Source organism: Cupressus sempervirens, chromosome 8 (genome assembly GCF_028749045.1).
Source record: "Cupressus sempervirens isolate cs-2001-9-10 chromosome 8, ASM2874904v1, whole genome shotgun sequence".
Lineage (NCBI taxonomy): Eukaryota > Viridiplantae > Streptophyta > Pinopsida > Cupressales > Cupressaceae > Cupressus > Cupressus sempervirens.
Genome location: NC_143125.1, coordinates 136,026,809 through 136,098,897, shown reverse-complemented (window position 1 = coordinate 136,098,897; position 72,089 = coordinate 136,026,809). Strand labels below are relative to the sequence as shown.

General features: G+C 34.7%; 1 protein-coding gene and 1 pseudogene across 5 annotated transcripts; both read right to left on the bottom strand.

Annotated features, from left to right (window-relative positions):
• Window positions 1–27,961: 27,961 nt before the first annotated feature.
• Window positions 27,962–42,185, bottom strand: LOC149541925 (uncharacterized). 4 transcript variants are annotated; one of them, XR_016355399.1, is made up of 5 exons: window positions 39,834–42,185; window positions 38,742–39,045; window positions 29,536–29,603; window positions 28,630–28,701; window positions 27,962–28,498 (listed from the first exon to the last, which is right to left on the bottom strand). XR_016355399.1 is itself a non-coding variant. In XM_089796981.1 (4 exons), the coding sequence occupies exons 2-4, from the start codon at window positions 38,988–38,990 to the stop codon at window positions 28,693–28,695; spliced, it is 351 nt and encodes a 116-aa protein (XP_089653107.1). In that variant the 5' UTR covers window positions 38,991–39,045; window positions 39,834–39,971; the 3' UTR covers window positions 27,962–28,692. The 4 variants fall into 4 exon arrangements, 1 of the variants encoding a protein (XP_089653107.1); XR_016355398.1 differs by having other exon boundaries at window positions 28,610–28,701; window positions 29,536–29,628; window positions 39,834–39,971; XR_016355397.1 differs by having other exon boundaries at window positions 29,536–29,628; window positions 39,834–39,971.
• LOC149541924 (uncharacterized) lies at window positions 40,259–43,102 on the bottom strand (annotated as a pseudogene). Its single transcript, XR_016355400.1, has one exon. The product of XR_016355400.1 is annotated as an uncharacterized LOC149541924 (transcript).
• Between the last annotated feature and the right edge of the window lie 28,987 nt (window positions 43,103–72,089).

Here is a 72,089-nt window from a genome sequence, read left to right as displayed (position 1 = left end):
ACCTTTATTGTGATACAGGGCGAGGTTGAGGCACAATTCCCTCGAAGCTAAAAATGAATTTACTATTGTAAAAAGCATCAATAGTTAATTTTTCTATTGGATAACATATTTATCCCTCATTTTGTAAGCATCATAAGTCTTTTATAAAATGGATTAGGGATTTTTATGATGTATGATGATTTAGTAGCTTCTTGTGGCAGTATTAAATTACAAAAGGATTGCATATTGTAATTAGGTTGAAATCATTGGATAATAAGAATATTGGACTCACTATTTGGTGGACATAGCCCAAGGACTGGGTGAACCACGTTAAATCTTTGTGCCTTGTGTTCTTTTTTGATACTAGTTATATTTTCATTTAATTGTTATTTCCATCTCACTAATCCTAACAAGTGGTATCAAAGCAAGTTTGTTTCAGATATCCTTAGTAGGAAAGTCTCACAGTTAAGTGGAAGTCTCATGGTTGAGTGGAAGTAATGACAAATGCGGATAATCTAATGATGTAGGAGCATCCTAGGATAGTTGTTAATCCTACATGGTGGAGTGGTTTGACCTTGAGGTTGGAGAGCTTGGTCATCATTAAGTTGTCATGTTGGCTGAGGACCTCGACCATTGAAGGAGCTTGGCATATACTACATTTTCTTGGCTTGTGCTATGTTACTTGACATGTATTGTTTCTTGGTGATGCTTGGTGAGTTTGTTGATGCTTGGTAGTCTGGCACATTGTATGAAGTTCTTGTGGATTGGATCTGCCAACTTGGTGCATTTAATGCACACAGTGTGTGATTGTGACGTGGATCAATTTGGAGCTGTGTGTGGACTTATTTGGGCCTTGGATCTTTATCCTAGGTGCATTTGATGGGTGTTGTAAGCCAACTAAAGCATTTTGTATTTAAAATTTTGAATATAAGTAGACGGTCTTGCGGATTCTTGAATCATTATCATTCAACATGGAGAAGAGGAGTTAGCTAAGTGCGGCTTGGGAAACAAGAAGGTTTCTTGGTGGCTTCCGACCATAAGTTTAGATTCTTCTTGGGGTTTTGTACTAGAGTGTGGATTTGGGCTAGCTATAATTTGGATCTTGCAAGGTCTTGCATAATTACTATTGTAATTTTTTATGTATTTGGCCATAACTTGGAAGGCCTTACAACTAAGCATATTGAATGGAAATCTATTTTGAAATTGGTGTTATTTTAGATCTAAATCTCTATCTTATTATTTATATTATGTTGTGTGGTTAATTGCTAGGGGTTATGACTGAAGATTTATTCTCATGCCTTGTTCTACATCAGCTAAAGGTTGAGAAGTTTAATGGGCAGAACTTTCAATTATAGAAAAAACAAATAGAGGACTATCTTTATTATAAGGATTTATGGTGGCCATTGAGAGGAAAATCCAAGAAAGAAGCTAATATGATAAATGGGGATGACAATATTTTGGACAACAAGACACTTACAAGTATTTGGTTATGCCTAACACAATCGGTGGCATTTAATATTACAAAAGAAAATATGATTAAAGATTTGATAGAAACCCTAGAAAAGTTGCATGAAAAAATTTCCACTTCAAATAAGGTATTTTTCATGAAGCATTTATTTAATATGATGATGGTAGAAGGTGGCTTTTTGCCTGATCATTTGAATGGGTTTAATCCAATTACCAATCAATTGTCTTTTGTAAATGTCAATTTTGATGAAGAAATTAGGACTCTCTTGATTATTTGTTCTTTGCCTGAAAGCTGTAATGGTTTGGTAATAGCTGTGAGTAACTTTGTTTCTAGTTGTAACACCCTAAAATTTGATGATGTTATTGGTGTTATTCTAAGCGAGGAAAATCATAGGAAAAGATTAGAAGGATCTACATCAAAAAATGTCTTGAATGCACAAAGAAAAGGCATCATGAATGAGAGGAAAAAAATCAAGAAATCATGGGAAATCAAAGGGAAAGAGGTCTCAATCCAGAAAACCAAAAGATTGTTGGTATTGTGGGAAACTAGGTCATAAGTGTACCATCTTAAAATGGAAGCACTTCTATGTTAAGAGTGTTTAGCCCTTCGAGTAGGTGGTATAGGGTCATGTCAAGCGCCTTGAATAGATCTTTGCATGGATTTGGTTGTTTCCCCTCTGTTATGCTTCTCTCTCTATTTCCAACCTATTTTTGATAACTTTCTCTGTGAAACTGAGGACTTTGACTTTCTAGGTCAAGGTAAACCTCGACCTTGACCTAGGTCAAGGACGACCTCAACCCTGACCTAGGGTAAGGTTGATCTCATCCTTGACCCCAAGTCCAATTTTCAATTTCTGGGAGTTTCAAGATATCGGGCTTCAAATAGTTTCATTTTCCCATTTTTGGGTCAGCTGTTTTGGGTTTTAGAATGGTAGACTCTTAAATTGCATTTAATCTAGGTCCATTTCTAGGGGTTAAGGTTATTTGGGATTTAATGCTCCCATGTTGGCCTTCTCTAGGAGTTTGTGCCATAGAACTCTATATAAGGAAGCCTTCTTCCCTCATTTTGACATCCATCATTCATGAACGCATCCACTATCTATGAGCAAAGTTATTATCTACTTTTTATGAAGAGCATCTATGATCCATTATCAAGAATCCATTTTCAAGTGAGAAAGCATTCTATTATTCAAGCATCCAAGTTTTCCATTGAAGATCAAGGATTGAAGCATTCAAGCCTTTGAAGGGATTTGGTTCAAGCATTCAAGATTCATCATTCAAACCCTAGATATAGCCATCATGGTGGTGTGATCTTCCTTCAAGATCCTTTGTTTATCTTCAAGATCTATTCATTCTTCTATCAAGGTGGATTGCAAGCGTACAATCATTGAGGTTTTGATTACATTTGCTAATGTTATGTTCAAGCTTTCATATCAATATACTTGTTTACATTTCAAATACAATTGCATATCTATTGAGTATCATAGCTTCATTGTTATATTTACTTCTACCACTTGCTAGCATTCCTTATTTCAATTCCATTATTAAGGTTGATTCCAAATCGTAGTTTGACCAAGGCAAACTCCTTATCCAAACAACAAAACCATTTTTCTTATAGATACACGTGTGGAACAATGAATTAAAGTGCAGATTTGGATACCCTTTTCGTCAAACTTGTGAGATTCGTGAACATAAATTTCGTTTACAAAGGTAGTGACAAGGGAGAAGTTGAAATCCTCTTCATCTTCGGTTGGTCTTTAGATTGAACATAATAAAATAACAAAAAAGTCCATGGTGGTTTTGCATTCCAATAGTAGCTACAATTTTAGCAATTCTATGACTAGACTCCAAGTGGGAGGTTGTTATTGTAGAGTTTGACCAATCTCCAAGTGGGAGATTGCTATTATGTAGAACTTAATCAGACTTAGAGGTTATTTTTTTTCTAATTTGTTTGATGTAATTTTCCTTTTGTCTTTCCTACAATGGTTTGCGGGTAGTGCCTCCATGATAGGGGTCAAAGGGCAACGCCCCTTGTGGGGTCCAATATGTTAGCATGAATGCTAATAATATTCCTACTGGGGAGTATCCTAGCATTGCTGGAAGCATTTTGGAGATTTTTTGTGTGATCATATGTTGCATTCATGACAATGTTTGTCATTGATGTCAACATACTGAATATTGATAGAGTAATAGACAAAGATTAGAGATTAAGATCGTATGGTTTGAGGATTGAAGATAAGGTCAAGCACAATTGTGAACATGTGCTATAAATTGGCTTGATTTTGTGGGTAAGAGCGAATGCAAAGAGTCAAAGGCTAGTGGCAAATATTTGAGATTTACAGAAGATAGTATACAATAGAGTTATTGAGAAGTGGGTTCTAGTAATTAGTTTATATCTCCTTACATCGATAGAATCTAGTTATGCTCAATTGTATAAAGATAGAAGACATCATGATGATAATGTTATTGAGCACGCAAAGTCCGAGGTTTCACGCATGAAATATTTGTAAAGACTGTGAGCCAACAGTGTTATGAAATTATGAAAAGATGTAATGTAATGAGTATTCTTTTATCTTAATGAGGTCCTATTGTAATTGTAAATTGGGAATGCCTCAAGGCCGACTTGATTAATTATTTTGATGACTTGGTATAAAAGAAAATTGTTTTCCTTGTGAATGAAGATGTAAGTGTCATGTTGATGTAAGAAAGAAAATTTTAAGTGTGAATTATATTTGAGTAAGTAATATAAGGGATTTATGTCATGCAAGTTTGTGGATCAAGTATTGATATCTGAGAAGTATTTAGTGCAACAGAGACACAGTGAATGAGTGCATTGATTATATTTGGCAAAGAGTGCTAGTGGACAGTTGATCATTTGGCATTACTTTGAAAGGAATAATACAGAGGTTAGTTGGATAGTGAGTTCAGTCGTCTTGCCCCTAAAGCTATTTGGACAATGGGTCCTTTTGCCTTAGACAACTCCTAACAGGGTTGGTACAACTCCTAACAGAGTTATCATCTCCTCACAGAGATTCAAAGTCTCCTATTAGGGATTGACATGTACTGAACATATTTCATTAGCTCCTAACAGAGTCCATCCTCTTATAAGGAATTTATATATTAGTACATAATTTTGTGGGTACCATCCTCACTCGGGTTTTTCCTCTCATCAAGGGTTTCCCTAGTTAAAAAATATGGTGCTATTGTGTATGGTTATCTTCTTGTGGTTATTGCACTTGCTGATTACATGTTTCAAATTTCATAAGGATAACAAAAGTTGTTTTGATGGCATAAGGAATTCACTCCCCTCTTAGTTATCTTTGTGGACTTTACTTTCTAACAATTGGTATTAGAGCATCAGGTCCTTGAAGGAAAAGCTTAACAACTCAAGGGGATCTATGTCGAGTCATTTCAGAAAGGAAGGTTTGAAGTTTGATGGAACCAACTATGACAGTTGGAAAGAGAAGATGAAGAAACATTTGATATGCATGGGTATAAGATTGAAGATTATACTAAAAGACAAAGAGTTATTCATGTGTAATATGGTTGTCAGGGAAGCACTTTTGTCAACCCTTCATGCAAATGAATACAGTCAAGTAAAATCTTTTAAATTATCAAATGGAATTTGGAAAACTTTGGAATCTACTTATGGAGGTGATAATCATGCTAAGAAGGTTAGATTATAGAATTGGATTTGTTTGTTTCAAGAAGCTAAAATGATGGAAGATGAATATGTAAGAAGTTATTTTGGTAGGATATCATAGATTATTGTGGGAATTAAAGCATATGATGGGAGAAGGATGAAGATGAAATTATAGGGAAGATCTTGAAAAATATGACACCTGCATATAAGAAGATAATGCATATGATTGAACAAGTTATACCATGCTTAGATAGGTTCACAAGAGAAACTCTTCTTGGAAGATAAGAAGCAACAGAGAAAAGTCTGAAATAGAGTGGAGATTTTCTTAGAATTGAGACAAGCTAATTGAATGTTCGACCTACCTTGTGTAGAAGTGTGAGTACTAGTGGAGATTATGCTAGCAACAATAGAGGAAGAACTAAAGAAGATAGGAAGATTGAGGACGAGATTTGCTTACTTGTGAAAAGAGAAACTGAAGGTAAAAAAATCTTTAAATTTTGGACTTGTAATGAATTTGGTCATTATACTTCTAAGTGTCCTAAGAGAGTAAAGAAGTATAAGAGGAATTTCAAGCCTGGAAGAACTAGAGAACGTCTTTATGCAAATGATGAATATCTAGAAGCTAGTGTGGTAAGATTCTAGAGTGAAAGTGATAATGATAGTGATGAACTAGGATTTGTTGCAATTAAAGAAGAAAGTCCCGAAAATGAAGAAGTTAGAAAAGAAAAGGCATTAGTGTCACTAGTTGAAAAAAAGAAATCTGATTGGATTATAGACAATGGTTGTTCACATCATATGATTGGTGAATGAATAAATTTGTTGAGCTCAACAATTGTGATGGAGGAATTGTTAGAGTTAAAAAAATACATGTTGTCATATTAAGGGAATAAGACCTATTAATTTTGATGGTAAAACTAACATAGATGATGTTTATTTTGTTGATGGATTGAAATATAATCTTCTAAGTGTTGGACAGTTGGCTAACGAGGGATATCAATTGTAGTTCATCAAGATGAGATGTATTATTAAGGATAAAAATGGTAAGATGATTGGCACTGGCACAAGATCAAGAGGTAATGTTTTTCAGCTGAATCCTACAAAGATGACATGTTTGGTTGCTAAAGTTGATAAAAATTCGCTGTGGCATAAAATGGTTTGTCATATAAATTTTGATAACATTATGAAAGTGAGTAGTATACTTGTTGTTAGGATCTACCTAAAATAGTGAAGCCTACTAACATGGTATGTAAGGAATGTGTTATGGAAAAGCAGAAGAAAATCTCTTTTCTAGGCAAGAAGTTTACAACATCAACAAAATTGGAGATAGTGCGCACACATTTGTTGGGTTCTACAAAAAAGAGCATTCTATGGTGAAAGGTACTTTATGATTCTTGATGATTTTACTAGGATGACGTGACTAGCATTTCTTAGAGAGAAATATGAAGCAATTGAGAAGTTTAAGGTGTTTAAGAATAGAGTTGAAAATGAATATGGATTAAAGATTAAGTGTTTAAGATCTAATAGAGGTGGAGAGTTTACCTCGAATGAGTTTAATAGTTTTTGTGAAGTAAATGGCATTAAAAGACAAATTTCAGCCCCTAAAATACCTGAACAAAATGTTGTAGTAGAGAGAATAAATAGATCAATGAAAAAAGCATCAAGAGCTATGATGTTTAAGAATAATGTCTCAAAGACATTTTGGAGAGAAGTAGTTAACACACCAATATATACAATGACCATAGTATAGATCAAACAAGGTATTGATAGGACCTCTTATGAGCTTTGGTTTGGACATGCACCATTAGTTAAGTATTTTAGAATTTTTTGAAGTAAGGGTTACATTAAGAGAGAAGATGACATTGGTAGGTATGATGAAACAAGCGATGGAGGTATGTTTCTTGGTTATTCATTGAAGAGTAAAAAATATAGATTTTTTAACCAGAGAACTAAAACTATTATTGAGAACACAAATGTTAAAGTTGATGAGGGGTTTTCAATTCAAGAGGGAATACTCGATTATGATTCTGACGAAGAAACTAATCCAAAGGCTAACCAAGAGAATGTTGAGTTGTTTTATGAAACTGACATATATTTGTAGGATGATATACATATTGTGGAACAAAGAGAAGAACCAAGGAGTGAACCTAGAGTTGAAGTAAGAGTTGAGATAGTGACACCTAACAAGAACCTAATAAAGAACCATCTTGCCAATTAGATTATTGGTAACAAGGACAAAGGTGTGATGACAAGAAATAAGATAAAAAGAGAAGAACTATGTTTGATTTCTCAAGTAGAGCCTAAAAGTATAAATGAAGCTAGTAAAGATGACTTTTGGATGCAAACTATGAGAGAGGAATTAGATCACATTGAGAAGAACGATCCATGAGAACTTGTTCCTAGACCTAAAGACAAGAGCATTATAGGAAGTAAATGGGTTTTCAAAAATAAAATGAATGAATTAGGCAAGGTTGTGAGAAATAAATTGAGATTAGTATGTAAAGGATATTCACAACAATAAGGTATTGATTATGAGGAAATATTTGCACCAGTTGCCAGAATAGAAGTAGTTATAATGTTTTTGGTATATGCAACTAGCAAGAAATTTAAAGTGTATAAGATGAATGTGAAGTCAACATTTCAAAATGGAGACCTTGAAGAAGAAGTTTACATTGAGCAGCCTAAAGGATTTCCTTTGACAAAAGGAGATATGGTCTGCAAGTTAAAGAAAGCATTATATGGTCTGAAACAAATACCTAGATCTTAGTATGCGAGGTTGGACAAATATTTGGCAAACTAGGAATTATTTAAAGGTACTGCATATAGTAACTTGTATTTGAAAGAAATTGAGAACGGTTTGTTGATTATTGAAGTATTTGTGGATGATATAATTTTTGGAGGAGATGATGAAGCAAGTGAAGCATTTGCTAATGAAATGAAGGAGTTTGAGATGAGCATTATTGTTGAGATGAAGTATTTTTTTTGGGTTTGCAAATTATGCTGAACAGTGAAGTTATTTTCTTATCACTGACTAAGTTCTTGAAGGACTTGTTGAAGAGATTTGGTTTGGAAAGTTGTAAACCTGTTGGTATGCCTATGGTTATTGGTCATAAGTTATCTAGCAAAAATGAGACACCTACTATTGAGCAAAAGAAGTATAGATCCATGGTTAGAGGTTTACAATATTTGACACATACAAGACTAGACATATTTAATGTAGTTGGAATTATTTCAAAATTTCAAGTTGATCCTAAAGAAGCACATTATGCAACAATAAAGAGGATTTTCAAATATTTGAAGGGTACACCTGATTTTAGGCTGTGGTATAATAGATCAAATGACTTTACTCTATGTTCATAAACTGATGTAGATTGGGAAGGCAATATGGATGACATAAAGTCTATAAGTGGTGGATAATTTTTCTTAGGAGGAAGATTGGTTTCTTGGCTAAGCAAGAAACAAGATTGCATTTCACAAAGCACAATAGAAGCAAAGTATGTAGCAACAACAAATAATTTCATTCAAATTATATGGATGAAACAAATGTTTTGATTAATTAAAAACAGGTTTTCAAAGGACCCATAACCTTGTACAAAGGGACAAGAAAGATATAACAATGAGAATCGATGAAACAAATGTTGAAGGATATTGGAGTTGAGTTTACAGAACCTGTTGTCATACATTGTGACAATACAAGTACAGTATGTATGTCTAAGGATCTTGTGTTACATTCTAAGATAAAACACATATCTATTAAGTATCATATTTTGAGAGAGAAGGTTGTAGAGAAAGAGATCAGACTAGAGTATGTTAGTACAAAGGAGAAGATAACATATATATTTATGAAGCCTTTACCGAAGAATACATTTGATTATTTGAGAGGTATTCTTGGGGTAATGCCCCTACCTATTTCAAAGTAGATGATGCAAAAATTGCATCAATCTAGTGGTACATAGTATTATTGTTTATCTAGATTAGATGTTGATGCTTCCTCAATGGGAGAGTTTCTATGTTTGAGCTGAGTCATGAAGAAATCTTGGTAGCTAGTATTGAAAAATGTCTTTGGACACTTGAGCTTGATGAAGATATTTTTGCAATAGATTGACATAATGATGCCTTTTTCATTGATGTCAATGAGGGAGAAGAGGTACATGAAAAACATCTTCTAGTTATAGGGGAGAAGTTGTTTGATGAATATTGATGGAAGTATATCAATGGGGGAGACATGTTTTTCATGAGAGATTGATTTGATTAATGATGAGGATTTGAAAAGAAGATGACTACAACAATGGAGCAGTTGGAGTAGAATGATATGTTTGGTATTCTTGGAACTTAGATGTTTTTCATCTATGTTGCCATCAATGCCAAAGGGGGAGATTGTTAGCATGAATGCTGATGATATTCCAATGGGGGAATCTTGGCATTACTGGAAGCATTTGGGAGATTGTTTGAGTGATCATATCTTACATTCATGGAAGTGTTTGTCATTGATGTCAACATAGTAAAGATTGATAGAGTAGTAGACAAGAGATTGAGATCATGAGGTTTCGGGATTGAAGATGAGGTCAAGCGTAGTTGCAGACATGTGCTACATAGTGTCATGATTTTGTGGGTAAGAATGCATACAAAGAGTTGAAGGCTGGTGATAGTTATTCGAGATTCACAAAAGATAGTATACATACATAGTTCCTAAAAAGTGGTTTATGATAATCAGGTGTTATCTCCTAACAGGGATAGAATCTGTCTATGCAAAGTTGGTCAAAGATATAAGAAATCACGATGATGATGTCAGTGAGTGCACAAAGACCATGGTTGCACGTGTAAAATATTTGAAAAGGCTATGAGCCAAAAGTGTTATGTAATTATGAAAAGATGTAATGTAACGTGTATTATTTTATCTTAATGAGAGCCTATTGTAATTATAAATTGGGAAAGCCTCAAGGCTAACTCAATAAATTATTTTGAGGACTTGATATAAAGGAAAGTTTTTTTCCTTGTGATTGAAGAAGTAAGTGTTGTGTTGAAGTAAGAAAGAGAATTGTAAGTGTGAATTATATGTGAGAAAGTGATCTAAGGGATTAATATGATGCAAGTTTGCAGATCCAGTATTGAGATTTGAGAAGTATTTGGTGCAAAAAAGGCATAGTGAATAAGTGCATTGATTATATTTGGCAGAGAGTGCTAGTGGAAAGTTGACCATTTGGTATTATTCTAAAAGGAATAATATAGAGGCCAATTGGATAGTGAGTTCGGTGGTCCTACCCCTGAAGCTGTTTGGACAGTGGGTCCTTCTGCCTTCCACAACTCCTAACAGAGTTGGAATCTCCTCATAGGGATTCAAAGTCTCCTGACAGGGATTGATATATACTGAATGCATTTCATTGGCTCTTAGAAGAGTCCATCCTCTTACAAGGAATTTATATATTAGTACATCATTTTGTGGGTACCATCCCTCTCAAATTTTCCCTCTAATCAAGGACTTCCCTTGTCAAAAAATCCGATGTTACTGTGTATGGTTATCTTCTTATGGTTATTGCACTTGTTGATTAGGTGTTTCAGATTTAATAAGGATAACAAAAGTTGTTTTGATTGCATAATTGATTCACTTCCTCCCCAGTTATCTTGGTGTACTTAACTTTCTAACACATCGAAGATGGGCTTCTAGGTTCATGCACCAAGCATGACCCCTGTCACAATATAGGGCAGGGTCAAGGGGAAATGCCCCAGAAGCCAAAAATGAATTTACTATTGTAAAAAGCATCTAGAGTTATTTTTTCTATTGGATGACACATTCTAGCCCTAATTTTCTAAGTGGCATAAGTATTGTATAAAATGGCATAGGGTTAGGGATTTTTATGATGTATGTTGATTTAATAGCTTCTTGCAACGATATTGAGTTATAAGGGATCACATATTGTAATCAGGTTAAAATCATTGGATAATAAGAATATTGGACTCACTATTTGGTGGACATCGCCTAGGGATTGAGTGAACCATATGAAATCTTTGTGTCTTGTGTTCTTTTTTGTGTTCTTTATTCTTTTATGATATTAATTATATTAGCATGTAATTGTTATTTTTGTCTCACTAATCCTAACAACTACAGATGTTATTTAATGAGATCCATCCAAAATTAATGGATACTACACAATAAAATTGGGTTATGAAGCAATCTAGAAGAGAGAGGTTCAATCCATAACACAAATAGAATACTTGTTCCACTAGGGTTCTATGGTCCCTCCTAAGGTACATAGTTTCACTTGGTCCTAAAAAAATAGTCCTTATGAGTGAATTATTAGCTAAATTGCATATTGCTAAGCATTTATCACATGTTATTTTCTCTTTGGTGTCTAAATATGTAAATCACCTTTTTATTCAATGTCCTTTTTCCCAATGGTGTTGGATTTTCATATTGAATAAGCCAAATCTTCATATGCCACTACCAAGCTCAGTGTGGGATTTACTACAATCACGGCCAATGTTATACAAGAACTCTTTCTTTGTAGGCTTGTAGATGATAATTCCTCCTATTATTATTTGGTCACTCTAGTGGGAAAGGAAAAAGAAAATATTTAGAAAAGAATCAAAACCAATTGAGGAGGTCCAAAAAAGGATTAGGAAAGGTGTATCAAAATCAATCATGGCTCATGTAAAAAGTAATAAATTTTTTACATCTTTTACTTCTTGGGATAATATAGTGCTTCACTCTTGGCCTCACATTACAACGTCATTCAATGGATCCTTAATGGTTAAACCAAAGGTTAAGATCAACATGAAGGAAATCAGATGGTTCCCTCTTGTCTCTCCTTTTGTAAAGGTGAATTTTAATGGTGAAAGTATAGGCAACCCATGTATTTATAGGGTTTGTCTTTAAGGTGTAGACGGTCAACTCATTGCTTCAAAATCCATTCATATTAGTAAACAACAAATAATTGTATTGAGGCTTTGGCATTTTTTTATGGTCTTCAAATGGCTCGTTTCCAAGATAGTGTTGGTATCTCTAACTATTGTTGTCTATTAGTGTTAAAAAATTAGTCACTTACTAGGCAGAGTTAGACAGTCATCACTAAGACCGAGGTACTCTATTTAGGCCAAGTCATGTACATAAGTAAGTATGTACCAAGCTCTATAGGAGCCGAGTAAGTGTGTGGTCAACGAGTATTTTCTATACAAGCCGAGGTCAACACCTACCAAGTAGTTTCAACATATAAGTGTCTAGGTACATAGTACATGCCAAGCACAATACAAACTAAGCAACAACAATGTTGATTATCAAAAAATGGTAAGTGTCAAGCAATGCAAAGTATACATAAAAATTAGAAATGATATAGATTTTGAGGTAAACCATTTTCAAGCCGATATGGAAGGAACATTTAATATTTGTAGAGGTTGTTAATGAGAGTTTTATGTGTTTATGATTTGGATCACATATCCCTATGTTTTGTGATCAATGATTAAGATGGAGAAGCAAAATATGGTAACATCTAGAAAACTCTTTATGAAACTCTTTAAACAGAGAAGATTTTAACCTAGATCGTATGAGGAGAGTAAGGAAAGAAAAAAAATCGAAGGAAAAGAGAGTATGAAGATGAAAAGTGTTGCGAACAGTGTGATCGATAAGGAGTGATATGTGAATGATGAAGTGAAGGATCAGATCAGAAGTTTGTGGAAGTGTTATGTTACCTCTTAATAGAACAAGTGACCTAATCAGAGAAGTGAAGAGGAAGAATTTTTTTATCAAATTAGAAGAGGATCCGTTTGCAAAGAGAAGACTCAGAATCAGCTTACAAAGCATACCAAGAGTTAGGTACTAAATCGGTTATAATCAACTTGAATCAAGGTAAATCTCTTAACAGAGTGATCTTAACAGATCTTTGTAAATCTCCTAACAGAGTCCTTACTTTATTGTAAGTGTTAAATACTCTAACAAGGTGAGACCTAACAGTCTCAAATGCTTTTAACAAGGTAGATCCCTTGCAGGGTAGATCATATATTATGATCAAACATTGTAACCCTGATAGGTTAACTTTATTATTGTAGTAGTGAAGATTTGTGAGTGTCATCCCCACCCTAGTTTTACCTTCACCTTGGAGGGTTTCTTGGTAACAAATATTGTGTTATGTTTATTTTCACGCATGTGATAGATTAGATTTACATGTTATAGCAAGTTTACTCTTACGACTTTTACATGTAGAAGACAACTGGTGAATGTGTGAATGAATTGTTGAAAAGTAAAAGTGCTTAAGAATCTTATTGACCCCCCTCTCCCCCCAATATCTTGTTATCATGTTTATACTTCCATCAATCAACAAATATTACTCATCTTTACCTGGAGGGCAATTTTCTACTAGTAATAGACGCTGTCAAGAAATGCTAATGTCAAAATTTGTGAATACAACATATTTTTCAATAGGCATGGAATATATTTTACTATTTCACTTCATATGTCATTTCACATGATTATAGAGAAGGGAATGCAATGGAATACTACCATGCTAACTCATCTTGTGGCATTGGATTGCTTGAGTTAAATGGAAACAAAAATCAGGATAAAGAGTACCCATTAATGACCATTATTTTGTATAAGGATATACAAACGGTTACAAATAAAGCTCAAAATTGAAGGGCAATTATCTACATAATTGGTGAAGAAATACTCTACTCTCCCTCTTAGATTTTCATCCTTCCTCTCATTTAATTTATGTCTTTCTCTACAATACAATGGAGTTAGTGATATCTTTCACCCTGCTCCAAGTTATTTCAACTTATGGTGGTGTTATTATAGTATATGGGAGAAATAAACTTTGTAAAGCTTCCCAAGGCCATGAATTATCTCTTCCCATGCAATATCCTATACAATGGTCATACCTATCTTATGTTCTATGATTGCATCAAGAAGGTGTTGGTATCTCTAAGTTTTGTTGTCTATTAGTGTCAAACACTCAGTCATATATGAGGCAGAGTCAGTTGGTCATCACTGTGACTGAGCTACTCTATATATGTTGAATCATGTCAAAACTTGTAAATAATCATGTATATGCTGAACTCTATAGGAGCCGAGCAAGTCTTTGGTTGCCAAATACTTCCATACAAGTCGAGTTCAGTGAATGCTGAGTAGACAGTGCACATAGATGTCGAGTCATATAAAAGGAGTCGAGTAAGATAAGGTCGAGCAACAACAAAAATAATAGTTATGACCAAGCATCAAAGACAATGTGTGCCAAGTAACAAAGAGTAAACGAGAATGTTTGAAATGATATAATCTTTAAGGTAAACCATTTTGAGCTTGCATGGACATAACATTTAATGATCATAGAGTTTGTTACGATGGTTGTTACACATTTTGACGTGGATCATCGATCCCTGTGAGGGATGAACAACCAATTAGATGAAGAGGCAAAAAGGGAAGCATCTAAAAGACTCTATAGATGTCTTTAAATAGGCATATCCAAACCCTATTTGTACATAGTGGATGATAATGCAAAGTGTGTGAAGGAAGGGAAATATTGTGGAAAGGAATTAGGTTTTGGAGGTTGCATGGGAAAGTTGTAAAGAAACAAAGTTAGTGACTCAATGAAGAAGTGAAGGAATGAATAAAGATATATTAGATTGGAGATCAGATTAGAGATTGGAAGGAGGAGATTCATAACCTACAATTGTAAGTTCAGACCGAAGAATCAGGTATTGAATCAATTTTGATAGATTAAATCAAGGTAAATCTCTTAACAAAGTGGTTTTAACATAGCTTTGTAAATCTCCTAACAGAGTCCTTACTTCATTGTAAGTGTTAAATCCTTTAATCAAGGTAGACCTAACAATATTGTAAAGCTTTTAACAACGCAAACCTCTCATAAGGTAAATCATCAAAAGTGATCAAAATTTTAGTCCTAATAAGCTAACTTTATTACTGTAGTAGTGAAGATTTGTGGGTGTCATCCCTACCCCAGTTTTACCTTCACCTTGGAGGGTTTTTGGGCTTCCAAAATCTTTTGTGTTATGTGTTTACATTTCATGGATGTGATACATAGGTAGATTTATTTCCGCATTTGATATTTCAAGTTATGCATAAACTAGATATGAGATGGTTAATATGGTGAATACAGTAAAGTTGTTTTGAAGGATACAAATTTTATAGATCTTGATTCACCTCCCTCTAACCCCCAATATCTCAGTTTCCCAATAAAGTTCCAACAATTGGTATTAGAGCATAGTTCTCTTGAAAGAAGTTTAACAACTTAAGAGTTCAGATCTTAGAAATGGAGGCTTACAAATTGGGAAAGATCATTGACAATCAAATGATTGACATCCAACTCATACTGCAACAACTTGAAGCATCAAGAGAGGAACTGAGGAAACCCTTCAGAGAGAGAAAAGATATGGCTATTCAACATAATGATACATTTTATCAAGAATTTGATACACAAGGACTGCTTGATGATGGAAATTCCAGTAAAAGTGATGCAACCATTGCAGATCTATTGGAGAAGAACAATATTCTGAATGATTAAGTCAGAGGATTGAAAAGAGAACATGAAATTCAACCAGTAAGGCTATCTGAAGTGAACGAACAAAAGAAGAAAGCTAAAGAAGAAAATTTTGTGGCTGAAGAAGACAAAAGAAAAATGACTCAAACTTGAAGAAAGGTCATCTGATGTACAAAATCTTACGCACACTCAACTAGACATGATGAATCAATTGATACTTGCAAATCAAGAACTGAACAAGAAAGACATAGAGATAGAAAATTTGAGATCACAGAGTGATCTACTAAGGAATCAACTAAGATTTGAGAAATAACTTGTAGAAAGGATGAATGAGCCCATTGAAGTAATAAGATATTTTAGAGAATTGATGAGATCACCTAGGTCATTTGGTAGTACCTCTGAATTAGGACATATAAAGAAACATTCATCTACTGAAAAAGAAGAATTATCCAAGAGTGGAGAGATAAGAAATGCAAAATAAAAAGACAAACCTACATGTTATCATTGTGGTAAAATTGGACATACTGCAAACATTTGCAGAAGCAAGAATGGTATGCAAAACCCTAAACCTAAGTTCGCTAGCAACTACTTTTATTGCAAGAAGCAAGGACATCAAATACATGAGTGTAGATCAAAGATGATCAATACACCTGCTGCATCTAGATTTGGGGGATATTGTTGCAATTGTCAAAAGTTTGGACATAGAGCATATGAATGCAAATCACAGGCAAAACCTAATTGGACAAGCAAAAGGCAGATCAATGCACCTAGGACAGTTTGTTCTAATTGTCGTAAGGTTGGACATGTGATCAAGAATTGTAGAACCCAAGCACCAATACCAAACAATGAACACATCAAAGGTAAAGGAGAAGTAGATGTTGAGATGAATCAAAATTGGAAGAAAAATGTGGAAGCTAGAAGTAGTGGAACAAGTGAAGACATAATCATCCATTCCAATGGAGAAGATGATCACACCACCTCAAACTGATCAAAAAAGGGTATGTAAGGAACTGTGTATTTTATCTTACATCAGTTCCTAACATAGATGTGCAAAAGTTCATATCTGCATGAGATAAGATGCATTAGAACATATTTATGAGAAAGATAGTGCAACAAAATTATTTACATTTTGGTATTCGAGCATCATTAAAACTATCTATATTGATCAAGTATTGCAATATGGATCGAGTACCTCAATGTTAAACTGATGTATAGGCCAAGTTAGATGGTATTGACCGAGCTGTATAATAAAGACTGAGTTCAAAATGTTAATGACAACCGAGATAGTTGTATTCTACCTAATAGAGGAAACAACATTTATGAGAACCCTAATTCGAATGAATGAAGGTATATAACAAAAAGTTGGAGGCATTTTACACACCTTGCATTCATATTTTGAGAGCACAGAGTGATTTAAGCAATTTGTGAAGTGATTTTCAAAGGTGATTAGAAGCGAATTAGCAGTGGAAGAGTGATCGAGTATTGAATTTCAGTTGTGTCGAATCGATCAGAAAGAAAAGTCTAAAAACCCTAGATTTTTTAAAGTGCACCCCTTAAGGTTCACATATACATATGTTGACATCATCAAAATATTTTTGGCCATTATCCATTTCTCATCTAGCTACTTATACTGGGTTGCTCATCTCTGACACTAGCACAATAGTCATTCATACGAGGATCTCACTTCCTTCACTAGCACTATGAGGTTCCATTAGCCTTTCATACAGGGTTTGTACTAATCACTCGCATTGGCACATTATCCATTCATATGAGGATGATAGTAACCTCTCACACTAGTGCTATGAGATTCCATTTAGCCAGTCATATAGAAACGACCTCAAGCTCCACACTAGCACATAGCCATTCATATAGAGATGAGCACAATCCCTACACTAACAATATGTAACTTTTAATTAAATAGTTAGATTCATTATGTTTTGATTAAGTAAAAACAAGTTTTGAAAGGTCTTGAAACCTTGTACAAAGGGACAAGAAAGATATAATAATGAGAATCTTAAAACAACTGTGGAAAACCACTCGACAAACTCGAGGGACACACCAAAGTTCCCAACAAGAGGGAAAACAACCCAAGAGTCCACAGACCATCAAGATTTATCTTTTGGTCCAGTCTTTTGAGAATGTAAAGACATATCAAAAGAAGGTTTGGAGGATTTTCCTTTTTTTCCTTTAACTAAAGTCTAACCATCTTCCACCTTCCCTGCAACTTTCTGCCAATCCCCACTAACCCCCAAAACCCTCGCAACAATAGAAGCACCCGTGTTCTGGACAGAGTCAGTAGCATAAGGGACAACAACAACATTCTGACTCAAAGCTGGCAGCAAACGGAACAACAAAGTCAGCAGTAGGAGACAGAGCAACATCAACATTTTGAGTCAAAACCGTCGTAGAGACAACATGTGAATCATCAGAGACATCAACAAAATCCTCATCCAAATTGAGATCACTATGAGGAGAGCTATCCAACCCATCCACATTCGAAGCAACTTTTTGAACCTTATAATGATCATCTGAAACCCCCAACCACCAAGAAGGTGATTCTTTGATCTAACCTTGTCAGAGGAGCATCATGCAACGAGATGACCAATTTGATGACATTTCCTACATCTTAAGGGAATACCTTCATAATCAAGAAGCTGAATCCAAGAACCACTTGGAGAAGCCAACTTTAACATAGTAGAAAACCCCTTACAAACATCCATCTCCACAAGGATGCGAGCATACATTGTCCTATAGACATTGGAGGAGACCCAATCAACCAATAAGAAATCCCCAAGGGCTTCCCCCACACCCTCCAAAACTAAGTCTTGCTAAAAGTAAAGGGGAAGATTCGACAACCTAACCTAAATAGGAATCTTATTAAAGGACTTAGTAGTCAGATTAAATGCCGGATACCAAGGTTTGGCCATCAGGGGGAACCTTTCCTCCCAAGAGAAACCATGACATAGGATGGAATTCCTATCATTAGCATTAGCAAATTTCACAATAAAAAAACCCCTTGCTGCAAGGTAAATTTGAACTAAATCCGAAATGATTGGTTCCCATAATTTCGAGATCCAAGCATGCAAATCCGAGAGAGAGGGCCAAAAACCCCTCAAACAAAAAATTGTAGTAGTAGCAGAGAAATCATCCACATGTGTTGATCTCATCAACAATGTCTGAATCAAGATTAAGCACAAGCAGATTACTTACAGGAACAGACACAACCACATGACTAACCACAGTCAAATGAAACCCCTTCCTTAGAACTGGAGCATTAATACTTGCTTCAAAAGAAACTACATCTGCATAAGAGATGGTAGATCTCCCCACAGCAACCTGAGACACATTAGGAGAGGCATCCATAACATGAGCAACTAGAGCAACAGGTTCAAGTCTTGCGACAACGACCCTAGCCACAACAGGAGGATTCATTAGGGCGGGGGGAGCTGCGTGAGAAAATGCGGTAGGGAATCGAGCTACAACAGAAGGATGTGCAACCTCCACACCAACACTGGTCAGAGAGCAATGAGCTGGAGCAGGAGTTTGAATCGTCGCATGTGCGAGAGCAGGAGTCATAGTGGAAGTCCCTTTTAGTATGAGTTCAATATATATCTTGTAATATGTCAATTAATCATTTATAGGTAACAAATATAATGTCATAATATTAAATTAAATATCATTCTTGAATTAAACACTCTCCTTATGAATTCCCCCATCTATATATATTTACTTGCTATATTTTAGATAACAAATCAACTAATATATCTCATAGAAAATAATGTGAAAATGGGACTTAAAATAGCATAACTCTTATACCTATCTTCTAATCAGGTCAATGCCCCAAGCCTTACTTTGTCATTGACGCCCAATGTGAACTTCACTTCTATGTGGGTGGGTGACTAGGTAGAACTAGGTAAAGCCTAGTTTATTCCTCCCTCGAGAGTGGCTAGCCAAGTCTTTGTTCAATACCATAAACCCATAGAATTTACTTCTTGTGTTGACATGAGTTGTCGAAGAATTAGATCAACATATATTCCACTAGCACAACATTCATTGCCCTAGTCACGTGGCAGCGTGTCCAACTTAGTGTTAAATATCCTTCTACAAAGACATCTAAAGTAAATTGATGCAAAATAATATATTCCCTTCATCAACTATTATTCTCAATCTCTGATGGTCCTCTCTATCATGAAATGTACCCATATTTGTAATGAGTGGGACTAGTGGATTGTTGCATCCCTTGATAACTAGCATGACCAATTATGCTTGTCTTGTTATGGTTTAAAAACTATTTACTTGGTGTTATAGTTGAATTATGAATATTTGATTAGGAGTTGAAATATTTGCTTGGTGTATTTAGGAATATTTATCTTGTTTAGTAATTTATTTAATATGACATGTATTTAATGAGTTTATTAATTGGTTTTGAGAATTAGCTTACTAAGACTTTATTAATTCTTGTACTATCTCTGTATTGGTTAGATCATTATTCAATATTAATATATTTTTATTTAATTATTTCATTGACTTATAATTATTTATCTAATTATCAGTTAGTCGCTTTATATATCCTTTTTTATCAATTACAAATAGGAATGTTGATTATGATTAGATTTTATCATTGTGCGAGTGGGGTAGGGGTATCATAGTGTCTCAAGTATGAAAGTGAATACAAGACTATGTTAGACTAATATAGGTATTTAAGACATAGAGGCCAACAAAGTAAATTTTAGAGATTAAACTTCATGATTCAGAAGATCACTGTAGCGAATAGATGTACAAGTAATCAATAAAAGGTAAATAACTATCTACTGGTTAAAACAAAATTGTCTGAAAGTGTTACATCCCAAATTTGACTCCATTTAAAACTGAGGTTTCATGTGAAGTCAGTTGACATGTAAAATTAGTTATGATCATGTGAAAATGTAAGATGGTTAATCGTTATAATTTCATATGAGTTGACATGCTAGTTAACCTTTATGATGATATTTTAATGTTAGCTTGGAAAGTTGGTTATTCATCATGAATTCATAGGAAGTGAAATGGCAGTTAGTTGTTATGATAGTTTATGATTAATAACTTGTTATGGTAATTGTTATTGTATTGAGGAATATGATATAATTGTGGAGAAATTCCTTGTAGGAGCACGTCAAGGGGTGGAAGCATTGTCAGAAAAGAATTGGGCACAAGGGCACTACCATCACTGGGAAAATAGGTACGAGTCTTGAATCACCATTGCTAAGGGTAAATGACTAGGCAAGCAAGAATGTATGTTGGACAATACCATGAGCTACGTGGTCAAATTTTATAGCAAGAAGAAATATTAAACATTTAATATCATGAAAATAGCTATTACCTCTCTCTTATTTTGAGACCAAGGAAGTGATCAACATTGTAAGTTCACACACACACACACACACACACACACACACACACACACACACACACACGTGTGTGTGTGTGTGTGTGTTGTCACCATGATATCACTCTGATGATATCTATGAATTATATATATGTATGTATACATACATACATATAATTTATAGATGTCATCAAATTATCATAGATATATATATGTTGTGACCATGATACTCTGATGATATCTATGAATTATACTTATATGTATATGTATGTGTGTGTGTGGGCACGTGCGTAAATAAAGAACATAGTGTTAGAAATAAATTATACATACTCTCTAAATCGTACATGTATATAGTTACGCGAGTGAAACAGATCCCAGGATCTATCTCCACAAAGGTTGATCGAAATTGTTTGACAAGTCATGGATCGATCACAATTATTTCTTTTTCCATACTTTACTTTTTTCCAATACATATAATTATCTATTTCTATCGGTATAGGGTAGTCTTGTTTATAGTCTGCAACGCAACCAGGGTTCAACATAGTTATGATTCCCATAAGTACCAAGTTCTGTTGCTATTAAACAAATGATGATTCATTAATATAATTTGCAAATACCATGGTCTGCAACCATAGGTCACCATAGTAATTGAACACGGAAAGTATAAGCTCTTTTCTTTTCTTTTAATTTTGATCTTTGCATGATAACTACATAGGGACGAATCATAGTCCCCATAACATGTTCTTTGCTATATTATGCATGAAGTAATCTTGTATAAATTTGAATCCTATGTTATGATATTCTTACTCACTGGTATTTGTTGTATACCAGTTGAGGTATGAATCAAAAAGGTATGTAAAGGAAACCATGTGATAAAAGATCTCATTATTTATAGCAGACTCCTGGGATGCACCCAAGGCTAATGAAGTCAATGTGAAAGGGTGAAGAGGAGAGGAATCATGCAAGGGAAAAACAAACTATGGTCAAAATTCAAATGCATGAACATCTTTAAAAGAAGTTGTTAAATCCAAGTCAGCTCATGTATACTCACGTCTCAAGTCGAGTGGTGGAATTAAGTATTTGTATGCTTAATGGCTGGATAAGGTGTTCCATGTCTATTTCGAGTGGGGAGGGCCTTTTTCAGATGAGATTGTGTGGGGATAATTAAGGTTTTGTGGTTGGGAGGTCAAGCCCTTGACAATATTTCCCCTCTCCACCAGATGCCAAGACATGCATAAGACAAAGATAAGTTATGCATTCAACATCTGTTGGCAACATGTATTTTACTTTTATGATATTTGAAATTACAAATTGAAGATATGACATATTGATTTCTGTTGTTGAATCAATTAATTACTTCAATAAAATAAACTTTCTCGTCAATGTAAATGATAAGCAGTAAAATCAGTTGGTTTTCCAGTTAAACATGAAATATATATGTACGCATGAGATAGGTTTATCTAGTAGTTGTCATTTGTGTCTTTCATATATGTGAATAATGAATATGGACATATCTTCTAACTATATGTTATTGCCATAGTTAGCAACATAAAGAAAACAAATGATATAGTGGTATTTGATGCCCTAAATGGTATTTGTCTTTATGATATAGTAGTATAACTATTCATGCCCTAAGTGGTATATGTGGATTAACCAAGGTTTTGTAGATGTTGCCCTAGGCAAATTTCGGTTTTGAAATTTAGGGTATGTAAAACTTAAATTCTTTATTTAGAGTTATTGATGATACTATCAATTGTTAGTTACAAGAATTCAGTTAAAGTGATTGTAACCATTAATCTCATTCACATGAACATAACTATTATAACTACATTATCATGGATATGGAGTAGTAATTGTATTTTTATGATATACTAGTTGTTATTTAAAACTCGAAAAAAGGGGATGTTACAGAAAGTGAAATAACAAATTTAATGAACTAAATAATAGGGGAATGGCATGATTTTTCTAATTAAAAAAGATGTTTGATTTTATGATAATTATATTAAATAAAATAAAATAAAGAGGGATAAGATAAGATAATAATATTAATATCCAACAAAAGACCTCAACGAGGGTCTATGGGATTGGAAGCTTACACCAAGAAAATAGCAGACAAATGGAGCACCAAATGGTGTCCACAAAAGAACAAGCACAACAAAAGAAGAGGAAAGCAAGAGACATCACATAAAAGATTAAGTATTCATCCTCACAAGGAAAAAGTCCAACAATGATTGATCAGTGCGGCTACCAGAAGCCTTGTGATGAAGCTAAGTGCTATGAGAGGAGTGTTGCTAGCGAAGAGGTCCCTTGCAAGGTCTCACAGATCTGGAATGGTCCGTATTAGGGAAACTGTACGGATGCTTCACACCTCGAATAGGAGTTAAGGGCAAAAAGAGAGGAGGAAGAGGAATGATACCGCTTTTGAAGGCTAAGGATGTGTTGTCTCCAATCTTACACACGACATAGAGAAAATAGTTGGGGTAATTTAAGAGGCTTGACTCAATCAAATCCTCACTTTGGAGTTTCCACCTCTATGGATGGAAAAGAAAAATGACAAATTATGATAATGAAGTTGGTGGCCGATAACCAATCTATGATAATAGAACAATAAGAGTAACAATACTATGCTAATGAAATAACAAGAAAGAGATAGATTTAATACGCTCAAGAAGACATATAAGAATGAAATGAAGGGAGAAGAATAACTTCACAAGAACTTAAAGAAAAACACTAATGTGATTGTGAGAGCACCAAGTAAGTCTAGAGAGTATACTAGAGAATAAGAACCTACAAGATAATAGAAATGGAGAGCTAAGAGAAAGCTAGAATGGTGAATAAATAGAGTGTTTTCAAAACAAGATGAGTGAAAATGAATGGTTCAAGTCTAAGAATGCATGGTAGAGTGAGCATAGAGATTCTAGAGAGTGCTTAAGGGACCCAAAACACATGCCAACTAGGGTATTTAGTATTCTCAACTGAATTATTTCATAGATCCATCATGAAAACATTACAAATCTATAGGGTGGCAATTTTGTAATGCCTAAATGACTCTTTGCATGTCTATAGATTCATAGATAGGTTTATGGTACACATATGTCTCCATGACACATACATGTTTGAGGTCACCAAGGTTCATTTGAGGAAGATTCCAATGTTAAAATAATGTGGATGGATGATATGGAGGGTGGTGGTTGACTGACTTACAATAAGGTGAGGTGATGATGAAGAACACATCTCACCTTAGGACATTTTAAAGAGGAATGCCAAGATCCCACCACATAAAGGGGTTTCAACTAGCACTCAATAATGCACCAATATGTAAACCCCTTTTAGGATGATGGAATTACTTGGGTTTTGTTCCTCTTTTCCTTAAGAGAAGGAATCAAATGGTCTAAATGTGAATTAGAATTACCTTTAAAGATATGTGTTGAAAATGTTAAGAAAGTAGACAACTTAAGATGCAATGGATTAGATCTAAAATGTAACAAGAAATGAACGAACATGAAATTGAAATGACTTACCTTGATCAAAAGCGACAAACTAAAATCTAAAAGTTTCACTATTATGAAAACTAAAAAAAAAGTGATAGACCAAGATAGAAGATACCCGTAGCAGCCAAATATGAAAATATAAAAGCTGTAGAACTAATTTGACCCGAGGAACCAAGTCAACCTAAGGACTAAGATGAATTTAGGGCCAAGTTGACTTGAGTGCATAAAACTAAGATCTGGTATGTTCAATGATTTGTGTTTAAAAAATTGGCTTTGGGACCAAAATGACCTAGGGACCAAGACAACATCTACTGAGATCTTGGAACAAAACTCGGATCTAAATTTTTGTTCAAATGGGTACTCAAATTGATGATCAAAACCTATACTTCTAGAACTTGCACACAAGAAAAATGGGTTTTGGGGAGGCAGGGGGGGGTAGGGCACAGGACATGCTTGCCTTGGTCATGACCTAAATTGAGGAATCAACCTTGAAATAAAAAATGTAAATATTCACCTTTCTTGTCGGGGATGCTTGAATGTAGGATATCTCCAATTATGTAATAGATCTATGAAAGCCAACTCATAGATCCATGAATGTAAACATGCTCAATGTAAGAAGGATGAATGCAAATATGATGAAATTTAGATATCCTTAATGGCTAACTCAAGTTTCAACAAGGAAGGGAGCTATTCCTTGAAGTGGAAATGCATGGAAGAGGGCCTACAATGAATCCTTGCTTCAACTCCTTGAATGACAAAATGAATTCTCATAGATAATGATTGTTAGAAGATGTTAAATGTTTGCCTTACTCACAGATGTAAAAATGCAAGGAGAAATATTCCTTACATACCCAATTCCAAGTGCAAACTTGAATAGGAGGCTGGCAAGAATCAGACAACAAATTAGAAATTTGATTTTATTCTTGAAATTTGAAAACACACTCACATGGGGGACCAAGTCAACTTTGATTTTGACCCCAAGAAGGGCACAATAACTTGTGTCATTGTAATTGTTGTTACATTCATTGTTATATTTATTTACAACATCAGCCTTAGATTAGATTGAATAATACCATATTTTGAAAATGCCATGTATACTAAGGTCAAAAACAAAAAAGATGAGTCACCAATGATAAAAGTGGATGTCACATGAATTAAAATGAAAGTGTAGCAATTCTAAGTGGAAGATAAGTGTGGGTCAAAAGAAATTTGGTTTACTTGAGTTGTGTAGGAGCGCTTAGAACAATGGAGATAAAGAATAAATAGCTCATTAATGTTCATTCTAAAATGTCAAATTAATGTTTTTCAATATATTTTATGTCTATTTGAGTCAACATGTAAGGCTATTTTAGGCCTTGGAATCAATTTGTAAATTTTTTATCTATGTTGTCCATTTAAGTTCATATGGTCAAGTTTGATAAAAAGAAGCAAATGTCATAGAGTATGATAGGAATAATGTGTTTATGTTTTATTTATCATATTTTTATAGTTTTAGTAGTTTGGAGGTCATTTACGAAAAAATTCAAAAGTTGTCAAATATGTAAGTAAATATTGTCATAAAATGTGACAATATGAAAAAGATGATGTAAGAAAGAAGGTGAAAGGTCATAGGAGGTATCCAATAGTTAGAGGAATTGAAAAGAGATTAAAATATCATGTTATGGTCATCATTTACGAATGAGAATGGTTGGAAATCTTTTGGAGGAGAATAGAATGAAAGGAGGTTTTGTTTTGCAAGTTTTATGTTAATTTTCTGTGTAAATTTTAAAAAACTCGATTGTTGTTTCTATTGGTACAAATGCATATGAAAAGATACAGACCTAAAACTTATATTTTCATAAGGTTATTTTAGTTATCTTTCTTTTGGTTTTGATTTGATCAAATTCCATTAAGTGTTGCACAAGTTATGGCCATTTTGGTGAATGCAAGCTTGAATCTGTCCTAGAGTTGGCAATTTTGGAGAGAGTTTAATAACTTTTGTTCTATTGAATGGATTTGGCTATAAATCTAGAGAAACATCTGTAGTTTATCTTTATTTAATCTCATGAAAGTATTTTTATTCATTACTTCATTTGTGAAAGTTATGACCATCTCCTCTCAACTCGAAAATTGTCTTAGATTGTTGATTCGGTTAAAAGTTTGCAAAATGTGCAATATTGGCCTGATAAGTTATGAAGTTGTGATTATGTGATTTGTGAGTCCTTGTACAATTTCATCATCGAGGAAGGCGACGACCCTAATTTGTTGACTCAACGTGGTTATAGAGAGATGGCAATAGTAGCATGTGATGATGCAACAAAGAATGCTTCCATCCACTCAACATTGACCAAACCAAATCCATTTGCACTGGAGTTGTCAATAAAAGCTAGTTGAGTATGCTGAGCAACAATCTTTGTATTCCTTGTTAGCATGGACACCACTTTGGACATTAACGGCCTCATCTCATGAGCCCCTTGTATGCAAAGGAGAGCAATCTGAATTACCTTTAATAGCTCCCCTTAATTCATCTGCGGTTCTTCATCAACTAATCTTTGGTCATTTTTCATTTCAATATTCCTTATATACCCAATTTTGTAATCTTATTATTTTTCATATTTGTTTTGCACATTGAATTTTTGGAATACATTTCTTTTCTTAGTACATTGAGTGTCATATACCCTTAGTCCACAAAATGTCACGTTCCTTTGTTTTGGACCTCAATAATATCTCAACATCTCAATTCTTGGATTCTTTTTGTTCGTCATAGTGTTAATAATAGTTCTCAAGGGGCTTGTACAGTGGGTTTGAACTTGGGTCTTCACAGCTCATTGTTTCTCAAGACAAACCTTTCTAATATACACATTCATTTCATGACAAAACTAAGCATTTAAAGCAGAGCTATTCCCACTCATTGAAAATTTGGAGCTATTATGACATTGCAAATCTTTGCTTCCGATCGTAATTGTCTATCGCGCAAGATGTCCATAACACTTGGGATTTCTTCTTCTTTTAGAAGAATACTCAATTCTTTCAATAAACTTTAATTTATTTTAAAATCTGTCATTTTGTGATGTCAGGTTTGATTTAATGTTGTCGTCCAATTTTTTTCCCATGTAATTGAGTTTCATTTACATTTTCAATTTGCCATCCCAATGCCAATTAAATCTAGTGTTATATGGTCTAAGCATTTTACATGATGCAAAGTCATGAGCTTAAGTTCAGTTTTGAATTTGGCAACATAACAGCTCAAACAGTGAGCTGCGCAAAAGATATAAGATCTTGAAACACAACCACTCTCATATCTATATTTTGTTGGAATTTAAAGCTTGCAGTTAGAATAGAAGATACTTTTTCAAATATACCCCATAGATGAAGCTATTCCGCCATTCTAGTTATGAACAGTATTATGCTCAATTTGCAGTTCTTATTGAAGTTCTGAGTTCAATTAAGCATTCTCTCCAACAAATGTAGCATTCATGGCTTCTTAGTTGTAGAACTTACACAAAAGTCAAAACACAAAGAACATAACCATTCAGTTGCAATGGGCTGACTATCTTCCTTGTTAAACTAAGAAAGAGGCAGATTGACTTCCTCATAATGCTGCAACTGCAGACGAATAGCAGAATCTCAAAACACAAATCTCTAAATTAATAATCAATTCAAACATCGTGCAGAAAGCAGAGATGCTCAAACTCAAAAACTCCAAAAACCTAAGTTGTCGATTCGGGTTCATCAACGGATTTGGATTCGGGTAGGGGTTTGTCTGTTCAGGCAAATAAAGTTTTTCCATTTGGGTCACCTAACTAAGCATCAGCTGCCCCTCTTCGAATTAATACAAATATATGAGTGCTATAATCCACTATAAGATGCTTCCTACATGGTGGAGATGCAAGTTGCAATTTTACAGGACTGAGGTTTACAGGATGCTAAAAAATAAGCAGATCCCCTTGTATCGCTAAATAAATTTTTATCTCAAAGAGAAGAAGAGTCAATACTATTCCATAAGTAAACTTGAACCATATCCTTGTGAACACACAGTTATTTGAATCAATTTCAAAATACCATAAAAGTTTGGTGGGGGCAAACATGTCCTTACCTGCAAAAGCATTAGAATGTCTGCTTCTCAATCTCATAGAAAGCAACAAAGACTCTAGCATATCCAATAATCTTTTATACATGCATAAAGAAGCAAAAAAAGAGTAATGACATCTGAGATAAGAAAATCACTGTTTGTAGCCATGGAATTTTTGTCAAACTTAGCCTCCCTTGCCAGCCATCTTACAAATGCAATCAATGTGACTGCAGCCAAAACAGGAAGACAAATCAAAACCATACATAATAGAGTATTATGCTTGAATCAATATCCTTAACAAAACAACATTTTCAGCTCAATCCAGAAATATAATAATCAGATAACGATCAGACTTTAGAAGTGTCAATGTACAAGCAATGAAAGTAATGAATAAAAAGAACCACAGCTGTCAGGAAACAAAGATCTGCACTACATCAAAAGTTTTGAAATTACCGACATGTATAGATTTATTTAGTATATCCTCACCACAATATAATTATTCACATCTAAAAAGTGAACGCTGCAGTGGACATGTAATATGGTGCTATTGAAAAAGAGCTAATAATATGGGCTTTCTTCATTTGACACAGATTTACTGCAACAACCATCTGAAATCTGATTTATGTTGCCACAAGGGGTAAACTAGTGGTATAGCTGCTTCTCCGTATAAAATTTAGGCCTCATCCCCTACACTACAACAAATATGCTAATAATAGTAACTCTCATATGTCTGGATCTCTCCAGAGAAACCCTACAGTCTATTTAACACCCGAACAAAAATACAGCAGCAAGCCTAAATCTCATGATCTCAATAATTTGAAAAATGGACATTTGCCAGAAAAGACGTATAGGCTTGTATAGGTCTACAGCTATTCAAAACAATCCCACATATAGTAAATCTAAGGCTTCATAACATGTTTCTGACAATAGGAACTAAAAACGTTCAACTCTCTTTCTACACCATAAGAATGTAAACGAAATGAAGAGAACAAAAACTTATAAATCATGGATTACAATTACATGTGATTGATTGAAGCACCAGGATATCATAGGTTACATACCTGTGAATGCCTTGCAGAGAATATGCCACTCACCAAACCATCTCCACCCTCACCAACGACACCCACAACTGAAAAATAATTCAACAACAACACCTGCGATGCAATTTTAGCATAACATATCAACAAAAGATGCAAAAGACTAAGCATTACTTAGATACAGGGCAATGCAAAGAGTGCTTTAGGGAAATGAGCCCACATATATAGCAAACTGGATTTGGGTTTGAAGATGTTGTAAAATAGATTAAAGAAGGATTAGGGAAAGGATTTTTGAAATTTTCTAGTTTTTTCAAAAAGATAAAGCACCGATGTTTTGATGAAGCTAATGTCAAACAGATAAGAGATCAAGTGGCCATTTTCAATCAAAGCTGGCATCTCTGCTAATCGACCGAGTACTTTTCGACTTTGTATTTAAACATCCATGGGTAAATACTCAACAGAAACACGTCAATTAGTTGTCTGTGCAGGTCTACCCTATTGTTGGATGCATTTTTGACCTTAACTAACAGTTAATCAAATTTCTAAAAACACGAACCTACCAATACATGATTACTCAGATCACTGACCCATTGAAATTGCGTTCCAGAGCTCTCACATATGGCATTGGATAGCCTTATGGTGTTCTAGATCCTCACTGTACCTTGCTCATGTGTATTACCTCTTAAATCTGCAATCTCCGTGTCTATATCTACACAATGCAAACCACCTCACAGCAGGGATCTCTCACATACCCCAATGACACAGAATAATTAAATGATTGCACCTTTTGGTTTACCTTTTTTATTGAAGTACCTTGGTATCTTCAGAAAAAAGGAATGGAGAAGTTTTTCAAAACAAGAGGGGTCATATTTTTTTCACAATGTCACATGTTTTTGTTGTTCTTGAGATCTTGAAGGATAGACTCATGATCTTGTGATGTAGGAGCATCCTCGGTGTAAGGGCAATCTTGCATCATCCAAAAATATTTCTATTTCCAGTTTTATGTTTTCAATAAGGGCTATTCCTATGTAGAGTTTCTATTTGTGGAGGCTTGCTAATTTTAGTAAGTTAGTCTTATGTGCTCAGATTGTTCTAATCTCATATGTGAAAGTTCATCTTAGACATATCAGCCTGCCAAATGAGTTCCGTTGCCATATCCTATGTATTAGTACATTTATTGCAGATTTTCAATATGAATTTTGGCTACCCAAACTTCAGGCTCGGCGATGAAGGCCTAAATGGCTTTGAAACGAGCTCAAACCTTGGTTGAAGGATGCTTGCGTGATTAGCTGTTGTAGAACTTTAGCTGAGGATTCTGGAATGGGGTTATAGAAGCCCATGGGGTCAACAGTTTGTTAGTTATGGTCTCCAAAAGTGGGCCATCCAAAAATGTAATTTGTAAATTGTCTTGAGTCAATCCTATGTAATAAATTGTAATAAAATAATATAATATGAGGTTGGTCCACCTCAAGGGTTAGGCCTTAGTGTCTAAAACCTTCTTGGGTAGTGAAAAATGCCTATATATAAGGAAGGCACGTAGGTTTTCTAGGGCAGTTCTAGGTGATAGTTGCAGCTTTGTCTAGCAAACTATTGTAAGGAAGGTGCCCATGTGGGTTTGCATTTGTAATTCTAAATTCTATAATTCCACACTTGTAGAGACAATAAGAATCCCACAATTTATTCTCTCAAATTGTGGTTTTTTCGTTGTTTCCATTGTGTTGTGGTATTAAGGGGAGCACCCTTCATCATCTGGGTTAGAGAAGGTGAAATGATCATTTACAAGGGCATACAATTTAAACATTTAGAAAAAAAAAAACATGCTCAATTGGAAAGAACTAGAGGCACTGAACCAGTTTACTAAGTAAAAAGTTATTGACATATAGAAAGAGAATGAGATCATCAAAGAAAAGTGGATTGTGCTGGTCCAAGCTCAGAGGTTACTCCATTCACTCCTCTGGGTGTGGATCCCCCTCTTGGGGCTTATGAATCTGATAATGCTGACTACGACAACATTATTGGTGCTTGGGACTTAACATCTTTGCCTTTTTAGTTGTTTCATTTTTTGGCTAGTTTTGAAACTTATTGTTAATATCCCCGATGAACTTATATTTTGATGTATATGATGTAATGTAACTTTATGGTTGATAGTCACTCAATATATCTTGTTAGAGTCATTAGAGATGAATATTGTGTTTCTCAGGTTGGACCCTTATGAGAGGTGATGTACTCCTCATTCCTTATTGTCTTGATATATTAAAAAATGACAATATTAAAGTTTGATTTTATTTTTTAATAAAAAAATATTTTAATGGATCAAAGATTACTATTTGTCTATACATGAAATGAAGTCATTGCTTAAACTTTGGCTTTCAAAAAATTGAAAAAATATCAACACTTATATCATGATAAAATGAACTCTTTTTGTCATCTCTTTGCTACTTAGGGCTTGAAGGATTGCTACCATTTCACCATTCCACACTTTTTCTCCATAACTACTACAAATACATTGCAAAAAATAGAAAACCCCCAAATTAACAACATAGGAGATGAAAAAATATAGACTTGGCTATCAACCTTCTCTAATGAATGACTTAATTATGTACTATTATTTTGGCCACCCTTAAACATCACACTAAGGAAAAAATTAAGGTTGGAAAAACTAAGTCAACTTTGACTATTTAACACTTTTAGCCTAGGAATCAAGCCATAGCGTGTCATGTCTAAACCGTCCATATTATTTATCTATTGCGCTTGATTATGTTAATCATTTTTAAAAATATAATTTTGACATAAAATTTAAGTTGATGACTTGTTTCCAAGCTATAATTTTGTATGTTATAAATTATAGTATTTATATGTTTGTACTCATATTAATGTATTTCCTAATATTCTGAAATCAAACATTTGATCAGAAATCATTTCTTTGAATTATTCTTGTTTCCAAGCTATAATTTTGTATGTTATAAATTATAGTATTTATATGTTTGTACTCATATTAATGTATTTACTAATATTCTGAAATCAAACATTTGATCAGAAATCATTTCTTTGAATTATTCTTTAAACATTTATTGGCTAGTATCCTAATATGCATTGTGTGAATAGGCCCTTGTTCTACTAGTGAAGTTGAATGGCTCACAAAGAGCCCACCAAGGATCAAGCCTTGCCGAGTGCAAGGCTTCAACATCATAAGGGATGAGGCTAGGATCGTGCCCTGGGTGATTTTGACGGCGTGGATGCCCCTCAGTCCCTGGCTCTAAGCCGAAGAGGTTTTAGGCATGAGTGGGCTCGTATTGGGTTTCTAAAATTGTCTTCGTGGTGGCCTTCACTGGTTGGTAGCCCACAAGCTGTCATGTCCCCTCTTTAGCTCCTTTTGGCAGTGATACATGAGTTAGCCTATCAAGGAGTCTCGTAGGCTAGCAAGAGTGTTTAGAGGCTCAATCAAGGTTTACAGTGTTCGGATTTGAAGTTTCTGACAATGAGGGCACGATTCAGAGGAGTTCCTTAATTGTAGGAGGAGACCCCTACTTTTTAGGAGGTGGAGGTATCATCTGGCATTGAGGTTATAGGAGACTGTCCCCTGGTTTCAATTTTGGGAGATTTGGAGGTCTTCCTACTTTTTAGAGTTATCCCTAGATTTGAGGGATGAGACTGTCAATTATTTCATGATATCTGACATCAGTCACAGGTGGTGGCAAGTTCAGTTTCACCTTTTGAAGGTGATCTGGCTATTAGTTATTTCCCTAAGTTAGTAATTAAATATTTAAATAAGGCTAATTTATTAGCCACTAGGATGAAATAAGGAGATTTTTGGCTCCAGTTGGTTAGTTGTGCTGGGGTGTGATAGTCCGTTGGAAAGTGCCAAACCTCCACTATTTGATTTTCAGCTACAGGAGCCTCGGTGACGCTTGATACTTTTACCATGATTGAAATAACGTTTTTTCCTCTATGCTGGATGCCAATAATGGAAATAAACATTATAACCCAAAGTTTCCACTTAAGTCATATTAGGTCATTTTTAGGGTTTGAATGCCTAGTAGGAAGTTATAAGGAGAAGCAAAGGAAGGAAAGATTATCTTTTACATTATTCATCCATCATTTTGGGCGCTTGGCTCTGGTAGAGCATTCCTCCAACTAGGACACCAACCCTAGGTTGAGAGTAAACTGTTTGGGACGTAACCCTCAAGCAGCTGTGATTCAGCAGGTCTTCAGTACTATATTCAGGCAGAAAGCAAGCAGCCTCAGCAATGGCAGCCTTTCTTATCTGATCTTCAGCAGCAGCCACCATCTCAAATCTGACTTTCAGTATTGGGTTGCCTTCTTGCACACCTGGGCGTTGGAATAAGAACAGATCTGTTGCAGACCTGTAGCTGGCCGCCTATCCGTATTTGGCGTTGACTAGAGCTAAGGTACTGGGTTGCTTTTATTTTTGTAACAAACATTATTGGGTTTGTTTGGGTATTCCCAGCTTTTAAGTGCTGTGGTTTTGGATTATTACCATGCTGTTTAAATACTGCTGTTACTAGTAGATATTGTAACACATCTATTTTGAAGAGAAAATATCAAAAATCAAATACCAAGCTTCTGCACTTCTGTCTACTCTGTAAGAACACTTAATAATTGCAGGAGAATTCCATTTTATTTAAATAAAATTACAGCAGATCAGTGAATCAGTCTGCTAGGGATACTTCACAGGCTTCGCGTTTCGTTGGGTTGCCTCGCAGGTCTGAACCCTCCATCAAAAAAAAATATGCAGTGGAAAAATCAAACAATTGTAGATGGGAAAAACTTAAATGTTCCTTAACAAAAAATTGCTTGAACATGTAGATGGACATAAAAGATAGGTCTGAGCATGCAACATGCCTTAAATTACAGTAGAATGGGTATTGGATAAACTTATCATTTCTTCTTCACTGAAAGGAAAATGTACCTACTCGTGCGCCCATAAAAATGGCTATTATGGTATTACAGTCGCACCACCTCATATGAGTTCAAATCTTTCTCTACAATTTAGATAAAGTTTTTCAGTTCTAATCTTCTTGATTTTGGTCAATCATTAAATGCGATCTCAAATCTTTCTCTAAGATTTAGGTGAAGTTTTTCAAAATGACTTTACTCCTCGAATTTAATGAATGTCATTATTTTGATCTAAATTTTTGTTCAATATTCTTGAGTAAATGCATAAATGTATATAGGACAGAAATTGGCCTTTCTTGTTGCTTGCATAACTTTATGACCATATTTCATTAAAAAAAAAGCCAAATACAAAATATACAAAGCATATAAAAATGTCATGAAAAATTCACGTCTTGCACATGGACTCCCTTTCAACTAAAGAATAAGAGGAATTGGATTTATCAGCCTTACAACTAGATTTATCTTTAGGATTTCAAAATAATTTGAGATATAAATCAACAAGTAAAGAACTATCAATCAATCGAAAGATTAAATCCTTTTATTGGTGGGGACGATTGATAAGGCCTCGCACTACTCTTCTAGGGAATATGCCCGATATGTGTGGGCATGGTATGGTCTAATTATCCTTAAACATGGGAGGCCCTAGAAGGTGTTGTTGCAACTAATGAGATAAGAACATATGGATTTGTGTATAAGTAGCAGGTCAGATGAACTATGTCATGAGTTGTTCGAGCAATATCAGTTGGCTGCATTCGTGGTTAAGCCTACATCTTACTCAGAGATACCAAATGAATTAAAGAGGGCAGGTGTGAAACTGTTTGACGTAATGCCAATGAACTCTTGACAGCTAGCAATTTGACTAAGGAGCACATCGCATAAGGAATTTAGACATGCATATGACCATCAGACCAGGTGGACATAACGGGGACAAGTATCACATGAACAACATTAATATTTGGCAGCATGATACATATGATGGACAGGCTCCTCATTCAAAATTTATTCTAGGCTACGGTTATCAGGTCTCCATTTCAGTTTATACATATTGAACTGATTCAAATCAAATTGAGCCTGATATGCATCAAAGTAGTGGGATTTAGAGGGCAGACTCTCTTTTGTGCAAGTTCATGTAAAAGCAATTTCAAAATAAACAAAACATTATATCTGAATTGTTGAATAACTCAGAATATTGAATCTATTTATGGACAAGGTAGGGGATGAACACAACTGAATGCTGCCATCGAATCACTTAGGGGATGCTATCATGGATAGATATTATTCACATTGGTAGATCAGGTCTGATTGAGAGAAACATCAGCTCAATGAGAAGTCTCATGTTCAGTTCCTTCTACTGCATTTTCATGTACCTGGTTTCTTTAGCAAACAAACAAAAAAATACTCATTCAACTAGTTTTTGCTTGTTATTTTTTTTGATGTTCCGATAATGGCTGGCTCTCTTTAAAGGATGGATTTCAGTTACTCAACCTTGAAATGCAAAGCAGGAATAACATTTGACTAAATATATCAAATTATGACACCGATCATAGTTGATGTGAACAATGGCAGCATCAGGATAAGCGTGGATACCAGCAAAGGCTTGCTGAGATAGATTGATGTTGCCAGTGCATCCGGAGGGACAATAATCAACTATCTTTAACATGATTGGCCCTCCCTTGCATGGTGACGCATAGCTCCCATTCGCTGGGCCGATGCAATGACTTCAGCTGTCACATGCCAACATCCTCCTCGCTGGTGCAGAGCGTGTTGAAGTTCTCTACCACCTTTCATGTCACATTCATAGGAAAATCCATCACAATTGAACCCTCTTGGTGCTGCCCACGAAAATGTCGAAAAAATTCTAGTGTTCATTCTCTCTGGAAGCTAGACCATGTTCCTCAAGCATTTTTGAAATCTTAGGCGTGAAGGCGATGACAAAGAGGACCAAAAAGATATCTTGCTTTATTGCAATCGGATATGATACTTGATTTTCTTGATACTGAAAGATACGCAATTCACATATTTACTAAAAGATTCGCAACCCAATTTGTCCAAACCACCTCCCAAAACAGTAAGCAGTTTTACGCATTGGACAGGTTTAGGATGAAATTCTAACCTATAATAGCCTATCGGCTAATAAATAATAAATAAATTAAATATTAATAATGTTATAGTTTTAATTTACTATAATCATTGCATAAAATATTATTATTAAAAATATGAGAATTAAATATTATATAAAGTAATATTATGCAATAGTATTAAAAATAATATTATTAATAATAATTTATATTAATCAGAAATAGGCAAGAGCCTACAGCACAATGGTAAATTGTGAGCATCTCATCGGAGAGGTCTTGGATTCAAATCTACTCAAACTTAACACAATAATAATTAATTTCAACAAATAATAATAAACAATAAATAATCTATAGGCTTCGGCCCATTACCAATCCATATATATAGATAGATAGATAGATAGATAAAAACTTTGAGAAAGGGGCATTTGGAAAAAAAATAGAGAAATATATGAAGGGATTGGTTTTATAAACTAATGTCTTGAAAGGGGACATTACAACATATTACTGTAAGGATCAATAGCTTGCAACTTTTCAATTATTCTAAGGCATAAAGCTTCTAGCTTACACAGATAAAGCTCCACTAGGCTTAAAAATGCATGTAGGATTATTAGATTATACCTTGGGAAAATTGGCAGTTTCATTTGTGATATTGACACAGAATGATTCATTAACAACATACTCCTAGAAAAATATGTTGTGTGTGAGATGATACAATTTGTGCCAATACCATGTAATATAAATGACATGCAATCAAGAAGATAAATATGCTAAAAATATGCAATGTGAGGCAATATAATTTGATAGTGTCAATACCCTTTATAATACAGCTGATATACAATCAAGAAGAGAACTATAAACTAATATCTGTTATTCTACATACTAACACAAACTCAGGAATGTGATAGACATAATATCAAGACAAGCCATTTATGACATTCATGAGTTAGAGGAAACCACTTTAACTAGGAGACTATACAAATCTCATAATGAACAAATGAGAAGGCTGATTTAAGCCCATAAGGATAGAAACAGATGGAAGGACGGACCACAACCATACAAGGCCAAACATAAATAAGTACCTCAGTTGCTGTAAATTACATAATGTTAAGAACCACAATGGTTCAGATAGTGTACCCACTAATGTTCCATTCCCTAAAGATAACAACGTCACAAAAGACAATATTCATGTTTTAGGCACTAGTGAAGAATAAGAGACATAAATAGTGATGGAGAATGCTTCTGAATATAATTGTATGGTAGCTTTTTGCATTGAAATTTCAGATCACACTCCGCGACACATTATTAGAAAGAGGAAAACTATGAATGTCATTATTTTGAGACAATGCTTCCAAAACATCTGATCATAGGCATAAATTGTTGAGGCAAGGATGCAATGTTCTTTAAACTCTAATCAAAAGTCATCTTTAATTTGCTGAGCTCTGCCTCCATTAGTGCTACATTGTACTTATTATTTTTATAGATTCCTTAAATTACATGTTTACCATTAAAAGTAATAGACACATTTATCATCTCCTGGATTTTATTTAATTTATAACTTCATAAACTTGAAGCTGAAAAGCTTCAGCCATTAACCATTTGCGATATTATGACATCTTTTCTTGTACTGATCACATAGATCAAAGCTCATCATAGTCACACATTGGCATAATCATTATCTCTTTCATCTTGTACTGTGTTTTCCATATATATGCAGCCCAACTTCAAAAATCGTGGCATGAGACTTGCACAGCAATGGCACAACATGGCCATAGTGTAAAGATTCTTCAAAATTTCGGGTTGAATTGGGAAATGTAAACACAAGAAAAAAGATAATGCTAAAGAATTGCAGAAAAAGGATTTTTTTTTCAACTTGTGTTTTTTTCATATGTATTTTCCATTTTATTCAACAGGTTATGTTTTAACTTTTATTCATATGTTTTCCATTATATTCAATTTGTGCTTTGTTCTCAATTTTTACTGAACATTGTTTTTCAGCTCAAATGTGAGTTAGACTGGTGCGTCAAATGGCACGTCTAAACAGAAGTTTAAAATGAATTCTAAAAATCTACTTCTTTGATTTCCAATGTAAGGTTAAAATTTAATACAAATTCATTTTTCCACAATGCCGTAACTCTATACTAGGCTAGTAAGAAAGTAGGATCCTTGCTAACAATAGGATGAGAAATACATGACAAGCCCTGTTTCTACACTTTGCTTCAAGATGGTAAAAAGTACCTGTTTAAAAAGGTTTATGATCTGAAAATGAAGAGTAGCATCATGAGCCTCCTCGGTAAAGCAGTTGAACTGTAGATTCACATTATTAGACCTGTCTCCTGCAGACACATTTTGACTGGAGCCTTGTTTGTTCAAACTGAAATTAGTTTCTTTGTCACTGCTACTGTCAATCGCACCACCATCTATAACAGGCCTCAAAGATAAGTGATTTTCCAAATCACCATCCAGGCACAAATTGCTCTCTCCCATAGATATCTATCAGCTTTGATAACCACTGGGAAGCTGAGACATCTAAATTTAGCTCCTAAAGATAAAAAGGAAATCAAGTGAGATAAAAATTGCAAGGCATTTAGGGAAATCCGAAAAATAGAGAAATATATGAAAGTAGAGAAGATTTGTTTTTTGGTACGATTTTGTTTCCTCAAGGTTTTTGAGGTTCAAAAGGATAATGTTATTAGTCAGGTATTTGATGATTAAATAAAATTACTCCCCCTTATTGAGCATAATGAAAGAGACAAACCAGAAAAGTACACAGGTCGATAGTTATAGGATGTGAGTAAACCAATGGGTGATAGGATAAGCCAAATGCATGGAGCAGCTGCTAGAGCTCCTTTTCCAGTGATTATAATTGTTTGAAGTGAATAACTGGCATCCAAAACGTTAGTGAGGGCAAGTACTTAGAAAGAGCTCAGCATTACCTGTGGCTCGCTCATGTAATAGCGGTGCAAGTATATGCTGTCTTCAGAAGGTGAATTTTGTGGGTATGAAATAATAGCAATCATCACAAGGAATCATTCCATGCCAAGAAGGAACTGTTGACAAAGTAGTAACACAATGATATATGCATTTTATTTAGAGTGGTAACTAATAGAGAAAGCAGAGACTAGTTCAATTTTCTGATCATTGCATTGTATCATGATCTGGTAAGAAATTAAGTCTAGTACTGTGGTCTCAATCAAGAAAGAATTGCGTTGAAATAATTTCAAGTGCCTTCGGCCGGATAAATAGCTGAATCATCCAGTACAAGATGAAAAAGATCTTATATAATAAACTCTACACTAACAAAAAAGAAGAGAAGAAAAACATATTTACCAGTGAAACCTGGCAGCTACAGAATGCTACTGCTGACAGCATACCAAACTCCAATTTTCCATACTTTCAACTGTTTTCCTGCTCACTGCAGCTTTGTGATCTTGCAGAGTTCAATATTTTATATTAAGTAACAGAATTCAGTAATATCCCTTTCTTCACCATTTCATCATGCAGCTCAACAGCCCTTTTTATGTTTCTAATATTAGAATATCCAGCAATTAAAGTTGTGTAAGCAACAACATCAGGTGAGGTGCCCTTTTCTTCCATTTCATTAAGCAGTTTGAGACCATCATGCATGCTGTTGGCTACAGAATGCTACAGCAGGGAAAAAAAACATATTTACCAATAAAACCTCTCAGCTACAGAATGCTATTGCTGACATCATACCAAGCTCCGATTTTCCGTTCTTTCAACTGTTTCCATGCTCACTGCAACTTTGTGGTCTTACAGAGTCCAATATTTAATATTGAGTAAGTCACAGAATTGGGTAATATCCCTTTCTTCACCATTTCATCATGCAGCTCCAAAGCCCTTTTCCTGTTTCCAATATTACAATATCCGGCAATTAAAGTTGTGTAAGCAACAAAATCTGGTGATATTCCCGTTTCTTCCATTTCATTAAACAGTTTGAGAGCATCATGCATGCCATTGGCCTTGCAATACCCATTGATTAAAGTAGTATAAGAAACAACATCTAGCATTACTCTTGTTCTCTTAATTCGATAAAGCAAGCCATGAGCATCCAGCAAATGATTTGTCTTGCAGTATACATTAATTATAATGGAATAAGTTACAAAATCAGGTGGAAGCCCTCTTCCCACCATCTCGGAATAGAACTCAAAAGTCTTATCATAATTTCCTAATCTACAGAAGGTTGCCATCAGAGTACCGTAAGTAACCACATCAGGTAGAATTTTATGTTTCACCATACTGTTAAACATCATTATGGCAGCATGAGTGTCACCTTTCTTTAAAAATCCATCTATAAGATTTGTGAATGCTACGAGATCAGGGACGTATCCCCCTTCCAATATTCTGGGATACAGCTTAAGAGCCTCTCCAATATTCCCTTGTTTGCATTGTCCACAAATCAAACTACTGAAAATATCAACGCTCTCAGATAGGCCCCTCTTTAACATTTCTTCAAAAAATCTCTGTGCCTGATGTACTTTGTAGTCTTTGCACACTGCATTAATCAGTGCTGTCCAAGTAACTGCATTAGGGACAATACCTTGATCCATCATTTTATCCAGAAGTTGAAGAGCTCTGTTGGCATTGTTTTCCTTACAGAGTCCACTGATAAGTGCATTGTAAGTAAAAATATCAGGCAATATACCCCTGCCAAGAAAACCTTCAAAAATCTTTAAGGCCTGATCCAGATTACCATTTCTGCTGTACCCATGAATAATATCTGGAACCAAATTCTGCTCAACCATTTTACCAAAAAAAATCAACGCCTCAGCCATACTGCCTTGTTTACAGTACCCATCAATCATAATGCTGTACATGACCCGGTCTAGGAAAAATCCTGAACACTTAAGTTCCTCAAAAAACTCTAGCGCCCTGTCAAGTCTCCCAACCTTACAAAGACCGTAAAGCAGAGAACTACATGTAAAATTGTCCGGCTTTATATTACTAGCCACCATTTCACTATGCAGATGCCATGCGGTTACAAGATCAGCTTTTTTGCAATATCCATTAATAAGACTGCTATAGCTATAGGCATCAGGAACTGAACCTTTGGTACGCATTTCCTCAAAAACCCTCCTTGCATCATTTACGTCACCTTGCTTGCAAAATCCATGGATAACTACATTGTAACTCCAAGAATTAAATTTCTTCTCTAAATCCTTTAGAAGCTTAGGCCTACTTCTGTTCGACCAATCTTACAATGTTCATGGATAATGGTAGTATAAGTGACAGCGTCGGGAACAATTCCATGAACTTCCATTTCCATCAAAAAATAATCCGCTTCATCTAATCTACCAAATTTACAATAGGCTCCAATCAATATGGTATAAGTATACACATTAGGCAACCCATCAATCCGCCTCATTTGGGTGTACAAGTTGGATGCCATTTTTATTTCATTGTGGTCAATCAAACCTCTGAGAAGAAAATTAAAGCAAAAAACAGAGGGCACGTGCCCCTCCAGCTCAACAAGACTAAGTATTTCCAAGGCATTTTTGGGCATTCCACACTTGGTGTATGCCTTAATCACTACTTCAACTAAAGTGGCTGTGAAGGGGGTATTCATATTTTCATATATCAAAGCATAAAATACATCAGATGGTCTCAGAATCAATTCCTGAAAGAGTTCCCCCGCCAATAAAAGGGCTCTGTATTTCATGCCTGATTGAACTAAAATACAAATAATTGTTGAATAGAAATGAAGAATATGAAATGAAGCAGAGTACTATTTAATGAATCTAAACAAACAAAAAGCCATATTAGGGTGTGCATTTAACATTTGTAGAAGAGCAAGGGTATGTTGAGAAGTCCACCTGGCGATCATATGAGGTCTTAGAGTGGGATTTTTATGTTGAATGGCCCTGAGAATCTGCCAATCCACTTCTTCCTCGTCATCTTCATGGAATACGCTATTTCCTTCTGTACTGTAGTGTGCCATTGACTCAGCAGCATAAACTGAAAATAAATGTGGCCTTCGAATTCCAATATGGTTTTGTAAAAATAAAAAGATGAAGGTGGACCTGGAATTTGGGTGCCTTCATCCCCTTCCTCTGCTGGGGAGAAAAATCTCCTTCACTAAGTGTTTCACATCGAATATATGAATGTTTGTCTGAACCAGGTTTTAGGGTTTTAAGGGATGACTCGTTACGCCGTAGGCGTTTCCTTATTTGAAATGGACAAGCTCTGGTTTGAAATCAATGGTTGAAAGATGCTGAAAACAGTGTACGACCATTGCAACGATTTAGACCATCTGTTTTAGTACTTGACTTTGTGTGCGTTGTGCGACATATTTGTGTCCTTTCTCCCAGCAGAGGTAAACCACGCGTGAGGCTCCTGCGCTCTTCCTCTTTGTTCTTGTCGTTGGCAATGATCTGTGGTTGCTGACCAGATTTGAGCTATCTACTCTCGTGATTAACAGAGTTATAAGAATGCTCTTCAAATAGAGAATTCTCAACTGCAGGCTGAAAAGAAATTATCTGAAGCATAGAATTGAATAGTCACCTGACAGAGTTGGACTGTATGTTTGTTTTACCATTAAGCAAACCCTTTTAGAATTTTTTTCACTATTACTATATTTTTCGTTGTATTTTTTCCAAAGCATTTGTATAAGTGGTAAGCCAAGGAATAATTGTGGTGGGTGCACAATTCATAGCATAACTTTACAAAAAAAAGGGGCCGCAAGAAACCGGATCAGTCAAAGATCGGATATCGAGTATTACATATTGATTAGTCAAATTTTGTAAGCAAAGAATATGTTGAATTATGATACTAGCAAAACTAAATTTTGTTTGCAAACTAGAGACACAATGTGTCATAGTTCCTATCTAACGTATAATGGTTGTAGAGGTGTAGATAAGTGAGAATAAGGTTAAATAGTTCTAATTTAACATTGTAAATGCATTAATTTTGCGTAGAAATGCACTTGTGATTTGATAGGATGATTCATATTTTGTTGTTAAATTTTCGTCCTAGAAATGTTGTTGTGATCTAAAAGGATGTCTCATATTTCGGTGTTAAGTTCTTGTGTTATATTATTATATATTTGATCATTTAAGCTCAATTATAAGAGGCCAAAATCTCCAACTATGTATTATTCTCATCTTGATTATCAAATGGAAGTCACACTATTTTTAATCATTAGATAGAGATAAATAGTAGTATAGAACAATAACAACATAAACATATGTGCAGAGGAAAAAATGATAGATAATATATAGGAGAAAGAGGAAGAGTGATAAAATAGTAAGATAGAGTGATACCAACATAAGTTGTGTGTGTGAAAGAGAGAGAGAAACAAATATAAATATTTTTCTTAATAAAACAAATAGTCAAAAAATCATGGTTATAATGAAAAATAAAAATATATTATATTTTAATTAATGAAATAAGAATTTATTTTTTACATTAAAACTCACATTTGTATAAGAAAAAATGAAATGTATTGAAATATAAAAATATTTTATAAGAATAATTGTTTAATTTTACACAGTTAGAGAAGGTTTACTATTTAATGTTTTGTATTTCCAAATTTTTCATAAAATTAAAATATGATGTAACAAGGACGCAAAGCGTCTAGTTCCTGCCGATAGTAATGTAGGAATAAGTAATAGTAATATGATAATGTTTAAATATTTGACTAAAATTTAAAGAAGTGTCTAGCTGCAAAATACTTCCAGCACCAAGAGCATAACATCAGGTCATTTTACCTCTTTGTTTTGTTGGATCCATTTTTTGAATTCTTATGCAAGTTTTATTTTATATTGGATCTGAACCCTTACATGATCTACATTAATCTATCTAAAGAAGTGTCAGACCTTAAACATCATCTACTCTTACTGATTCATAACATCAAGTCATGTTACCTCTTTGTTTTGTTGGATCCATTTTTTGAATTCTTATGTAAGTTTTATTTTATATTGGATCTGGACCCTTACATGATCTACATTAATGTATCAAAAGAAGTGTCAAACCTTAAACATCGTCTACTTTACTGATTACTAAAATAAAAATAAAGGATCAAAAATTGAAATTAGATAAATTAAAAAACAAAAAGAAATAAAGGGATTATACTAATTCTCACCAACAAACAAAGTAAATCAATAAGACTCAAAAGCACAACAAGTTCCAATAACTAATCAGAAGCAAAAGTAAACATCAACTACTCAAAAATAGAAAGAGTTCTAGGGCACAAAATGACTCCAATAAAAGTTCATTGACTACCTGTATCTGTATAATCTCTCATTTATTTTATATTTGATCACTTTTTACATAAACCAGGAAAAAAAACTAACAATAACAAAATGGTATTATCTTCTTTCTCTTTAATATATCAAAAAATAATCCTCAAAAATGTGTTATTTTCCAAAAATATGTTTAGTTTGTCTGTAGAATCATAAAATATTTCCGTAAGTTATATAAAATTGATAATTCTTACTGGAAAACATTTGTCACTATTACAAAACTTCTGGAATATATGATTCCGAAACCATATCACTTGCAAGAGGTAAAAAAATTCAACGGTTCTAAAATAAATGGCGCTTTAACTTTCTCCATAGAAAACAAAAACCATATAAAGATAATTTTGGTCACAGAAACATTCCCCCAACACCAATTTGAAAACCACGAGAGGATTTCTTTCTACTTACCTTATATATTGTTTAAATTTTGCATCTTTAGGTTCGGAACTCATGCCAAGCTTGAAAGTAAACCAATCTTTAACAATCCACGTTCACCAGAGTCAAGCTAAAAACAAATTGCATTTTTCTATTGAGAAAGCATTCTCTATCTGCTTTCCTTATTATATTATCATCCTTTAAGCATGTATAGCTCTTGAAAAACTACTGGCCACAGTTTGCAAGGAAATACAATGCACATAAAATTACAATTTGAACATCTGGTAAGACCGCCACGACCAGAGGATACAAACTCTTAGCTTTTCTAATTCCAGTTGTTTAATTCCAGTCGTTGGTGCACATTCAATGCGAATAGATTTTTGTAGATGGCTACATTAAATTTTCACACCGACCATAACAAGTGGCATGTATCTCGCTGTGAAGTTTAGTACAAATTTGTAAAAAAAAATTGACTCTTTCAGATTTGGTAAGATTTGGCAATAATATCTGTGCTTTTTTCGACTCTTTCAGATTTGACAATAATAGCCGCCACTGTGCAATACATCAGCACAATAAAATTTCATAGAAATGTTTTATTGTTTGATCAGCTAAAAACTTTTAAAAAATCTTGAACACTGACTGTTCACTGTACGATCAAATGAAGTAATAGGAATTAGAAATTTGTAAAAATTAAAAAATCACTGTTCAGCATAGAAACATTATAATTAAATAGTGTTTTGAAAAAATTATGTTATTTCATTGGTTGAAAATAAAAAAACAATGGACATCTACTGGATGCTATAGTATCCTGCGACAGGAACTAATAAATAAGAAATATAATATAAATATTTAATTTTAATACATAGTTTATACAAACTTAATAATAATTTACATATCTTTTAGAATTGAATTATTTCTTTTAGTATTTTTTTGATGTAAAATATAATTATTAATTTAATATTAAAATATATATTTAAGTTTTAAATATATTTAAACTAAATGATAAATTATTTAAATGTAAAATATTAATAATAATAAATTATGTAATTTACAAATTGTAACACTTATCAATTATACATATTACAAACACAATTATAAAATATAACTAAAAAATAATATTGTTTAATTTATTTTTACAAAAGTAAAATAATAGTAATAATTTAACTGCTTTTTTAATAATAATTTAACTGCTTTTATTAAAAAATCAAAGTTTTAAAAAAATTAGAAATTCAAATAGACGCTAGTGAGAATTAATGTTGATTAGACATGTTGTGTGAGGTAGAAGATAAGATGATTCATTTTTATTTTATTTTATAAATTTGTCACAAAGATAAAGTTGTAATTAATGCATTCATTAATGCAAGATGAAGTTGTTAGAAAATATTTATATTTTTGTTAAAGAAAATTAATTTTCTCCCCCACCAAAAATAGTATGGACCAATAGAATGAATGAAAAATGTGATTTGTAAAATAATAAAAAATTAGAAAAAAGATATAAACATTTGAAGTTTCATATAATCTTTTAAATTCTTTGATTTGATTGGTTAGTATTAATGTGATATTAGCATGACATGAATGCATAAGTATTCCCCATAGGCAGGAACTAATATAGATATCACAAATTTATATTAGAAAGGAATAACACTTATTTAACTAATATAATAGTTTTTTTTTTTCAATACTAAATTTTTTAAATTTCTTAAATAAAAAATAAAAAATAATTTTTTTGAAATAAAATACTTAGATATTTTAATTATATAAAAATAATTATATGAAAGTTGTAGAGCTATAATTTTTAATATATTGTGATGGTTAAATTGGTATGTTGTTATTGCTATAAAGGTTCAAATTCTATTGGGAATGAAGACCCTCATTTCTACCTCAATTGTTCATATCTCCGCGTCTTCCTTTTTGACACTCACTCCTATACAAAATTGAATTTTTCAAAGAGTACAATCAAATGTTTAGATCATTTAGATGTCTTAATTGTTAACAATTATAAGGCAATAGGTGCGCTAAAAGATAGAGCATATGTGACTAAGACAAAAAAGACAAAAAAGAATATGCTTGTTGGTTAAGAAACAATTGTATGTTGTTAAATTAGCACAATTTGTCCAAAGGTTTACCAGAGATAGATACAACATACTAAGTGTCAAACAATGGGATTTACATCTCTCTCTATGTGTACTTATAAGTCTATGCATGTATCTCCATTATAAATGTCATAGTCAAGTTATGTTCAATAACTTTACAACATACCCATTGCATCAACTGCTTTAAAGTTGATGGAGCTAAATCTGCATTAAAGTTGGGGAGGATCTCCTAAATGAAGAATTGAAGAAAATTTGCATCAACGTAGATGGCACTAAATCTACATTAAAGTTGGGGAGGATCTCCTAAATGAAGAATTGAAGAAAAAATGTGAAGTGTCAAATCATCTCATGATATCTTTTATACCTAATTCGTGAAGCTCACTTAACAATATTTTATCTTTATTAAAAAATTATGCTAATTTCCAAAGCAAGTTGAATTGGAGGGAATTTCTTCAGTTTTAGTCTACATAATGTTATTATTGTGGAGTCTATCAATAAGTTATTTTACGACATATTTGGAAAGACGTGTTTTGTTATGTTCTTATGCAACTATTTTTGAAAAACCAATATTTTAGTGAATTACTATAATGTAGCTTTTCAAGCAGCTTTCTTAACTTCATACCTTCTAGACTTTTCCAAGAAAAATGTGTTCTACATGAGATGATTGTCAAATAAAAGATCGGGTTGAGTGTAGTGCCCGCCCTCGCTCACATCTTTCTGGACACATTGTTGTTATTATTGTCGGACTAAGTTAGACTAGTTTTATGTTGATGGATTAGTAGCATTGTTTCGAGATGATCAGACATTATGTTATGGATTTAGTTGATGTATGATGAGATTATTTAGACTCTACATTTCATGTATGCATGATGATTATTACATTGCTTTCAGTTATTGATGGTGATTAGTTAGATGGTTTATTATCACACGTGTTTTATTATGGATACTTACCCCATACTTGCATATGTATGGTGTGCGTGTTTTTTCTTATGTATGACATTTTTTATGTGGTTAAGGAAGGGAGTCGTAGTCACCTGCTACTCGGGATCTACACGATGCACCACTTCCTGCCATTGCCTGTTTAGCTTAGCATTATATATATTGTATGTACATGCGTGGTTTTTATGCAGGTTGTAGGTACCAGGTATCGACTTCCCTGAATTTCCAGGATGAGTGTACCCCATTACACTATCTCAATGATAAGAGAAGGGAGATAAATTATCAAGTCCAAATCCCAAACTCTTAAACCATTTGTCCTAGTGAGGTAGGACAAGTATCTGGATATTTTACCTTTCAAATGTGTTGGATGACATAATTCGTGATTTTTGACCCTTTAGACTGATTTTGTATGGATTTCTCTATGATGGGTTTTCATATTTTATTTGGAGGTCTATTGTCATGTCCCCTTTTCAAATATTTAAAAATAATAATCTTTGCTAACGCAGGCAGGCCCAAAAAAGGTGAAGTTTCGGCAAAGGGGGCTAATCTTTGGAAACCAATGGACTAATAAATAAAAATTATTATTAAAATATGTTTTATTAACCCCTCTTGGACGTGAGTTAGGGTTATGCCCTCTTTTAAGGGATTTGGAGGCATTTTGGGCTCATTCCAGAACTTGATTTTCGCTTATTGCTTTGTTGTTCTTCAGAGGCTACCAAACCTGTGGAGAAGGAGACCCAAGGGCTAGAGTTTGCAGGTTTCTAAGAAGGCTAAGGATGGGAGTTTGAAGCCATTCCATGTGCAAGCTCATGCAGATTTTGCCCTTGTGCTGAACAGTGCAAATTTGTGGGTTTTCAGGTGTGTTTTTTGTAAGAGTTTGGTGTTTTCGGTTGAGTATTTCATATCAGTTTGGGTTGCTATTGTATTTCAGACTTTAAGATGTTAAAATAGAGCTGAATATATGTATTGGGACGTGGTTAAACTTCTGAGATAGATTATTAGTGTTTTTGTGGTGTTTCTGGGCATTTTTGTGTTAATTTCAGGAGCCCGATGAGCATAGTTTTTGTCCTACGTTTGTGAGTTGTTGTATAAATGCTATACAGATATGAAAATGTCATTTTGTAGGCTGTTATGCTACTGAAATTTCTGTAAAAATGTCCATTTTCAGATTTATTAATAATATGTGAAGTTGTGAAGTTTTTGGCACTATTTCGGACATACCCGATTTGGGGTTTATTGTGAAATTGGTGGATCTTTGTATTATTGGTTGTTTGATTTTGAAAATCTGATTAGAGGCTTGAAATATCATAAAAAATCAAAAAAATGGACATTTCAGTTCTGAAATGTCCCTTTTTCTGATTTTTTATGATATTTCAAGCCTCTAATCAGATTTTCAAAATCAAACAACCAATAATACAAAGATCCACCAAGAATTGAAATGTCCCTTTTTCTGATTTTTTATGATATTTCAAGCCTCTAATCAGATTTTCAAAATCAAACAACCAATAATACAAAGTTCCACCAATTTCACAATAAACCCCAAATCGGGTATGTCCGAAATAGTGCCAAAAACTTCACAACTTCACATATTATTAATAAATCTGAAAATGGACATTTTTACAGAAATTTTAGCAGCATAATGGCCTACAAAATGACATTTTCAGATCTGCATAGCATTTACACAACAACTCACAAACGTAGGACAAAAACTATGCTCATCGGGCTCCCGAAATTAACACAAAAATGCCCAAAAACACCACAAAAACACTAATAATCTATCTCAGAAGTTTAATCATGTTCCAATACATATATTCAGCTCTATTTTAACATCCTAAAGTCTAAAATATAGTAGCAAACCAAACGGATACGAAATACTCAATCGAAAACACCAAACTCTTACAAAAAACACACCCGAAAACTCACAAATTTGCACTGTTCAGCACAAGGGCAAACTCTGCATGAGCTTGCACATGGAATGACTTCAAACTCCCATCCTTAGCCTTTTTGGAAACCTGCAAACTCCCATCCTTGGGTCTCCTTCTCCACAGGTTTGGCAGCCTCTAAAGAACAACAAAGCAATAAGCAAAAATCAAGTTCTGGAATGAGCCCAAAATGCCTCCAAATCCCTTAAAAGAGGGCATAACCCTAACTCACATCCAAGAGGGGTTAATAAAACATATTTTAATAATAATTTTTATTTATTAGTCCATTGGTTTCCAAAGATTAGCCCCCTTTGCCGAAACTTCACCTTTTTTGGATTTGCCTGCGTTAGCAAAGATTATTATTTTTAAATATTTGAAAAGGAGACATGACAAGTCCTCCCCTCCCAAATATTGCTTGTCCTCAAGAAATGAAGGTTGGAATGTTCAAGAATATGTGCTCCTTCCCAAGTTGCATCTTCTAGTGGTAATCCTTTCCATTTGACCAAATGCTCTATGATATTCCTGTTTCTCAATCTTTTCTCTCTTGTATCCAAAATCTCTTCTGGTATCAAAACTAATTTCCCTTCATCATCAAGAGGTGGTAATTCTGTAGATACTATGGTCTGCTGGCCTAGAACCTTATTCAAGAAAGATACATGGAAAATATTATGTATTTTGCTTTTTGGTGGGAGCTCCAATTCATAAGCTACCTCTCCTACCTTCTTGGTGATATTATAAGGCCCATAGAACCTTGGCTTGAGTTTCTCTTCCCCACTCCTCTTCAAGGTGCTTTGCTTATATGGTTGCAACCTAACAAATACCAAATCTCCCACCTCAAAAGATCTTTCAGTCCTTTTCCTATCAGCATACAACTTTTGTTGGTTCTGTGCATGTTGTAGATTATCCTTGAGGGACCTTATTATGTCTTGGCTTTGCTTGATGAAATCACTTGCTGCAGGTACTCTGCTATCTGAAAGTACTAAATCAACAAAGGAAAGGGCATCATAACCATAAAGAGCACGAAAAGGAGGCATACCAATAGACATGTGATGAGACGTATTGTAACAATACTCCCCTAGGTGCAACCATTTCACCCAAGCATGTTGTTGATTTGAAACATAGTTCCTCAAATATCCCTCTATCCATGTATTAACTATCTCTGTTTGTCCATCTGTTTGAGGGTGATAGCTAGTACTGGGAGTGAGTTCAGTTCCTGCCAAATGAAAGAGCTCCTTCCAAAAAGAGATGAGGAATCTATTGTCCCGATCACTGACAATGTTTCTAGGCAAGCCATGTAATCTAAAAATCTCCTTGAAGAATAATTCAGCCACTTGTGATGCCTTGAAATCAGATGTGATAGGAAAGAAATGTGCATACTTAGTTAGTCTATCTACCACCACATATATGCAATCCTTACCTTGAACCTTGGGCAACCTGGTGATGAAGTCCATGGAAATACTTTCCCATTTTTGTTCAGGAATAGGAAGTGGCTGCAACAACCTTGCAGGAAAATTTTGCTCACTCTTGCTTTGTTGGCATACCATACATTCCTTAATGTGTTTAAGGACATCCTCCTTCATACCCTTCCATGAAAACTGCTCTCGAATTTGCCTATATGTCTTGAAGTATCCCTGGTGACCAGCCAAAGGTGTGTCATGAAAGGCCCTCAATATCCTCTCCTTGATTTTTGATCCTAGCACTAAGAAGATCCTGTTCTTGTAATAAATCAATTCATCCACAACCTTGTACCTGTTATCATCCACTAACTTATCCAAAATCTTGGTGGCAAAGGAATCTTTAGCATACTCTAAAATTATGGAGACTTTCCAATCAGCAGAGATAGATGTTAAGGAACACAGAGTGGGCTTTCTTGAGAGAGCATCAGCAACCACATTATTCTTTCCTTTCATGTATTCAATATCAAAATCATAAGCTTGCAATTTTCTTACCCAATTTTGCTGACGATCATTCAAATCCCTTTGGTTCAAGAAGGCTATTATGGTTTGTCTTTACAATGAATCTCCCACATACCAAATATTGTCTAAACTTATGAAGTGCATGCATGATTGCCAACATTTCCTTATCATAGATGGAGTAACCTTTCTCTGATTGATTTAGTTTTCTACTCTCAAATGCTATTGGATGTCCCCTTTGAGTTAGGACAGCCCCTATACCTTCTCCAGAAGCATCACATTCAACAACAAAAGGTAAAGAGAAATCTGGAATTGCAAGCACAGGGCATGAGCTCATTACCTTCTTAAGCTTATCAAATATTTTTTGTGCCTCTTCTGTCCAAACAAAAGCTCCTTTCTTTGTCAAATTAGTCAAGGGGGCAGCAAGCTGAGAAAATCCCTTGCCAAATCTCCTATAATAGCTACACAACCCAAAGAAACCTCTCAACTGTGTAAGATTAGTGGGTGGAGGCCAATCCAAAATTGCTTGAATTTTTTGTTGATCAACTTGTACTCCTTTAGAACTTATAATATGTCCCAAATATAGGATCTCTATCAAACCAAACTCACATTTAGATAGCTTAGCATAGAAAGATTGCTGCTCCAAGATTCTCAAAACAGTGTCTATGTGCTTTAGATGCTCTTCCCATGTTTTACTGTAAATCAAGATATCATCAAAAAAGACCAAAAAAAATTGTCGAAGATGCTGGCTGAATACCTTATTCATACAAGATTGGAATGTTCCAGGTGCATTAGTGAGGCCAAATGGCATAACAAAAAATTCAAAGTGCCCATAGTGACATCTAAAATTAGTCTTTTCCACATCTTCACCCCTCATTCGGATTTGATGGTACCCTGATCTTAAGTCAATTTTTGAGAAGTATATAGCACCATGTAACTCATCAATGAGTTCATCTATGTGTGGTATGGGATACCTATTTTTTATGGTCTTCTTGTTTAGAGCCCTGTAGTCTATACACATTCTCATTGTACCATCCTTTTTCTTGACAAGTACCATAGATGATGCAAATGGACTAGAGCTAGGCCTTATGAATCCCATGTCTAGGAGTTCCTTAATAGTTTTTTCAATTTCTTCCTTATAACCTCTTGGATGGCAGTATGGGGTTGTTGTAACTGGTTTGGCACCCTATTCTAACTCTATAACATGCTCAAAACCTCTATCTGGTGGTAATCCTAGAGGCAAGTCATTGAAAACCATACTATGCTTATCAAGAATATTTTGAATTTCAAAATGGAAATTACCTTGATTCTTTGGAGAGCTTGTTGGATGGATTATGACTCCTGTTGCCCATGCTACTTGTCCTCTTCGAAAAGTCCTCTCCATCCTCTTTGCAAAGACCGCCTTAGGTGCTCCATTTGATAAGCCTCTTAATAAGACTTCTTTCCCATTGGAATGAAATTTAAACTCCATAGTTTGATGGTTCATGTAATAGCCTCCAATAGAGTGCAACCATTGAACACCCAATACAAGATCTGTCTCCCCAATGCCAACAACATAGAAGTCATCACATAACTTATAATCTCCTAAGGTCATCTTGAGTTGTTTCACCACCCGTGTGCAAGGCATAGTGAATCCATCAGCTATAGTAACATTGAATCCTTCAAAATCTTCTGCTTTAAGCCCTCTTTTCATGACAAATTCCTCATCAATAAAATTGTGAGTTGCCCTACTATCAAGAAGAACTGTCAACCTTTGCCCTACTAGTACCCCTCGAATTCGAAAGGGATGGTATCTTGGGACTCTTGATAATGTTGCTAAAGTGCCATCCTTGCTGATTTCTTTTTCTTTCTCTTCTTCTACCTCCTCCTTAGTGTCATGAAATTTCTCATGCTCATCTGAATCAGATTCTGAAGCAACTTCAATATAGTGCACTTGACCTTTTCCCAAACATCTGTGCCCTAGAACCCATGGTTCTCTACAAGTAAAACAAAGCTTTTTCCTTCGTAATTCACTCCTAGTCTCTTCATCTACCTTCTTTTTTGCCACATTTATCACATCTTTTGGTGGTAGTGTTGGGAAAGTCTTTTTCTGAAAATTTCCCTTATGTTGCCAAAGATTTGGGGGTTTTTGATTAGTGACTGGTTTCATAGGCATGCAAGTTTCAAGTTGCAAGCTTCTTTTGATAGCTTCCTGTAAGGTTGAGGGTGAGAAAGCCTTAACCAAACCCTTAACAAAATCTTCTAAACCATCAAGAAAAAGATAAACAATCCTCTTTTCACTCATATCAAGTACCATAACAGCCACTTTTTGAAACTCTTCTATAAACTCATTAACTGATTTGGTTTGCTTCAACTTTGACAATTCTTTAAAGTACTCTTCATCATCCTTGAGGTCAAATCTATCTATCACTCTTTGACTGAAATCATCAAATGTAGTTACCTGATCATGACCTTGAGTAGTCATTCCATGATACCACCAATCATAGGCTGCATCTTCCAAGTGTAGACTTGCAAATTGAACAACATCACTCTCCTTCATGGGGTTAAGTGTGAAGAAAGTCTGTAATTTTTGTAGCCATGCTCTAGCTGAAATTTTATTTGTCCCATCAAAAGTAGGTGCTGTAAACTTGCTTATTTTATTTTTGAGCTCTCTTCCACTTATGGCATACTCCCTCCTGTTCTCTTTCTTGGGCATCAAAGTGTTCACCATATCCACATATTCTCTAAAAGGAACCGAACTACGAAAGTCATCATCTAAGCCATTGTAAGTAGCTCTTAATGCAATCAAGTTACCTGTAACCTCTTCCACAGGATTAAAGGCTAGATTTGATACTGGTGGCTCATCTGCAGGCAGGAAAATAGTTTTTGTTGATTTAGAGGGTGTGGGTTTCAGATTTCTTGGCTCCTCTGAAGTGCCCCCTTTCTCATTAATAGATGCAACTCCTTGCAGTTTTTCTGTCAATATCCGCAAAGCTTCTCTAGTTTCTGCCAAACTATCCACTGTTTGCTTCTGAGTATTTTGGATGTCTTGAAAAAATTTCTTTTCCATCTCATCTTGATCAGCCATGCTTTTTGCTTCCTTGGATTTTGTACTTTTACTTTTAACTGGAGGTTTGATCAAAAAAAATTTATTCTTTTCTCGCTGCAAATATCTCTTTTCTCTTTCACTTGGTTGCATGCAAACTTCTACAAACCCTCAGGCTGGCAAGATCATAGCTCTGATTTTGTATGGATTGCTCTATGATGGGTTTTCATATTTTATTTGGAGGTCTATGGTGAATTTTCTATTAATTAAGTCTTAATAAATAGATTTTATTAATAAATTAATTATTTGGAAAAATTAATATAATATCATGATCTTTGATATTTTGGTTATAATTAATTAAATGAGAATTAATTGAGAAAAAGAATTAAATAAAAGAAATTAGAAATTAAAATTAATAATAATAATAAAAATAATAATAAAAGTTATAAGAGAATTAAAATAAAAGTTATAAGCTTGCCTAGGAGTAAACACACCTCTTGATTGCACTTATGTCAACAACACAGGAGTTAGTGCACCAATTAAGCACATGGTGTCTACAGCCTTATGACTCATCTAGAAGGTTGGAAAGAGCTCATGCTTAGTTGTGAACACCTTCTGGTTGTTTCTAGAGACATTCTAGGTGCTTCCTGAGAGTTCTTTATATTCAGGCACTCCTAGAAGCTTAGGGAGAGCATTTGGAGAGCATTTTTGGAGGACTCGGGAACATGGGAGAAGGAAGGAGCTTGCTCTGTAGTTTCTGAGGAGAAGCGAATTAGCATTAGTATTCGGGTAGACACTTGTGATTTTGCTTATGTTATTTCCGTTTCTTGCACTTCCTGTCTTCTTTGTGTCTTCTAAATACTTTCTGAGGATTCTATGTGTGAATGTTCCAATTATTTTAATCTTGTCATGGAAATTTAATTCTTATGAGAGAAAATGCCTCATGCGTAGATCTGAGAATTATATGGGACTAGGGTTTTTAGATGCGTATGAGCAAACCCTTTTTATTAATGGATAAATTAGAGAACAATTATTTTATAGGAAAATTCTTAAGATTGGAAGCCTTTTAAATTATGTATATGTCTCATTTTAAAATATACATATGTGTTTAGATCTGCATACTTGTAAATATATATATATATATATATATATATATATATATATATATATATATATATATATGCATTGTGTTGTGTTATGTGATTTGATTTTCGGGTGCAAAATCAAATTTTCCCTTTTTGATTTATAACGTTTTAAAATATTATTATTATCATTCAGTATATATATATATATATATATATATATATATATATATATATGTATGTATGTATATATATGTTAATAATAATTAATAATAATTATATTTGTTAAATGAATGGTACTAATAATTTATTTTCTTTAATAATTAATTACTTTGTAATATTATAGTCAAATGATGTAGATGTAATTTAAATATTGATTTGAATTATGAAGGAAAGATATTAAAGGGAATTAGTATTTATTCATGTTAAAAGTTACAAGACATCTTATTGGTTTTGATGGGGGGATCGTTTTCATATAATATTTGTTTAAACAAAATATCATTAGAATAATTGACAAATTGATTCTAGAGCTAAGGGAAATATTAATCAACACATGGGTTAGGAAAAACGTGCAAAATATTTCTCCATTCAATATCTAAACTTGAAAATGAAAACTGAGACCTCCACACTTAGTTTAATTATAAGATTTTAGCAAACCAAAACATGTGCTTGCATTGTGTTTACTCTATGCTTCTTGTTTTGGGTTTTTGGGTTGACTAGTGTTGACCAGTTATAGGACGTCTACCAGAGGCTCGGGGGTTATGATTGTGATGTCATGATGATGTCTTTTGATTTCGATCTTTATAAACCCAACCATGGTTATGTGATGGTATGCTCAATGAGATGTTTGTATTTACTAATTGTTATTGCTTTCCAATCTTCTTGTGTGAAGCTGAGATTCATATGTATGAGACATTTGACTTAACCATATTGAGTCATCGATCAATTATACTTGAGTTACTTTCCAGTCATTTGATGGAATTGAAATTGTTATCTGATCTTAATGATGTCATGTTGTAACATGTTTTAACTCAACCATTTTGGAGTCTTCGATCAGTATTATTTTGAGATGCATTTTGGTTGCTTATTAAGAACCAATGATTATTGTGATTATCATGGATACCTTCAGTTGCCAATAGAGAACTGTTGTGGTCATGATTATCTATGATGTTTTTCAATTTCTCATGGAGATTTGATGTTTATATTGTGGATTATCTTTTGTGATTTTGAGATTTATGATTCCATGGGCTTAGGGTAGGTTATCTACTTGTAGTGTCGAGAAGTGGCTTGCAATGGGGGTTGGGGCCCTAAGAGGCTGCTAGGGTAACTCATTGTAAGTTTCCTTAATAAGTGAAAACATTCACACCTAATACTAACTAAATAAACCTAAAAAGATAATTTTTTTATTCTCGCCCATGCCTCGAGTGCTAGTACAGACTAGGATGGGAGTAGAGAGAACGCTTGGTTGCGACCTTGCATTCCGTAGTATGCCTCGTCATTATGAGAGGATACTAGTGGACACACAGGGATCACTAGGGGGTCGGGGTCTATTGAGAGACTGTCAGGGTAACTCTAGTGTGATCCATGTGATGACACTTTCCCGCTTGCATAGTAGGTTTCCTATATGTCTTTTTTGTGCCTCTGGAATTAGATGTAGTTTTGTGTTTGGAACCTTTGAGTTAGTATGCTTTTAGGACTCCTGGACTTAGAGAGTATTTATACTATGTGATTTTGTTAACCTGTTTGGGACTTGAGATTATCTCCTCAGCGCGGTGGGAGTGGACCATTTAGGTTCCACGCGGTCAAGTGGTAGTGCTTTATTACTCTTATCATTTGAGATTCATTTGAGACACCGTAGCTGATTCATTCATGATTATGATGGTGGACATGTATCCTTATATTGATGATTTGCATATGTTAGATGATGATATCTTATGCTTTACTTTGCATGTTAGAATTTTTTTCTACATATGATGTAGTATGATTAGGAGTGACATTCCTATTATGTTAATGCCAATAATCTCTTTGGTGATTTGGAATGTTACGCACGAAGGGATGGCTAGGACCCACGATAGTCTAATGATGCTATTGACGGTTGGGAGGAACCATGCATTTAGATATTTATGTTGATTACTTATGGTTATCTCTTATGATGATGTATCATGTATGATTTTTGGATTCATTTATGCTATTGCATCATGGATTAGATTTAAAATGATGATTACTTTATTTCACATATGTATATTCTTTTATGCCTTTCATACCCTGTGACTTGTACAGTGGATGATTGAGCAATCTGAAATGTAATTCAAAAAGGACACTTGTATATTGTTTAAGTACGTTGGATGTATCGTTATTATTTCATGAGGATGTGATGTTAGATGATTAGTTAATTTAGATGTAATTCAACGTTAAGGGATCCATAAAGAATGTAACCTGTTATGTATGCTATGTTTACTTTCACTTGTACTATTGTTATTGCTTCTGTTATCATATGTATAAGTTGTAAATGGTTTTTACTTTCATGTATTTGAAAAAAAAAAAAAATGCTACCAAACTTAGTGAAACTTTAGGTTAATTCTTTGGATCCCTTGGCGGGGCGTTACATTGAGCAACTCCAAAGTAGACGTCATATGGATTTGTGTAAAGTTTTTGTAATAATGTCTCTATGAAATGTCATGTACTAGCCTTTGCAATTTTAATTTGATTATTGTTAATTCTACCCTTTGATGAAAACTTGTAATGCTATAATATTTTCTCTTTAGCTACCTTGGTATATTTTTTTTTTGTACATTCACTTTCATTCAATACAAAAAAATTGCACAAACATATCAGTGGATGCCTCCTTATAAGATTCTTTTAGAGGAGAAGATTAGAAAGACAAGAAAGCTCATAATTCAATTATAAAATATTGATAAGTCCAAAAGATAAAATGTAAGGGTCAAGTATCATATTATCTTTATCCTCATGTCCATTAAAACTCCATTTAATTCAATTCATTCCTTATCATTTAGAATGAATAAATAAATGGAAGGATGAATAATTTAAAGATGTTCAGGAGATTGATTAGTTCTAAGGGACCAAAAACTCACAACCTTAAACTATCTTTGTATTGTTTTCTATATTTGACCTCTTATTGTGAATCTTGAATAGAAATCTAGTAGTTTGGTTGATCTTATCCCCATCAAATAAATTGTGCATGTTGTCGAACTTCAAGATGATTTCATATTGATCATGGATATCTTCATGTGTTGTGATTTATATAAGACAGTGTTTATCTTCTCTCAGTTGTACCCATTCTATAGAACATGCAGGTTCTATGCTCCTATACCTCTTTGGCCTCTTCTACTGACCTATTTTGCACCTGAGACGATGTGATTTCATCTTGAACTATGCCACTAACAACCTTGTTTTCCCTTAAATATTTTCCCATCAATATGTTTGCTCTCCATGTTCCTAAGTTGGGTAAAACTCTTAAATGTAGTAAGCTTTTTTTTCAACCAATGTGATTAGTCCATATGATAGTTCATAAAATTTCTATAATGGTGTGTGAGGAAAGTGAGTCAACTAGAAATGAAAAATGTCAAATATAACACTCAAACTAGACTAAACTAAACTAACAACATCAAGATATGAAAAAAGAAGACATAAACATAAAATGGACCTTAACACGAACCTATGAAATGCATTTGATGTATAGATTTGTCTAAAGATTTTTATGTGTGCTCAATAGTTGTGCTCAAGCTTCAAAGAGTGGAATGATGTTGGCATTATGACAGTATGGTTGCTAGTGGTTATTGTTGAAGTTGATGAAAGATCAACCCCACAGCTCCCAAGAATCACCTGCATGCAAATATGTAATGGGCACACTGGAAATGCCCAAGAACTAAACCAACTGCTAAAAGAGATTTTAATGTCTTTGCATAGATTTTGAAACCACATAACATGAACAAGAAGAAATTTATGCAAACTGAAGATTGAACCATTGCTGAAATAATATTAGTTCTCAAACTGATAAAATCAAATACATAGCAATGAATTCCAAAGGCCAAACCCCAAGGGAATGTCGTTTAGAATGTCACAAGAGAGGATAAACCTCCTCTAATGCCAAGAACATATCTATAACTCACACATCCAAGCTCTTATCAAATGCCCTTCACAATAATCTGATGCTAAACAATGAAGCTCCCACCTCTATTTATACTTTTCCTTCACCCTTCTAGAAGGAAATAAAATATTAATTAATTGTATTTACTAGAAGCTTCTCCCTTCCAATAATTAATGCACTCTCTAGAAACTCCTCCCTTGCAATACAATAATTATTGTGCTTCTAGAAAATTAAATTAATTAAATATAAAGTCACCTTTTGATTTCAATTTATTAAATGACTTTATAAGAAATTAATTTAATCAATTTCTTATTTCTCCACTTAGCCTTTGGAGAACATAAAGGCTAAGAACTCCACTAAGTTGCTAAAAAGATGGGGACATTACAGTCTGCCCTCCTGGAAATTGCTTGTCCTCAAGCAATCTCAGTCTTGTTTGTTGTAGCACTTGTTCACTCTCCCAAGTAGCATCTTCCCCTGGTAGGCATCTCCATTTGACTAAATATTCTTTAATCAACCTATTTTGTCGAGTCCTTCCCTTGGAATCCAGAATACCCTCAAGAATCAATACAAGCTTTCCCTCCTCATCTAATGGCAGCAATTCTGCAGAAGGCACAACTCTCTGCCCGATGGATTTCTTAAGCCTTGACACATGAAACACATTATGCACCCAACTACCCTCTGGAAGCTCAATCTCATAGGAAACCTCACCTACCTTGCGAATCACTTTGTAGGGACCATAAAATCTAGGCTTCAACTTCTCTGGCCCACTTTTCTTGAGTGATGACTATTTGTATGGTTGTAGCCTCAAGTAAACCATATCTCCAACCTCAAAGTTGTGCTCTATCCAGTGCTGGTCAGCATATAATTTCTGTTGATTTTGGGCTTGTTGTATATTCTCCTAGAACACACTCAAAATATCTTGACTATCCTGAAAGAAGTTTTTTGCTTTGGGCACTCTACTGTCCCCCAAAACTAGATCCATGAAACTAGGTGCTTCATAACCATATAGTGCCATGAATGGAGTCATCTTGATGGACATATGATAAGTGTTGTTGTAACAATACTCTCCCATATGTATCCATTTCACCCAAGCCCTCTATTGTACAATCACATAGTTCCTCAGATATCCTTCCACCCATTTATTCACAATCTCTTTTTGCCCATCTGTCTATGGATGATAACTAGTGCTATATGTAAGATTTGTACCACACAACCTGAATAATTCCTGCCAAAAAGTACTCATAAATTTACTATCCCAATCACTGACAATAAAACTAGGTAGCCCATGTAACCTGAATATCTCTCTGAAGAAAAGATTGGCCACTTGTGTTGTTGTGTAAGTGGATGGAATAGAAAAGAAGTGAGAAAACTTCGTCAACCAATCAACTACCACATAGATGTAATCTCTCCCCTGTACTCATCGTAACCTGGTGATGAAGTTCATAGAAATACTTTCCCATTTCCTATCCAGAATGGGTAAAGGTTGTAACAATCCTGCAAGATATGTGTGCTCTCCCTTATTCTGTTGACAAACTGCACACTCCTTGACATGCTTTTGAACATCATCCTTGAGCCCCTTCCATGTGAATCACTCATGGATCTGCTTGTAGGTCTTAAAGACCCCTAGATGTCTAGCTATAGGTGTATCATGAAATATCTTTAGTATTACCTCCCTAAACTGTGATGAAGGAATCAAATATATCCTAGCCTAGAACTTGATCAATCTATCCATCACCACATAACAATCATCCTATATGGTGCCTACAATCACTCCAAATGCCCAAGTGTCCCTCACATACTTTTTTGTAATCTTATTTATCCAATCTCCTATAATCTCAGCTAGAGCACAAATATGAGGTCTCCTGGATAAAGCATCTACCACCACATTCTTCTTACCTTTGACAAACTCAATGTCAAAGTCATAAGCCTATAACTTTGTAATCCACTTCTATTGTCTATCATTCAAATCATGCTGACTCATGAAGTATTTGATGTTGTTGTGATCAGTCTTGATAACAAACTTCCCCCCAACTAGGTAGAACTGAAACTTGGCCAATGCATGCATAATAGCCAACATCTCCCGATCATAGATGGAATAGCTCCTCTCACTCCACGGAGCTTCCTACTCTCAAAAGAAATGGGATGCTTCTCCTGCATCAAGACTACCCCAATCCCATCACCTAACGCATCACAATGAAGCTAAAATGGAATCGTAAAGTTGGATAGAGCTAATACTGGACATGATGATATCACTTTCTTGAAATGATCAAAGCATCTCTGAGCTTCCTCTGTCCATACAAAGGCTCCTTTCTTGGTAAGGTTTGTCAAGGGTGCAGTGATCTATGAAAATAGCTTAACAAATCTCCTATAAAACTCGCAAAGACCAAAGAACCCCTTTAAGTTGTGTGAGGTTCAGAGGAGTAGGCCAATCAACAATAGCTCTAATCTTTTTTGGATCTACTCGAACTCCATCTACATTGATGATATGTCCAAGTTATAGTAGCTCAGTCAACCCAAACTCACACTTATATTCCTTGGCATATAGTGACTCTTTCTCCAAATGGACAACATAATCTCAAGATATTGTAAATGCTCCTCCCAAGTCTTATTGAAGACTAAAATATCATCAAAGAAATTAGGACAAATCTCCTAAATTGCTCCTGAATACCTGATTCATGCAACTCTAGAACGTAGTAGGGGGATTGGTTAGCCCAAATGACACAACCAAAAACTTGAAGCGGCCATAATGACATTGAAAAGTCATCTTCTCAATGTCCTCCACCCTCATCCTGATCTGATGATACCTTGACTACAAGTCAATCTTCGTAAAAAAGCATGCACCATACAATTCATCAATCAGCTCATCTATCTGTGGGATGGGATATATGTTCTTAATGGTCTTCTTATTTAATGCATTGTAATTGATGCACATGGGCATCGTCTCATCCTTCTTCTTTACCAACACTATTGCTGAAGTAAAGGAGCTCTTACTAGGCTTGATATGCCCCATCTCCAACAACTCCTTTATTGCCTTCTCTATCTCATCCTTGTGTTTCTTAGGATATGATAGGGATTAATCATAATTGGTTTGGCTCCCTCCTTGAGCTCAATAACATGCTCTATCCCCCTGTCAAGAGGAACCCCATGTGGAATGTCGCCAAATACCTTAGTGTTCTTGTCAAGTATCTCCTGGATATCTGGTGGATACCTCTTCACCTGTGGCTCCCGTGAAGATGGCATAGTGAAACATTTTACTACCCACTCTATGTCATTATGGCAAAAAAGTCTCTACATTCTCCTCAGGGAGACTACTCTGCAACATCCATTTGAACATCCTCTAAGTACAATAGTTCTCCCTCATACTGAAACCTCATCTCCATTTTTTCTAGGTTGAGTCTGAACTCGACTAGCGAGGCCATCCATGTCATGCCGAGGATGACATCATAGTCTCCCATGTCTACTACATATAACTCATCCTCCAACTCATAGCCATCTCCAAACCTAATGTGAAGATTAGATATCTTTCGAGTGCATAATAATTTTTCACCATTAGCTACCATGACTCTGAACTCGGCGTGCTTCTCGGTCTGTAAACCTGTCTTGGCTACCAATTATGCATCTATGAAATTATGTGTAGCCCTAGTGTCAATAAGTGAGATCACTTTCTGCCCCTGGATAGTACCCTTGACCTTAAATGTGATTGCTTTCTGAGCCCCTGTTAATCATGCCAATGACTTCTCATCCTCAGGAATGTTGCTCTCCTCTGTAGTGCTATCCTCATCTGAATCATAGTGTTGATCCTCCCTCTTTGACTATGACTCCTCTATTGAGAAATACTCCATTTGTTTTGCATTAGCCTTGAGAGGACCCAAGGCTCTCTACAATGAAAACATAGCTTCTTCATTCTCAACACATTCAGGGTGTCATTATCCAACTTATCCCTTTTTGGCTGAGCATCCTTGTGAAAAGATTTTTTGTCATGCTCCTTTTATTTTTTCATATAAGATTCCTTGTGCTGAAATATGCTCCTAAAAGAAGAAGGTGTTAAGTTAGAAGCCTTTTTAGTGGCCTCCTGTAACATAGCTGGGTCATGCCCCTTGACCTAACCTCGCAAGGGATCTGAAAGTCCATCCATAAAAAATACTACTAACCTCCTCTCTGAAATATCTGTGACCAACATGGCTAACCTATGAAATTCACTGATATATGTCTCAACTAATCCCCACTACTTCAGTTGTGCCAACTCCTTAAACTGTAACTCGGGATCCCTAGTGTAAAATCTCTCTATGAGCTTCTCAGTGAACTCCTCGTAAGATGTGATCTAATTATGCCCCAAGGTTACCATGCCATGGTGCCACCACTCATGCGCCTGTCCATCCAAGTGAATAGCCACATACTTTATAGCCTCCTCCTTAGGCATAAGATTCAACTGCAAGTATGTATCTACCTTCTATACCCAAGCTCGTGCGATCATCTTCCCTGAAGCATCATAATAAGGTAAAGAAAGTTTCCCAACTTTATTCCTTAGTTCAAATTTTTTATTTCTCCCTCCTATTTTGGGCATGTGTCTCATCCTCAAGTCTATATAATCTCTAAGGGAAATATCTGCCTAAAACTCCGATCCACTGGCCTCCCAGTCCCTCCTAAATTGATCTTGTAACTCGGTAATTTGCAGTTCATTAGCTGGTTGAACTGGATCTCTGGGTGGGAAGGTGAGTAGAAGAGGTCTCAAGCTTGCTATTTGAGCTGGGCGTGCAACATGTCCAAAGTTATCAACTTCATTCCCATTGTTTCCATGTCCATTATTATCATTAATGTTATTCTTAGTATCGTTGTTGATGCCTCAGCCTTCATTATTATTGCCCCTATTGTTGTGATTCCTCCATTGTTATTGTTTCCATTGTTGGCATCACCTGGATTAATATTGATGCCCATCTATCTAGCCATAAGCTACAACATTATATCCATTCACCTATTCTGCTCCTATTGCATACATTGTCCATCCTCTAATGTACCCAATAACTTTCTAAACATTACATCCTACTTTGAACCGATATTCCTACCTCTGCCTAGTCTTGTATCCTTGTCATCTCGGTCACCCATACTTTTGTCTTGTTCAAAGAATTTCTCCTCTGTGTCTATATGACTAGATTGTATGTCCCTCAACATGGATGAACTAGACTATTTGCTCTGCAAGTCTGAACTCCTACTTTGTCTTGCTCTAGTATTGTGGAAATTATAAAATCCCTGTCACATGCTCAAACATAAATGTTGTTTCAAATTCCCTATAAGACCTCCACAGGATAGCAGGACTGATAGCTCTAATACCAATATAATGGGCACTGTAGAAATGCCTAAGAATTGAACCAACTATTGAAAAAGATTTTAATGTCTTTGAATAGATTTTGAAACTACATAACATGAACAAGAAGGAATTTATGCAAACTAAAGATTGAAGCATTGTTGAAATAATATTAGTTCTCAAACTAATAAAATCAAATACATAACAATGAATTCCAAAGGACAAACCCCAAGGGAATGACATCTAGAATGTCACAAGAGAGGATAGATGTCCTCTAATGCTAAGAACAGATCTATAACTCACACATCCAAGCTCTTATCAAATGCTCTTCACAATAATCTGATGCTAAACAATGAAGCTCCCACCTATATTTATACTTTTCCTTCACCCTTCTAGAAGAAGATAAAATATTAATTAAATGCATTTACTAGAAGCTTCCCCCTTCCAATAATTAATGCACTCTCTGGAAACTCCTCCCTTATAATAGAATAATTAATTGTGCCTTTTAGAAAATTAAATTAATTAAATATAAAGCCACCTTTAGTTTTAATTTATTAAATGACTTTATAAGAAATTAATTTAATTAATTTCTTATTTCTCCACTTAGCTTTAGAGAACGTAAAGGCTAAGAACTCCACAGAGTTGCTAAAAAGATGGGGACATTACAAAATACCTATCACAGAAAGAGAGAAGCAAAAGCTATGGAGGTTGAAATTTCTAGATCCACAGATGAGACATTCTTGTTGAGCAGAAAAGAGAATGCTATTATCAAAAGTGAATTAATGATTACAAAGAGAGATCATCCTTATAAAGGAGATCAAAACCCAAAAAAAGGTCTAACCTAGGTTGTATCATAATAATTTATAAAATAATTAATAATTAGATAACTAAAGTTTACCTTAAGAAAACTAGAGTTAATTAGGAAATATCTAATTACTCTAACACCCCCCCCCCCCCCGCAACATAAATTTAGGGAGTAACAAAAAACCTATAAACTACTGCAGAAAGTAGAATTGGGTCCTGGCAAACAAATGCCTAATGAGGTACCCAAGCACAACCAAATCTTTGAAAAGAGGAGAAATAGAGAAAATCACACGGGAAAAACCCTACTCCAAAAAGAGATGGAAAACATGTTGAAAGAAACTAGCGAAGGACTAAAGAAGACTCCAAACTAGGGAATGTCTCAAAAGATAGGAACAAAATATGATCATGAAGAACACCACTGAAGCATGTAGAAGCTACAAAGCTTTGTCAAAAGTAACTATTGATCTAAAGAATCTCCACTAAAATAAAACCTAAGTAAGTAGAGAAGACTATAATCTACATCGAATTAGGAGGCACACAAAGGTAAACAACTAAACTCGAATATACAAATGACATGAAACACCAAAGCCTAAAGAACTGATCAATCAAACATGAAAGGCTACAACCAAAGTAGGAATGAAAATAAGAGTGTATATATGATAAATAATCCATCTCACCGAAATGCATAGGTACCCAGCCACTACATCCACCTATGAGGAACAAATATTGAATACATAGCTCACTCCATCGAACCAAAGAAACATTATAAACAATAGAAGAAGCCCCCTAACATAGATAAGGGTGAGGTGATCAATCTCAAACATGTCATGAGGCTAATGTCACAGAAGAGAAACTTACTAGACAAAGGAAGATGGCAAACCAAGGAAAAACATCAACCCCCCATGGCACTTTAATCATGAGTAGTACATGTACAATAAGACACAAGATATAATGAATCCTAAGCAGACAATAATCTATACGAGTGTTCTCAAATGACATTGCTTGAATTAGAAGGAAAAACTACTGAAACAAAAATACAAATGGAATATGACACTTTATCATAGTGTGTTTGCAAGAATGATACAAATGATGTCTAAATAGACTAGAAGAGACATAAGACTAATACAATAGATAGTACAAGTCATGACGAATCATCTAAAGCAACAAAATTGATCCCTAGACCTAAAACAACCAAGATATTCACCAAAATGCAAAAATGTAAAAGACTGAATAGAATATGTCTGGAGCAAAATCTGAAAAAACAACCAACATCACTAGAAAGAGCTCAGAAAGATCTTGTTGTGATATGGAGCCTAATCAGACTTGAAGGTTTATTCAACATGGTTTTCTCTCCATATTATAAAGGGGTTTGGGGGTAGCACCACTAAGACAAGTTCAAGGGGTAGTGCCCCTACGAGGTCCCGCTCCCTATCATAGTACAGGGTGGGGTTGAGGGGCAATGCCTCCGCAGGGGTTTTCGGGGGTAGTGCCCTCAAAGCCAAAAATGCCCTTATATTGTAAAAGATGTCAACTGCTATTTTTCCTATTGGACGACTTATTCTAGCCCTAATTTTGTAAGTGGCAAAAGCTTGTATAAGAAGGCTTAGGGTTAGGGATTTCATGATGTAATGGTGAAATTGTAGCTTCTTGTAGCGGTGTTGAGTTGTAAGGGATTACAAATTTTAATTAGGTTGTATTCACTGGATAATAACAATATTGGACTTGATGTTGGTGGATGTAGTCCAAGGATTGGGTGAACCACGTTAAATCTTGGTGTCTTGTGTTCTATTTTATGCGATCTACTATTTTCTAGTATTGGTTATATTTGCATGTAACTATTATTTCTATTTGAGGTTAATCCTAACAAGTGGTATCAGAGCTAGACGGTTGTCATTTTTTAGCCAGGCTGTCATTTTTTTATAGCCAGACTATTGTCATTTTTTTTAGTGATCCTCTGCAGGAAGGTCTCACGGTTGAGTGGGAGCATTGGCAGATGAGGGTAAACTAAGGGTTGACAAGTTTAATGGACAAAACTTTCAGTTATGAAAAATGCAAATGGAGGACTGTCTTTATTAGAAATATTTATGGAAGTCATTGGAAGGAAAAACCAAGAATCAAGGATCTATGACAAATGACGACTGGGATCTTTTAGACAGAAAGGCACTTGGAAGAATTTGAATATGCCTGGCACCATCAGTGACATTTAATATTACAAAAGCGAAGACAATAGAAGAGTTGATGCAAACCCTAGCAAAACTGTATGAAAAGCCCTTCACTTCAAATAGGGTATTTCTCATGAAGCATTTATTTAATATGAAAATGATAGAAGGTGGATTTGTTGCGAATCATTTCAATGAGTTTAATACTATTACTAGTTAGTTATCTTCTATGGGTATTAATTTTGATGAAGAAATTAGGGCTCTCTTGATTTTGTGTTCTTTGCCTGAAAGCTAGAATGGCTTGGTAATGGCTGTGAGTAATTATGTTTCTGGATCTAATACCCTAAAACATAATGATGTGATCAATGTTATTTTGAGTGAAGGAAACTCATAGGAAAACCTTGGGTGGATCTACATTAGGAAGTGCTTTGAATGCACAAAGCAGAGGCATAACGACTAAGAGAGGAAATAATTTTAAAAATCATGGGAATTCAGAAGGAAAGTCAAAGGGGAAAAGGTCTCGATCTAGAGGATCGAGAGATTTCTCATACTGTGGAAAATCAGAGCATAAGAAGAAAGATTGTTGGACTCAAAAAAATAATGAAGGAGATAAACTAGAAGGGAACAAGGAGGCAAATGTGGTAAGTAACAAATCTGAAGAGATCTAGCTTTAGAAAGTGTTGATGATTCATGAGTTTTAGATTCTGGTGCTTCATTTCATGCTACATCTTGTAGAGGTTATTTCATTGATTATGTCGAAGGGGATTTTAGGCTTGTTTATTTGGGGGATAATGAACCTTTTCAGATTGTTGGAAAGGGAAAAGTTAAGATTAAGTTGCAAAATGAGAATCATTGGCTACTACATAAGGTAAGACATGTTCCAAAGCTAAGTAGGAATTCAATTTCAGCAGGGCAACTTGGTGATGAGGGTTATGTAGATACCTTTAATGATAAAAATTGGAAGGTTTCAAAATCCCTTCTAGCAGAAAAAGGTGTGAAAGTAGGCACCTCATATCTTTGTACAGGTCATATTGTTCCTTCTACTTTGATTGTTTTCGAGAAAAATGAATGTTCAAGAACAGTTGCTGCAGTTGAGCAGGGAGAACAAATAGCTACCTGTAGATTCTGATACAACGTTGTGGCACAACATACTTGGACACATGAGTGAGAAAGTTATGAAAGTACTTCATTCAAATAAAATCTTACCAAGTCTGAAATGTGTCAATATGGATTTTTGTGAAAGTTGTGTGTATGGAAAACAAAAGAGAGTGAGTTTTCTGAAGACTAGGAAGGAAAATAAAAGTGAGAAATTAGAGCTTGTGCATATAGATGTATGGGGACCAGCTCATGTATCTTCCCTTGTTGGTTCTCATTATTATGTTACATTTATTGATGATGCAACTAGAAAAGTATGAGTTTATTTTCTTAGACATAAATATGATGTATTTCAAACTTTTAAGAAATGGAAATACTTGGTTGAAAATGAGACTGATAAGAAATTAAAATATCTCAAATTTGATAATGATGGTGAGTATTACAATCATAAATTTGAAGATTATTACTCCACTAATGGTATTCATAGAAATTTTTTTTTTTCCAAGTACTCCACAAGAAAATCGAGTGGTTAAATGCATGAACTAGACTATAATGGAGTGTGCACAAAGCATGATGTTACATATAGAGTTTCCCTTAAACATGTGGGTAGAGGCTATCAATACTACTATATATTTGATTAATAGAGGTCCCTCTACTCCTTTGGGTTGTGGTATTCTAGAGGAAGCATGAACTGGTAAGAAGGTGAGTTATTCTTTTTTCAAAACCTTTGGTTGTAAAGCATTTGCTCTTATAGATTCTGAAAATAGAACCAAGCTGGAAGCTAAGTCAAAGAAATGTGTATTTGTTGGATATTGCATCAATGAATTTGGTTATTGGCTTTGGGATTTTTAAAATTGTAAAATTGTAAAAAGTAGGGATGTCATATTCAATGAGAAAGTGTTGTACAAAGATCTGTTGCAGCAACATGAGAAGAAAGAAGATGATTACGCAGTGCTAGATGATACTCCAAAAATTGATGTTCCATTAATTCCTCATGATCTACAACAACCACAAAAACAAATAACACACACCCCAATGAATGTTAGATGATCAACAAGGCTAAGTAGATCTCCAAAAATATTTTCTCCTTCCTTGTATTCTATTTTACTTATTGATGCTAGTGCATTTGAATGTTACGATAAAGCTGTGTAGATGGATATGAAGATTCAGTGAGAGTCTGCAATGAAAGAAGAAATGGACTCTTTGTTGAAAAATAAGATGTGGGATTTATGCAAGTTGCCTGCAGGTAAAAAGGCTTTATAGAATAAATGGGTTTACTGGTTAAAAGAAGAGGATGGAGGTAAGAAAAGATTTAAAGATGGGTTAGTTGTAAAAGGATTTGCATAGAAAAAAGGCATTGATTTTGATGAGATATTTTCTCCTGTTGTTAAAATGACTTCTATTCGCACTATTTTAAGTATTGTGGCTATTGAAGATTTGCATTTGGAAAGCTTGATGTTAAAACAACCTTCCTTCATAGTGATTTGGATGAAGAGATATATATGGCTCAACCACAGGGATTTGAGATTAAAGGTAAAAGGAACTCAGTATGCAGATTGAAGAAAAGTTTATATGGCTTAAAGCAAGCACCTCGGAAATGGTATCTAAAATTTGACATTTTTATGCATAAGCATGGATATAGTAGGTGTCATTCAAATCATTGTATTTATTTAAGAGGTTGGATGATGAAAACTACATTACTTTATGTTTATGATGGGGACACAACCCAACAACAGAATGGACACAATAGAAAAGAGGAATTATATTAACTGAGAAAATAAGCTAGTACAAACAGTGCAGAGAAAATAAACTTCAAAACATGCCCCACGGGCTTACAATAGCATAAAACTGGAGAATATTTCTCCTTATAGCACCTCCTCTCAAACTCTACCCCGAACTGCCTTTTACAATGCCAAAATCTCCTTAAATAGACCCAGGAGGGTTAAGGACTAGGAGTACATTCTAGAAAGTGCTAGTAGGCATCCACCGACAAAACAGAAGGTTCCAGAAGCCGCATTAGAAGTCGGTGCAAATCTAGAGGAATCCAGAAACGGTAGCCGAACTTCCGGGAGGCATAACTTTTGAACCGTAGCTCCGATTGACGAACCGTTTACATTTTTGAAAAGCTCTCAAAGCGCTCTATAGCCCTATGGACAAGCTTCGCTCATCCCCCATTTTTCAACCCTTTTCGAGGTCATTTAATGCCCCAAACCTGACTTCGAAGCATTCTTAGGAGGTCTCTAAAACCTGAAAAACTGCAATAACTTTCAAACCGTGGGGCCTTTTGACCTGATTCTTTTTCTGGAATGCTCTAAATCTCAATTACATTCATCTGGCCAAGTCGCACCTTCTAGGTCACCAAAATGATGGTCAAATTGCATGCTCCTATTTTTTTGAGATTTTCAAATGCACTGATAGTTGAACTATGAGAGTTGGAACCTTTATTTGAGCCAAATGGGTATCCAAAAATGTAAAGACATAAAATAGAAACTAAGTCTAAGTACATTTTTT

What these genes read in the sequence shown, in the direction of transcription:
- LOC149541925 (XM_089796981.1), bottom strand. Translation starts at nt 38,990, where the DNA reads ATGGGAGAGAGCAATTTGTGCCTGGATGGTGATTTGGAAAATCACTTA. An exon ending in TCATAAACCTTTTTAAACAG is followed by an intron (nt 29,629 to 38,741) that starts GTACTTTTTACC and finishes ATTGCATCGCAG; the next exon opens with GTGTTGTTGTTGAATTATTT.